This window comes from Narcine bancroftii, chromosome 12 (genome assembly GCF_036971445.1).
Source record: "Narcine bancroftii isolate sNarBan1 chromosome 12, sNarBan1.hap1, whole genome shotgun sequence".
In the NCBI taxonomy this organism is placed as follows: domain Eukaryota; kingdom Metazoa; phylum Chordata; class Chondrichthyes; order Torpediniformes; family Narcinidae; genus Narcine; species Narcine bancroftii.
Window position 1 is genome coordinate 58,564,706 of NC_091480.1, and position 67,173 is coordinate 58,631,878.

General features: G+C 65.6%; 1 protein-coding gene across 1 annotated transcript; it reads left to right on the forward strand.

The window, feature by feature from the left end:
• The first annotated feature begins 15,145 nt into the window (after nt 1–15,145).
• LOC138746632 (collagen alpha-1(II) chain-like) lies at nt 15,146–51,486 on the forward strand. The gene is made up of 21 exons (XM_069904920.1): nt 15,146–15,256; nt 16,279–16,388; nt 21,559–21,727; nt 22,745–22,854; nt 23,275–23,384; nt 23,442–23,562; nt 24,415–24,535; nt 26,523–26,635; nt 27,208–27,371; nt 28,136–28,527; nt 29,132–29,272; nt 31,807–31,919; nt 32,492–32,655; nt 33,420–33,783; nt 37,042–37,205; nt 38,216–38,301; nt 38,486–38,754; nt 44,738–44,901; nt 49,503–49,640; nt 50,192–50,355; nt 51,340–51,486. Exons 1-21 carry the CDS (start codon nt 15,146–15,148, stop codon nt 51,484–51,486), a joined length of 3,435 nt encoding a protein of 1,144 aa, XP_069761021.1.
• Nucleotides 51,487–67,173: the final 15,687 nt, after the last annotated feature.

The following is a 67,173-nucleotide window of genomic DNA, read 5'->3' on the forward strand; positions in this document are numbered from 1 at the left end:
CGAAGCTCCCAGTTGGTCGGACCCAGAGATGGGAACTGTGCACAGGGCTACCGGTGTCGTCGGACCCAGGGACAGGAACTGGGCACGGGGTTCCCGGTTGGACGAACCCAGGGACAGAGACTGCGCATGAGGATCCCGGTTGGTCGGACCCAGGGACTGGAACTGGGCACGGGGCTCCCGGTTGGCCGGACCCAGAGACAGGAACTGGGCACGGAGCTACCGCATGCTCGGACCCAGGGACAAGAACTGGGCCCGGGGTCCCGGTTGGTTGGACCCAGGGACAGGAACTGGGCACGGGGCTCCAGGTTGGTCAGACCCAGGGACAGGAACTGGGCACGGGGCACCCGGTTGGCCGGACCCAGGGACAGGAACTGGGCACGTGGCTCCCGGTGTGGTCGGTCCCAGCGACACAGACACGGTAACTGTGAACGGGGCTACCGGTGCAGTCGGACCCAGGGACAGGAACTGGGTACGGGGTTCTTGGTGAGACGGACCTAAGGACAGCGACGGGGCACGAGGCACGAAGCTCCCAGTTGGTCGGACCCAGAGATGGGAAGTGTGCACAGGGCTACCGGTGTAGTCGGACCCAGGGACAGGAACTGGGCACGTGGCTCCTGGTATGGTCGGTCCCAGCGACACAGAGACGGTAACTGTGTACGGGGCTACCGGTGTATTCGGACCCAGGGACAGGAACTGGGCACGGGGTTCTCGGTTGGACGGACCCAAGGACAGGGACTGGGCACGAGGCTCCCGGTTGGTCGGACACAGGGACAGGAACTGGGCACGGGGCTCCCGGTTGGTCGGACCCAGGGACAGGAACTGGGCACGGGGCTCCCAGTTGGTCGGACGCAGGGACAGGAACTGGGCACGGGGCACCCAGTGTGGTCTGTCCCAGCGACACAGAGTCGGGAACTGTGCACGGGGTTCCGGTGTAGTCGTTCCCAGCAACACAGAGGCTGGAACTGTGCACGGGGCTCCCGTTGTAGTCGCTCACAGCAACACAGAGGCGGGGACTGGGCACGGGGCTCCCGGTTGGCCGGACCCACGGACAGGAACTGGGCATGGGGCTCCCGGTTGGCCGGACCCAGAGACAGGAACTGGGCATGGGGCTCCCGATTGGGCGGACCCAGGGATAGGAACTGGGCACGGGGCTCCGGGTGTGGTAGGTCCCAACGACACAAAGATGGGAACTATGCACGGGACTCACGGTGCATTAAGACCCAGGGACAGCAACAGGGCACGGGGTTCCCGTTGCAGTCGGACCCAGGGACAGGAACTGTGCACGGGGCTCCCGGTGAGGTCGGACCCAGGGACAGGAACTGTGCACGGGGCTCCCGGTGAGGTCGGACCCAGGGACAGTAAATGGGCATGGGGCTCCCGGTATGGTCGGTCCCAGCGACACAGAGACGGTAACTATGCACGGGGCTACCGGTGTAGTCGGACCCAGGGACAGGAACTGGGCACGGGGCTCCCGGTTGGTCAGAGCAAGGGACAGGAAATGGGCACGGGGCTACCGGATGGTCAGACCCAGGGACAGTAAATGGGCATGGGGCTCCCGGTGTGGTCGGTCCCAGCGACACAGAGACAGTAACTATGCACGGGGCTACCGGTGTAGTCGGACCCAGGGACAAGAACTGGGCACGGGGTTCCCGGTTGGACGAACCCAGGGACAGGATCTGGGCACGTGGCTCCCGGTGTGGTCGGTCCCAGCAACACAGAGACGGTAACTGTGCACGGGGTAACCGGTGTAGTCGGACCCAGGGACAGGAACTGGGCACGGTGTTCTCGGTTGGACTGACCCAAGGACAGGGACTGGGCACGAGGCTCCCGATTGGTCGGACCCACGGACAGGAACTGTGCATGGGGTTCCTGGTTGGACGAACGCAGCGACAGGGACTGCGCACAAGGATCCCGATTGGTCGGACCCAGGGACAGGAACTGGGCACGTGGCTCCTGGTATGGTCGGTCCCAGCGACACAGAGACGGTAACTGTGTACGGGGCTACCGGTGTATTCGGACCCAGGGACAGGAACTGGGCACGGGGTTCTCGGTTGGACGGACCCAAGGACAGGGACTGGGCACGAGGCTCCCGGTTGGTCGGACACAGGGACAGGAACTGGGCACGGGGATCCCGGTTGGTCGGACCCAGGGACAGGAACTGGGCACGGGGCTCCCAGTTGGTCGGACGCAGGGACAGGAACTGGGCACGGGGCACCCAGTGTGGTCTGTCCCAGCGACACAGAGTCGGGAACTGTGCACGGGGTCCCGGTGTAGTCGTTCCCAGCAACACAGAGGCTGGAACTGTGCACGGGGCTCCCGTTGTAGTCGCTCACAGCAACACAGAGGCGGGGACTGTGCACGGGGCTCCCGGTGTAGTCGGACCCAGGGACAGGAACTGGGCACGGGGCTCCTGGTTGGTCGAACCCAGGGACAGGAACTGAACACGGGGCTCCCGGTTGGTCGGACCCAGGGACATGAACTGGGCACGGGGCTCCCAGTTGGTCGGACGCAGGGACAGGAACTGGGCACGGGGCACCCAGTGTGGTCTGTCCCAGCGACACAGAGTCGGGAACTGTGCACGGGGTCCCGGTGTAGTCGTTCCCAGCAACACAGAGGCTGGAACTGTGCACGGGGCTCCCGTTGTAGTCGCTCACAGCAACACAGAGGCGGGGACTGGGCACGGGGCTCCCGGTTGGCCGGACCCACGGACAGGAACTGGGCATGGGGCTCCCGGTTGGCCGGACCCAGAGACAGGAACTGGGCATGGGGCTCCCTGTTGGGCGGACCCAGGGATAGGAACTGGGCACGGGGCTCCGGGTGTGGTAGGTCCCAACGACACAAAGATGGGAACTATGCACGGGACTCACGGTGCATTAAGACCCAGGGACAGCAACAGGGCACGGGGTTCCCGTTGCAGTCGGACCCAGGGACAGGAACTGTGCACGGGGCTCCCGGTGAGGTCGGACCCAGGGACAGGAACTGTGCACGGGGCTCCCGGTAAGGTCGGACCCAGGGACAGGAACTGGGCACGGGTCTCCCGGATGGTCGGACCCAGGGACAGTAAATGGGCATGGGGCTCCCGGTATGGTCGGTCCGAGCGACACAGAGACGGTAACTATGCACGGGGCTACCGGTGTAGTCGGACCCAGGGACAGGAACTGGGCACGGGGCTCCCGGTTGGTCAGAGCAAGGGACAGGAAATGGGCACGGGGCTACCGGATGGTCGGACCCAGGGACAGTAAATGGGCATGGGGCTCCCGGTGTGGTCGGTCCCAGCGACACAGAGACAGTAACTATGCACGGGGCTACCGGTGTAGTCGGACCCAGGGACAAGAACTGGGCACGGGGTTCCCGGTTGGACGAACCCAGGGACAGGAACTGGGCACGTGGCTCCCGGTGTGGTCGGTCCCAGCAACACAGAGACGGTAACTGTGCATGGGGCAACCGGTGTAGTCGGACCCAGGGACAGGTACTGGGCACGGTGTTCTCGGTTGGACGGACCCAAGGACAGGGACTGGGCACGAGGCTCCCGATTGGTCGGACCCACGGACAGGAACTGGGCATGGGGTTCCTGGTTGGACGAACGCAGCGACAGGGACTGCGCACAAGGATCCCGATTGGTCGGACCCAGGGACAGGAACTGGGCACGTGGCTCCTGGTATGGTCGGTCCCAGCGACACAGAGACGGTAACTGTGTACGGGGCTACCGGTGTATTCGGACCCAGGGACAGGAACTGGGCACGGGGTTCTCGGTTGGACGGACCCAAGGACAGGGACTGGGCACGAGGCTCCCGGTTGGTCGGACACAGGGACAGGAACTGGGCACGGGGATCCCGGTTGGTCGGACCCAGGGACAGGAACTGGGCACGGGGCTCCCAGTTGGTCGGACGCAGGGACAGGAACTGGGCACGGGGCACCCAGTGTGGTCTGTCCCAGCGACACAGAGTCGGGAACTGTGCACGGGGTCCCGGTGTAGTCGTTCCCAGCAACACAGAGGCTGGAACTGTGCACGAGCCTCCCGTTGTAGTCGCTCACAGCAACACAGAGGCGGGGACTGTGCACGGGGCTCCCGGTGTAGTCGGACCCAGGGACAGGAACTGGGCACGGGGCTCCTGGTTGGTCGGACCCAGGGACAGGAACTGAACACGGGGCTCCCGGTTGGTCGGACCCAGGGACATGAACTGGGCACGGGGCTCCCGGATGGTCGGACCCAGGGACAGGAACTGTGCACGGGGCTCCCGGTTGGTCGGACCCAGGGACAGGAACTGGGCACTGGGCTCCCGGTTGGTCGGACCCAGAGACAGGAACTGGGCACGGAGCTCCCGCATGCTCGGACCCAGGGACAAGAACTGGGCACGGGGCTCCCGGTTGGTCGGACCCAGAGACAGGAACTGGGCATGGGGCTCCCGGTTGGGCGGACCCAGGGATAGGAACTGGGCACGGGGCTCCGGGTGTGGTAGGTCCCAACGACACAAAGATGGGAACTGTGCACGGGACTCACGGTGCATTCAAACCCAGGGACAGCAACTGGGCACGGGGTTCCCGTTGCAGTCGGACCTAGGGACAGGAACTGTGCACGGGGCTCCCGGTGAGGTCGGACCCAGGGACAGGAACGGGGCACGGGGCTCCCGGTTGGTCGGACCCAGGGACAGGAACTGGGCACAGGGCTCCCAGTTGGTCGGACCCAGGGACAGGAACTGGGCACAGGGCACCCGGTTGGTCGGACCCAGGGACAGGAACTGGGCACGTGGCTCTCGGTGTGGTCGGTCCCAGCGACACAGACACGGTAACTGTGCATGGGGCTACCGGTGCAGTCGGACCCAGGGACAGGAACTGGGTACGGGGTTCTCGGTGAGACGGACCTAAGGACAGGGACGGGGCACGAGGCTCCCAGTTGGTCGGACCCAGAGACGGGAACTGTGCACAGGGCTACCGGTGTAGTCGGACCCAGGGACAGGAACTGGGCACGGAGTTCCCGGTTGGACGAACCCAGGGACAGAGACTGCGCACGAGGATCCCGGTTGGTCGGACCCAGGGACAGGAACTGGGCACTGGGCTCCCGGTTGGTCGTACCCAGAGACAGGAACTGGGCACGGAGCTCCCGCATGCTCGGACCCACGGACAGGAACTGGGCATGGGGTTCCTGGTTGGACGAACCCAGCGACAGGGACTGCGCACAAGGATCCCGATTGGTCGGACCCAGGGACAGGAACTGGGCACGTGGCTCCTGGTATGGTCGGTCCCAGCGACACAGAGACGGTAACTGTGTACGGGGCTACCGGTGTATTCGTACCCAGGGACAGGAACTGGGCACGGGGTTCTTGGTTGGACGGACCCAAGGACAGGGACTGGGCACGAGGCTCCCGGTTGGTCGGACACAGGGACAGGAACTGGGCACGGGGCTCCAGGTTGGTCGGACCCAGGGACAGGAACTGGGCACGGGGCTCCCAGTTGGTCGGACGCAGGGACAGGAACTGGGCACGGGGCACCCAGTGTGGTCTGTCCCAGCGACACAGAGTCGGGAACTGTGCACGGGGTCCCGGTGTAGTCGTTCCCAGCAACACAGAGGCTGGAACTGTGCACGGGGCTCCCGTTGTAGTCGCTCACAGCAACACAGAGGCGGGAATGTGCACGGGGCTCCCGGTGTAGTCGGACCCAGGGACAGGAACTGGGCACGGGGCTCCTGGTTGGTCAGACCCAGGGACAGGAACTGAACACGGGGCTCCCGGTTGGTCGGACCCAGCGACATGAACTGGGCACGGGGCTCCCGGATGGTCGGACCCAGGGACAGGAACTGTGCACGGGGCTCCCGGTGAGGTCGGACCCAGGGACGGGAACTGGGCACGGGGCTCCCGGTGTAGTCGCTCCCAGTAATAGAGACGGGAACTGGGCACGGGGCTCCCGATGTAGTCGCTCCCAGCATCAGAGACGGAAACTGGGCACGGGTTCCCGGATGGTCGGACACAGAGACAGGAACTGGGCACGATGCTCCCGCTTGGTCGGAGCAAGGGACAGGAACTGGGCACGGGGATCCCGGATGTTCGGACCCAGGGACAGTAAATGGGCACGGGGCTCCCGGTTGGTCGGACCCAGGGACAGGAACTGGGCACAGGGCACCCGGTTGGTCGGACCCAGGGACAGGAACTGGGCACGTGGCTCTCGGTGTGGTCGGTCCCAGCGACACAGACACGGTAACTGTGCACGGGGCTACCGGTGCAGTCGGACCCAGGGACAGGAACTGGGTACGGGGTTCTCGGTGAGACGGACCTAAGGACAGCGACGGGGCACGAGGCTCCCAGTTGGTCGGACCCAGAGACGGGAACTGTGCACAGGGCTACCGGTGTAGTCGGACCCAGGGACAGGAACTGGGCACGGAGTTCCCGGTTGGACGAACCCAGGGACAGAGACTGCGCACGAGGATCCCGGTTGGTCGGACCCAGGGACAGGAACTGGGCACTGGGCTCCCGGTGAGGTCGGACCCAGGGACAGGAACTGGGCACGGGGCTCCCGGTTGGTCGGACCCAGGGACAGGAACTGGGCACAGGGCTCCCAGTTGGTCGGACCCAGGGACAGGAACTGGGCACAGGGCACCCGGTTGGTCGGACCCAGGGACAGGAACTGGGCACGTGGCTCTCGGTGTGGTCGGTCCCAGCGACACAGACACGGTAACTGTGCATGGGGCTACCGGTGCAGTCGGACCCAGGGACAGGAACTGGGTACGGGGTTCTCGGTGAGACGGACCTAAGGACAGGGACGGGGCACGAGGCTCCCAGTTGGTCGGACCCAGAGACGGGAACTGTGCACAGGGCTACCGGTGTAGTCGGACCCAGGGACAGGAACTGGGCACGGAGTTCCCGGTTGGACGAACCCAGGGACAGAGACTGCGCACGAGGATCCCGGTTGGTCGGACCCAGGGACAGGAACTGGGCACTGGGCTCCCGGTTGGTCGTACCCAGAGACAGGAACTGGGCACGGAGCTCCCGCATGCTCGGACCCACGGACAGGAACTGGGCATGGGGTTCCTGGTTGGACGAACCCAGCGACAGGGACTGCGCACAAGGATCCCGATTGGTCGGACCCAGGGACAGGAACTGGGCACGTGGCTCCTGGTATGGTCGGTCCCAGCGACACAGAGACGGTAACTGTGTACGGGGCTACCGGTGTATTCGGACCCAGGGACAGGAACTGGGCACGGGGTTCTTGGTTGGACGGACCCAAGGACAGGGACTGGGCACGAGGCTCCCGGTTGGTCGGACACAGGGACAGGAACTGGGCACGGGGCTCCAGGTTGGTCGGACCCAGGGACAGGAACTGGGCACGGGGCTCCCAGTTGGTCGGACGCAGGGACAGGAACTGGGCACGGGGCACCCAGTGTGGTCTGTCCCAGCGACACAGAGTCGGGAACTGTGCACGGGGTCCCGGTGTAGTCGTTCCCAGCAACACAGAGGCTGGAACTGTGCACGGGGCTCCCGTTGTAGTCGCTCACAGCAACACAGAGGCGGGAATGTGCACGGGGCTCCCGGTGTAGTCGGACCCAGGGACAGGAACTGGGCACGGGGCTCCTGGTTGGTCAGACCCAGGGACAGGAACTGAACACGGGGCTCCCGGTTGGTCGGACCCAGCGACATGAACTGGGCACGGGGCTCCCGGATGGTCGGACCCAGGGACAGGAACTGTGCACGGGGCTCCCGGTGAGGTCGGACCCAGGGACGGGAACTGGGCACGGGGCTCCCGGTGTAGTCGCTCCCAGTAATAGAGACGGGAACTGGGCACGGGGCTCCCGATGTAGTCGCTCCCAGCATCAGAGACGGAAACTGGGCACGGGTTCCCGGATGGTCGGACACAGAGACAGGAACTGGGCACGATGCTCCCGCTTAGTCGGAGCAAGGGACAGGAACTGGGCACGGGGATCCCGGATGTTCGGACCCAGGGACAGTAAATGGGCACGGGGCTCCCGGTTGGTCGGACCCAGGGACAGGAACTGGGCACAGGGCACCCGGTTGGTCGGACCCAGGGACAGGAACTGGGCACGTGGCTCTCGGTGTGGTCGGTCCCAGCGACACAGACACGGTAACTGTGCACGGGGCTACCGGTGCAGTCGGACCCAGGGACAGGAACTGGGTACGGGGTTCTCGGTGAGACGGACCTAAGGACAGCGACGGGGCACGAGGCTCCCAGTTGGTCGGACCCAGAGACGGGAACTGTGCACAGGGCTACCGGTGTAGTCGGACCCAGGGACAGGAACTGGGCACGGAGTTCCCGGTTGGACGAACCCAGGGACAGAGACTGCGCACGAGGATCCCGGTTGGTCGGACCCAGGGACAGGAACTGGGCACTGGGCTCCCGGTTGGTCGGACCCAGAGACAGGAACTGGGCACGGGGATCCCGGATGTTCGGACCCAGGGACAGTAAATGGGCACGGGGCTCCCGGTTGGTCGGACCCAGGGACAGGAACTGGGCACAGGGCACCCGGTTGGTCGGACCCAGGGACAGGAACTGGGCACGTGGCTCTCGGTGTGGTCGGTCCCAGCGACACAGACACGGTAACTGTGCACGGGGCTACCGGTGCAGTCGGACCCAGGGACAGGAACTGGGTACGGGGTTCTCGGTGAGACGGACCTAAGGACAGCGACGGGGCACGAGGCTCCCAGTTGGTCGGACCCAGAGACGGGAACTGTGCACTGGGCTACCGGTGTAGTCGGACCCAGGGACAGGAACTGGGCACGGAGTTCCCGGTTGGACGAACCCAGGGACAGAGACTGCGCACGAGGATCCCGGTTGGTCGGACCCAGGGACAGGAACTGGGCACTGGGCTCCCGGTTGGTCGGACCCAGAGACAGGAACTGGGCACGGGGATCCCGGATGTTCGGACCCAGGGACAGTAAATGGGCACGGGGCTCCCGGTTGGTCGGACCCAGGGACAGGAACTGGGCACAGGGCACCCGGTTGGTCGGACCCAGGGACAGGAACTGGGCACGTGGCTCTCGGTGTGGTCGGTCCCAGCGACACAGACACGGTAACTGTGCACGGGGCTACCGGTGCAGTCGGACCCAGGGACAGGAACTGGGTACAAGGTTCTCGGTGAGACGGACCTAAGGACAGCGACGGGGCACGAGGCTCCCAGTTGGTCGGACCCAGAGACGGGAACTGTGCACTGGGCTACCGGTGTAGTCGGACCCAGGGACAGGAACTGGGCACGGAGTTCCCGGTTGGAAGAACCCAGGGACAGAGACTGCGCACGAGGATCCCGGTTGGTCGGACCCAGGGACAGGAACTGGGCACTGGGCTCCCGGTTGGTCGGACCCAGAGACAGGAACTGGGCACGGAGCTCCCGCATGCTCGGACCCAGGGACAAGAACTGGGCACGGGGCTCCCGGTTGGTCGGACCCAGAGACAGGAACTGGGCATGGGGCTCCCGGTTGGGCGGACCCAGGGATAGGAACTGGGCACGGGGCTCCGGGTGTGGTAGGTCCCAACGACACAAAGATGGGAACTGTGCACGGGACTCACGGTGCATTCAAACCCAGGGACAGCAACTGGGCACGGGGTTCCCGTTGCAGTCGGACCTAGGGACAGGAACTGTGCACGGGGCTCCCGGTGAGGTCGGACCCAGGGACAGGAACTGGGCACGGGGCTCCCGGTTGGTCGGACCCAGGGACAGGAACTGGGCACAGGGCTCCCAGTTGGTCGGACCCAGGGACAGGAACTGGGCACAGGGCACCCGGTTGGTCGGACCCAGGGACAGGAACTGGGCACGTGGCTCTCAGTGTGGTCGGTCCCAGCGACACAGACACGGTAACTGTGCATGGGGCTACCGGTGCAGTCGGACCCAGGGACAGGAACTGGGTACGGGGTTCTCGGTGAGACGGACCTAAGGACAGGGACGGGGCACGAGGCTCCCAGTTGGTCGGACCCAGAGACGGGAACTGTGCACAGGGCTACCGGTGTAGTCGGACCCAGGGACAGGAACTGGGCACGGAGTTCCCGGTTGGACGAACCCAGGGACAGAGACTGCGCACGAGGATCCCGGTTGGTCGGACCCAGGGACAGGAACTGGGCACTGGGCTCCCGGTTGGTCGGACCCAGAGACAGGAACTGGGCACGGAGCTCCCGCATGCTCGGACCCAGGGACAAGAACTGGGCACTGGGCTCCCGGTTGGTCGGACCCAGAGACAGGAACTGGGCATGGGGCTCCCGGTTGGGCGGACCCAGGGATAGGAACTGGGCACGGGGCTCCGGGTGTGGTAGGTCCCAACGACACAAAGATGGGAACTATGCACGGGACTCACGGTGCATTAAGACCCAGGGACAGCAACAGGGCACGGGGTTCCCGTTGCAGTCGGACCCAGGGACAGGAACTGTGCACGGGGCTCCCGGTGAGGTCGGACCCAGGGACAGGAACTGGGCACGGGGCTCCCGGTTGGTCGGACCCAGGGACAGGAACTGGGCACAGGGCTCCCAGTTGGTCGGACCCAGGGACAGGAACTGGGCACGGGGCACCTAGTGTGGTCTGTCCCAGCGACACAGATTCGGGAACTGTGCACGGGGCCCCGGTGTAGTCGTTCCCAGCAACACAGAGGCTGGAACTGTGCACGGGGCTCCCGGTGTAGTCGCTCACAGCAACACAGAGGCGGGGACTGTGCACGGGGCTCCCGGTGTAGTCGGACCAAGGGACAGGAACTGGGCACGGGACTCCTGGTTGGTCGGACCCAGGGACAGGAACTGTACACGGGGCTCCCGGTTTGTCGGACCCAGGGACATGAACTGGGCACGGGGCTCCCGGTTGGGCACGGGGCTCCCGGATGGTCGGACCCAGGGACAGGAACTGTGCACGGGGCTCCCGGTGAGGTCGGACCCAGGGACAGGAACTGGGCACGGGGCTCCCGGTGTAGTCGCTCCCAGTAATAGAGACGGGAACTGGGCACGGGGCTCCCGGTGTAGTCGCTCCCAGCATCAGAGACGGAAACTGGGCACGGGTTCCCGGATGGTCGGACCCAGGGACAGTAAATGGGCACGGGGCTCCCGTTGTGTTCGGTCCCAGCGACACAGAGACGGTAACTATGCACGGGGCTACCGGTGTAGTCGGACCCAGGGACAGGAACTGGGCACGGGGTTCTCGGTTAGACGGACCTAAGGACAGCGACGGGGCACGAGGCACGAAGCTCCCAGTTGGTCGGACCCAGAGATGGGAACTGTGCACAGGGCTACCGGTGTCGTCGGACCCAGGGACAGGAACTGGGCACGGGGTTCCCGGTTGGACGAACCCAGGGACAGAGACTGCGCATGAGGATCCTGGTTGGTCGGACCCAGGGACAGGAACTGGGCACGGGGCTCCCGGTTGGCCGGACCCAGAGACAGGAACTGGGCACGGAGCTACCGCATGCTCGGACCCAGGGACAAGAACTGGGCCCAGGGTCCCGGTTGGTTGGACCCAGGGACAGGAACTGGGCACGGGGCTCCAGGTTGGTCGGACCCAGGGACAGGAACTGGGCACGTGGCTCCCGGTGTGGTCGGTCCCAGCGACACAGACACGGTAACTGTGAACGGGGCTACCGGTGCAGTCGGACCCAGGGACAGGAACTGGGTACGGGGTTCTCGGTGAGACGGACCTAAGGACAGCGACGGGGCACGAGGCACAAAGCTCCCAGTTGGTCGGACCCAGAGATGGGAACTGTGCACAGGGCTACCGGTGTAGTCGGACCCAGGGACAGGAACTGGGCACGGGGTTCCGGGTTGGACGAACCCAGGGACAGACACTGCGCACAAGGATCCCGGTTGGTCGGACCCAGGGACAGGAACTGGGCACGGGGCTCCCGGTTGGCCGGACCCAGAGACAGGAACTGGGCACGGAGCTCCCGCATGCTCGGACCCAGGGACAAGAACTGGGCACGGGGCTCCCGGTTGGTCGGACCCAGAGACAGGAACTGGGCATGGGGCTGCCGGTTGGGCGGACCCAGGGATAGGAACTGGGCACGGGGCTCCGGGTGTGGTAGGTCCCAACGACACAAAGATGGGAACTGTGCACGGGACTCACGGTGCATTCAAACCCAGGGAAAGGAACTGGGCACGGGGTTCCCGTTGCAGTCGGACCCAGGGACAGGAACTGTGCACGGGGCTCCCGGTAAGGTCGGACCCAGGGACAGGAACTGGGCACGGGTCTCCCGGATGGTCGGACCCAGGGACAGTAAATGGGCATGGGGCTCCCGGTATGGTCGGTCCCAGCGACACAGAGACGGTAACTATGCACGGGGCTACCGGTGTAGTCGGACCCAGGGACAGGAACTGGGCACGGGGCTCCCGGTTGGTCAGAGCAAGGGACAGGAAATGGGCACGGGGCTACCGGATGGTCGGACCCAGGGACAGTAAATGGGCATGGGGCTCCCGGTGTGGTCGGTCCCAGCGACACAGAGACAGTAACTATGCACGGGGCTACCGGTGTAGTCGGACCCAGGGACAAGAACTGGGCACGGGGTTCCCGGTTGGACGAACCCAGGGACAGGGACTGCGCACAAGGATCCCGGTTGGTCGGACCCAGGGACAGGAACTGGGCACGTGGCTCCCGGTGTGGTCGGTCCCAGCAACACAGAGACGGTAACTGTGCACGGGGCAACCGGTGTAGTCGGACCCAGGGACAGGAACTGGGCACGGTGTTCTCGGTTGGACGGACCCAAGGACAGGGACTGGGCACGAGGCTCCCGATTGGTCGGACCCACGGACAGGAACTGGGCATGGGGTTCCTGGTTGGACGAACCCAGCGACAGGGACTGCGCACAAGGATCCCGATTGGTCGGACCCAGGGACAGGAACTGGGCACGTGGCTCCTGGTATGGTCGGTCCCAGCGACACAGAGACGGTAACTGTGTACGGGGCTACCGGTGTATTCGGACCCAGGGACAGGAACTGGGCACGGGGTTCTCGGTTGGACGGACCCAAGGACAGGGACTGGGCACGAGGCTCCCGGTTGGTCGGACACAGGGACAGGAACTGGGCATGGGGCTCCCGGATGGTCGGACCCAGGGACAGGAACTGTGCACGGGGCTCCCGGTGAGGTCGGACCCAGGGACGGGAACTGGGCACGGGGCTCCCGGTGTAGTCGCTCCCAGTAATAGAGACGGGAACTGGGCACGGGGCTCCCGATGTAGTCGCTCCCAGCATCAGAGACGGAAACTGGGCACGGGTTCCCGGATGGTCGGACACAGAGACAGGAACTGGGCACGGTGCTCCCGCTTGGTCGGAGCAAGGGACAGGAACTGGGCACGGGGATCCCGGATGTTCGGACCCAGGGACAGTAAATGGGCACGGGGCTCCCGGTTGGTCGGACCCAGGGACAGGAACTGGGCACAGGGCACCCGGTTGGTCGGACCCAGGGACAGGAACTGGGCACGTGGCTCTCGGTGTGGTCGGTCCCAGCGACACAGACACGGTAACTGTGCACGGGGCTACCGGTGCAGTCGGACCCAGGGACAGGAACTGGGTACGGGGTTCTCGGTGAGACGGACCTAAGGACAGCGACGGGGCACGAGGCTCCCAGTTGGTCGGACCCAGAGACGGGAACTGTGCACAGGGCTACCAGTGTAGTCGGACCCAGGGACAGGAACTGGGCACGGAGTTCCCGGTTGGACGAACCCAGGGACAGAGACTGCGCACGAGGATCCCGGTTGGTCGGACCCAGGGACAGGAACTGGGCACTGGGCTCCCGGTTGGTCGGACCCAGAGACAGGAACTGGGCACGGGGATCCCGGATGTTCGGACCCAGGGACAGTAAATGGGCACGGGGCTCCCGGTTGGTCGGACCCAGGGACAGGAACTGGGCACAGGGCACCCGGTTGGTCGGACCCAGGGACAGGAACTGGGCACGTGGCTCTCGGTGTGGTCGGTCCCAGCGACACAGACACGGTAACTGTGCACGGGGCTACCGGTGCAGTCGGACCCAGGGACAGGAACTGGGTACGGGGTTCTCGGTGAGACGGACCTAAGGACAGCGACGGGGCACGAGGCTCCCAGTTGGTCGGACCCAGAGACGGGAACTGTGCACTGGGCTACCGGTGTAGTCGGACCCAGGGACAGGAACTGGGCACGGAGTTCCCGGTTGGACGAACCCAGGGACAGAGACTGCGCACGAGGATCCCGGTTGGTCGGACCCAGGGACAGGAACTGGGCACTGGGCTCCCGGTTGGTCGGACCCAGAGACAGGAACTGGGCACGGAGCTCCCGCATGCTCGGACCCAGGGACAAGAACTGGGCACGGGGCTCCCGGTTGGTCGGACCCAGAGACAGGAACTGGGCATGGGGCTCCCGGTTGGGCGGACCCAGGGATAGGAACTGGGCACGGGGCTCCGGGTGTGGTAGGTCCCAACGACACAAAGATGGGAACTGTGCACGGGACTCACGGTGCATTCAAACCCAGGGACAGCAACTGGGCACGGGGTTCCCGTTGCAGTCGGACCTAGGGACAGGAACTGTGCACGGGGCTCCCGGTGAGGTCGGACCCAGGGACAGGAACTGGGCACGGGGCTCCCGGTTGGTCGGACCCAGGGACAGGAACTGGGCACAGGGCTCCCAGTTGGTCGGACCCAGGGACAGGAACTGGGCACAGGGCACCCGGTTGGTCGGACCCAGGGACAGGAACTGGGCACGTGGCTCTCGGTGTGGTCGGTCCCAGCGACACAGACACGGTAACTGTGCATGGGGCTACCGGTGCAGTCGGACCCAGGGACAGGAACTGGGTACGGGGTTCTCGGTGAGACGGACCTACGGACAGGGACGGGGCACGAGGCTCCCAGTTGGTCGGACCCAGAGACGGGAACTGTGCACAGGGCTACCGGTGTAGTCGGACCCAGGGACAGGAACTGGGCACGGAGTTCCCGGTTGGACGAACCCAGGGACAGAGACTGCGCACGAGGATCCCGGTTGGTCGGACCCAGGGACAGGAACTGGGCACTGGGCTCCCGGTTGGTCGGACCCAGAGACAGGAACTGGGCACGGAGCTCCCGCATGCTCGGACCCAGGGACAAGAACTGGGCACGGGGCTCCCGGTTGGTCGGACCCAGAGACAGGAACTGGGCATGGGGCTCCCGGTTGGGCGGACCCAGGGATAGGAACTGGGCACGGGGCTCCGGGTGTGGTAGGTCCCAACGACACAAAGATGGGAACTATGCACGGGACTCACGGTGCATTAAGACCCAGGGACAGCAACAGGGCACGGGGTTCCCGTTGCAGTCGGACCCAGGGACAGGAACTGTGCACGGGGCTCCCGGTGAGGTCGGACCCAGGGACAGGAACTGGGCACGGGGCTCCCGGTTGGTCGGACCCAGGGACAGGAACTGGGCACAGGGCTCCCAGTTGGTCGGACCCAGGGACAGGAACTGGGCACGGGGCACCTAGTGTGGTCTGTCCCAGCGACACAGATTCGGGAACTGTGCACGGGGCCCCGGTGTAGTCGTTCCCAGCAACACAGAGGCTGGAACTGTGCACTGGGCTCCCGGTGTAGTCGCTCACAGCAACACAGAGGCGGGGACTGTGCACGGGGCTCCCGGTGTAGTCGGACCAAGGGACAGGAACTGGGCACGGGACTCCTGGTTGGTCGGACCCAGGGACAGGAACTGAACACGGGGCTCCCGGTTTGTCGGACCCAGGGACATGAACTGGGCACGGGGCTCCCGGTTGGGCACGGGGCTCCCGGATGGTCGGACCCAGGGACAGGAACTGTGCACGGGGCTCCCGGTGAGGTCGGACCCAGGGACAGGAACTGGGCACGGGGCTCCCGGTGTAGTCGCTCCCAGTAATAGAGATGGGAACTGGGCACGGGGCTCCCGGTGTAGTCGCTCCCAGTAATAGAGACGGTAACTATGCACGGGGCTACCGGTGTAGTCGGACCCAGGGACAGGAACTGGGCACGGGGCTCCCGGTTGGTCAGAGCAAGGGACAGGAAATGGGCACGGGGCTACCGGATGGTCGGACCCAGGGACAGTAAATGGGCATGGGGCTCCCGGTGTGGTCGGTCCCAGCGACACAGAGACAGTAACTATGCACGGGGCTACCGGTGTAGTCGGACCCAGGGACAAGAACTGGGCACGGGGTTCCCGGTTGGACGAACCCAGGGACAGGGACTGCGCACAAGGATCCCGGTTGGTCGGACCCAGGGACAGGAACTGGGCACGTGGCTCCCGGTGTGGTCGGTCCCAGCAACACAGAGACGGTAACTGTGCACGGGGCAACCGGTGTAGTCGGACCCAGGGACAGGAACTGGGCACGGGGCTCCCGGTTGGCCGGACCCAGAGACAGGAACTGGGCACGGAGCTACCGCATGCTCGGACCCAGGGACAAGAACTGGGCCCGGGGTCCCGGTTGGTTGGACCCAGGGACAGGAACTGGGCACGGGGCTCCAGGTTGGTCGGACCCAGGGACAGGAACTGGGCACGGGGCACCCGGTTGGCCGGACCCAGGGACAGGAACTGGGCACGTGGCTCCTGGTGTGGTCGGTCCCAGCGACACAGACACGGTAACTGTGAACGGGGCTACCGTTGCAGTCGGACCCAGGGACAGGAACTGGGTACGGGGTTCTCGGTGAGACGGACCTAAGGACAGCGACGGGGCACGAGGCACGAAGCTCCCAGTTGGCCGGACCCAGAGACAGGAACTCGGCACGGAGCTCCCGCATGCTCGGACCCAGGGACAAGAACTGGGCACGGGGCTCCCGGTTGGTCGGACCCAGAGACAGGAACTGGGCATGGGGCTCCCGGTTGGGCGGACCCAGGGATAGGAACTGGGCACGGGGCTCCGGGTGTGGTAGGTCCCAACGACACAAAGATGGGAACTGTGCACGGGACTCACGGTGCATTCAAACCCAGGGACAGGAACTGGGCACGGGGTTCCCGTTGCAGTCGGACCCAGGGACAGGAACTGTGCACGGGGCTCCCGGTAAGGTCGGACCCAGGGACAGGAACTGGGCACGGGTCTCCCGGATGGTCGGACCCAGGGACAGTAAATGGGCATGGGGCTCCCGGTATGGTCGGTCCCAGCGACACAGAGACGGTAACTATGCACGGGGCTACCGGTGTAGTCGGACCCAGGGACAGGAACTGGGCACGGGGCTCCCGGTTGGTCAGAGCAAGGGACAGGAAATGGGCACGGGGCTACCGGATGGTCGGACCCAGGGACAGTAAATGGGCATGGGGCTCCCGGTGTGGTCGGTCCCAGCGACACAGAGACAGTAACTATGCACGGGGCTACCGGTGTAGTCGGACCCAGGGACAAGAACTGGGCACGGGGTTCCCGGTTGGACGAACCCAGGGACAGGGACTGCGCACAAGGATCCCGGTTGGTCGGACCCAGGGACAGGAACTGGGCACGTGGCTCCCGGTGTGGTCGGTCCCAGCAACACAGAGACGGTAACTGTGCACGGGGCAACCGGTGTAGTCGGACCCAGGGACAGGAACTGGGCACGGTGTTCTCGGTTGGACGGACCCAAGGACAGGGACTGGGCACGAGGCTCCCGATTGGTCGGACCCACGGACAGGAACTGGGCATGGGGTTCCTGGTTGGACGAACCCAGCGACAGGGACTGCGCACAAGGATCCCGATTGGTCGGACCCAGGGACAGGAACTGGGCACGTGGCTCCTGGTATGGTCGGTCCCAGCGACACAGAGACGGTAACTGTGTACGGGGCTACCGGTGTATTCGGACCCAGGGACAGGAACTGGGCACGGGGTTCTCGGTTGGACGGACCCAAGGACAGGGACTGGGCACGAGGCTCCCGGTTGGTCGGACACAGGGACAGGAACTGGGCACGGGGCTCCAGGTTGGTCGGACCCAGGGACAGGAACTGGGCACGGGGCTCCCAGTTGGTCGGACGCAGGGACAGGAACTGGGCACGGGGCACCCAGTGTGGTCTGTCCCAGCGACACAGAGTCGGGAACTGTGCACGGGGTCCCGGTGTAGTCGTTCCCAGCAACACAGAGGCTGGAACTGTGCACGGGGCTCCCGTTGTAGTCGCTCACAGCAACACAGAGGCGGGAATGTGCACGGGGCTCCCGGTGTAGTCGGACCCAGGGACAGGAACTGGGCACGGGGCTCCTGGTTGGTCGGACCCAGGGGCAGGAACTGAACACGGGGCTCCCGGTTGGTCGGACCCAGCGACATGAACTGGGCACGGGGCTCCCGGATGGTCGGACCCAGGGACAGGAACTGTGCACGGGGCTCCCGGTGAGGTCGGACCCAGGGACGGGAACTGGGCACGGGGCTCCCGGTGTAGTCGCTCCCAGTAATAGAGACGGGAACTGGGCACGGGGCTCCCGATGTAGTCGCTCCCAGCATCAGAGACGGAAACTGGGCACGGGTTCCCGGATGGTCGGACACAGAGACAGGAACTGGGCACGGTGCTCCCGCTTGGTCGGAGCAAGGGACAGGAACTGGGCACGGGGATCCCGGATGTTCGGACCCAGGGACAGTAAATGGGCACGGGGCTCCCGGTTGGTCGGACCCAGGGACAGGAACTAGGCACAGGGCACCCGGTTGGTCGGACCCAGGGACAGGAACTGGGCACGTGGCTCTCGGTGTGGTCGGTCCCAGCGACACAGACACGGTAACTGTGCACGGGGCTACCGGTGCAGTCGGACCCAGGGACAGGAACTGGGTACGGGGTTCTCGGTGAGACGGACCTAAGGACAGCGACGGGGCACGAGGCTCCCAGTTGGTCGGACCCAGAGACGGGAACTGTGCACAGGGCTACCGGTGTAGTCGGACCCAGGGACAGGAACTGGGCACGGAGTTCCCGGTTGGACGAACCCAGGGACAGAGACTGCGCACGAGGATCCCGGTTGGTCGGACCCAGGGACAGGAACTGGGCACTGGGCTCCCGGTTGGTCGGACCCAGAGACAGGAACTGGGCACGGGGATCCCGGATGTTCGGACCCAGGGACAGTAAATGGGCACGGGGCTCCCGGTTGGTCGGACCCAGGGACAGGAACTGGGCACAGGGCACCCGGTTGGTCGGACCCAGGGACAGGAACTGGGCACGTGGCTCTCGGTGTGGTCGGTCCCAGCGACACAGACACGGTAACTGTGCACGGGGCTACCGGTGCAGTCGGACCCAGGGACAGGAACTGGGTACGGGGTTCTCGGTGAGACGGACCTAAGGACAGCGACGGGGCACGAGGCTCCCAGTTGGTCGGACCCAGAGACGGGAACTGTGCACTGGGCTACCGGTGTAGTCGGACCCAGGGACAGGAACTGGGCACGGAGTTCCCGGTTGGACGAACCCAGGGACAGAGACTGCGCACGAGGATCCCGGTTGGTCGGACCCAGGGACAGGAACTGGGCACTGGGCTCCCGGTTGGTCGGACCCAGAGACAGGAACTGGGCACGGAGCTCCCGCATGCTCGGACCCAGGGACAAGAACTGGGCACGGGGCTCCCGGTTGGTCGGACCCAGAGACAGGAACTGGGCATGGGGCTCCCGGTTGGGCGGACCCAGGGATAGGAACTGGGCACGGGGCTCCGGGTGTGGTAGGTCCCAACGACACAAAGATGGGAACTGTGCACGGGACTCACGGTGCATTCAAACCCAGGGACAGCAACTGGGCACGGGGTTCCCGTTGCAGTCGGACCTAGGGACAGGAACTGGGCACAGGGCACCCGGTTGGTCGGACCCAGGGACAGGAACTGGGCACGTGGCTCTCGGTGTGGTCGGTCCCAGCGACACAGACACGGTAACTGTGCACGGGGCTACCGGTGCAGTCGGACCCAGGGACAGGAACTGGGTACGGGGTTCTCGGTGAGACGGACCTAAGGACAGCGACGGGGCACGAGGCTCCCAGTTGGTCGGACCCAGAGACGGGAACTGTGCACAGGGCTACCAGTGTAGTCGGACCCAGGGACAGGAACTGGGCACGGAGTTCCCGGTTGGACGAACCCAGGGACAGAGACTGCGCACGAGGATCCCGGTTGGTCGGACCCAGGGACAGGAACTGGGCACTGGGCTCCCGGTTGGTCGGACCCAGAGACAGGAACTGGGCACGGGGATCCCGGATGTTCGGACCCAGGGACAGTAAATGGGCACGGGGCTCCCGGTTGGTCGGACCCAGGGACAGGAACTGGGCACAGGGCACCCGGTTGGTCGGACCCAGGGACAGGAACTGGGCACGTGGCTCTCGGTGTGGTCGGTCCCAGCGACACAGACACGGTAACTGTGCACGGGGCTACCGGTGCAGTCGGACCCAGGGACAGGAACTGGGTACGGGGTTCTCGGTGAGACGGACCTAAGGACAGCGACGGGGCACGAGGCTCCCAGTTGGTCGGACCCAGAGACGGGAACTGTGCACTGGGCTACCGGTGTAGTCGGACCCAGGGACAGGAACTGGGCACGGAGTTCCCGGTTGGACGAACCCAGGGACAGAGACTGCGCACGAGGATCCCGGTTGGTCGGACCCAGGGACAGGAACTGGGCACGGGGCTCCGGGTGTGGTAGGTCCCAACGACACAAAGATGGGAACTGTGCACGGGACTCACGGTGCATTCAAACCCAGGGACAGCAACTGGGCACGGGGTTCCCGTTGCAGTCGGACCTAGGGACAGGAACTGTGCACGGGGCTCCCGGTGAGGTCGGACCCAGGGACAGGAACTGGGCACGGGGCTCCCGGTTGGTCGGACCCAGGGACAGGAACTGGGCACAGGGCTCCCAGTTGGTCGGACCCAGGAACAGGAACTGGGCACGGGGCTCCCGGTTGGTCGGACCCAGAGACAGGAACTGGGCATGGGGCTCCCGGTTGGGCGGACCCAGGGATAGGAACTGGGCACGGGGCTCCGGGTGTGGTAGGTCCCAACGACACAAAGATGGGAACTGTGCACGGGACTCACGGTGCATTCAAACCCAGGGACAGCAACTGGGCACGGGGTTCCCGTTGCAGTCGGACCTAGGGACAGGAACTGTGCACGGGGCTCCCGGTGAGGTCGGACCCAGGGACAGGAACTGGGCACGGGGCTCCCGGTTGGTCGGACCCAGGGACAGGAACTGGGCACAGGGCTCCCAGTTGGTCGGACCCAGGAACAGGAACTGGGCACAGGGCACCCGGTTGGTCGGACCCAGGGACAGGAACTGGGCACGTGGCTCTCGGTGTGGTCGGTCCCAGCGACACAGACACGGTAACTGTGCATGGGGCTACCGGTGCAGTCGGACCCAGGGACAGGAACTGGGTACGGGGTTCTCGGTGAGACGGACCTAAGGACAGGGACGGGGCACGAGGCTCCCAGTTGGTCGGACCCAGAGACGGGAACTGTGCACAGGGCTACCGGTGTAGTCGGACCCAGGGACAGGAACTGGGCACGGAGTTCCCGGTTGGACGAACCCAGGGACAGAGACTGCGCACGAGGATCCCGGTTGGTCGGACCCAGGGACAGGAACTGGGCACTGGGCTCCCGGTTGGTCGGACCCAGAGACAGGAACTGGGCACGGAGCTCCCGCATGCTCGGACCCAGGGACAAGAACTGGGCACGGGGCTCCCGGTTGGTCGGACCCAGAGACAGGAACTGGGCATGGGGCTCCCGGTTGGGCGGACCCAGGGATAGGAACTGGGCACGGGGCTCCGGGTGTGGTAGGTCCCAACGACACAAAGATGGGAACTATGCACGGGACTCACGGTGCATTAAGACCCAGGGACAGCAACAGGGCACGGGGTTCCCGTTGCAGTCGGACCCAGGGACAGGAACTGTGCACGGGGCTCCCGGTGAGGTCGGACCCAGGGACAGGAACTGGGCACGGGGCTCCCGGTTGGTCGGACCCAGGGACAGGAACTGGGCACAGGGCTCCCAGTTGGTCGGACCCAGGGACAGGAACTGGGCACGGGGCACCTAGTGTGGTCTGTCCCAGCGACACAGATTCGGGAACTGTGCACGGGGCCCCGGTGTAGTCGTTCCCAGCAACACAGAGGCTGGAACTGTGCACGGGGCTCCCGGTGTAGTCGCTCACAGCAACACAGAAGCGGGGACTGTGCACGGGGCTCCCGGTGTAGTCGGACCAAGGGACAGGAACTGGGCACGGGACTCCTGGTTGGTCGGACCCAGGGACAGGAACTGAACACGGGGCTCCCGGTTTGTCGGACCCAGGGACATGAACTGGGCACGGGGCTCCCGGTTGGGCACGGGGCTCCCGGATGGTCGGACCCAGGGACAGGAACTGTGCACGGGGCTCCCGGTGAGGTCGGACCCAGGGACAGGAACTGGGCACGGGGCTCCCGGTGTAGTCGCTCCCAGTAATAGAGATGGGAACTGGGCACGGGGCTCCCGGTGTAGTCGCTCCCAGTAATAGAGACGGTAACTATGCACGGGGCTACCGGTGTAGTCGGACCCAGGGACAGGAACTGGGCACGGGGCTCCCGGTTGGTCAGAGCAAGGGACAGGAAATGGGCACGGGGCTACCGGATGGTCGGACCCAGGGACAGTAAATGGGCATGGGGCTCCCTGTGTGGTCGGTCCCAGCGACACAGAGACAGTAACTATGCACGGGGCTACCGGTGTAGTCGGACCCAGGGACAAGAACTGGGCACGGGGTTCCCGGTTGGACGAACCCAGGGACAGGGACTGCGCACAAGGATCCCGGTTGGTCGGACCCAGGGACAGGAACTGGGCACGTGGCTCCCGGTGTGGTCGGTCCCAGCAACACAGAGACGGTAACTGTGCACGGGGCAACCGGTGTAGTCGGACCCAGGGACAGGAACTGGGCACAGGGCTCCCGGTTGGCCGGACCCAGAGACAGGAACTGGGCACGGAGCTACCGCATGCTCGGACCCAGGGACAAGAACTGGGCCCGGGGTCCCGGTTGGTTGGACCCAGGGACAGGAACTGGGCACGGGGCTCCAGGTTGGTCGGACCCAGGGACAGGAACTGGGCACGGGGCACCCGGTTGGCCGGACCCAGGGACAGGAACTGGGCACGTGGCTCCTGGTGTGGTCGGTCCCAGCGACACAGACACGGTAACTGTGAACGGGGCTACCGTTGCAGTCGGAATCAGGGACAGGAACTGGGTACGGGGTTCTCGGTGAGACGGACCTAAGGACAGCGACGGGGCACGAGGCACGAAGCTCCCAGTTGGACGAACCCAGGGACAGGGACTGCGCACAAGGATCCCGGTTGGTCGGACCCAGGGACAGGAACTGGGCACGTGGCTCCCGGTGTGGTCGGTCCCAGCAACACAGAGACGGTAACTGTGCACGGGGCAACCGGTGTAGTCGGACCCAGGGACAGGAACTGGGCACGGGGCTCCCGGTTGGCCGGACCCAGAGACAGGAACTGGGCACGGAGCTACCGCATGCTCGGACCCAGGGACAAGAACTGGGTCCGGGGTCCCGGTTGGTTGGACCCAGGGACAGGAACTGGGCACGGGGCTCCAGGTTGGTCGGACCCAGGGACAGGAACTGGGCACGGGGCACCCGGTTGGCCGGACCCAGGGACAGGAACTGGGCACGTGGCTCCTGGTGTGGTCGGTCCCAGCGACACAGACACGGTAACTGTGAACGGGGCTACCGTTGCAGTCGGACCCAGGGACAGGAACTGGGTACGGGGTTCTCGGTGAGACGGACCTAAGGACAGCGACGGGGCACGAGGCACGAAGCTCCCAGTTGGCCGGACCCAGAGACAGGAACTCGGCACGGAGCTCCCGCATGCTCGGACCCAGGGACAAGAACTGGGCACGGGGCTCCCGGTTGGTCGGACCCAGAGACAGGAACTGGGCATGGGGCTCCCGGTTGGGCGGACCCAGGGATAGGAACTGGGCACGGGGCTCCGGGTGTGGTAGGTCCCAACGACACAAAGATGGGAACTGTGCACGGGACTCACGGTGCATTCAAACCCAGGGACAGGAACTGGGCACGGGGTTCCCGTTGCAGTCGGACCCAGGGACAGGAACTGTGCACGGGGCTCCCGGTAAGGTCGGACCCAGGGACAGGAACTGGGCACGGGTCTCCCGGATGGTCGGACCCAGGGACAGTAAATGGGCATGGGGCTCCCGGTATGGTCGGTCCCAGCGACACAGAGACGGTAACTATGCACGGGGCTACCGGTGTAGTCGGACCCAGGGACAGGAACTGGGCACGGGGCTCCCGGTTGGTCAGAGCAATAGACAGGAAATGGGCACATGGCTACCGGTTGGTCGGACCCAGGGACAGTAAATGGGCATGGGGCTCCCGGTGTGGTCGGTCCCAGCGACACAGAGACAGTAACTATGCACGGGGCTACCGGTGTAGTCGGACCCAGGGACAAGAACTGGGCACGGGGTTCCCGGTTGGACGAACCCAGGGACAGGGACTGCGCACAAGGATCCCGGTTGGTCGGACCCAGGGACAGGAACTGGGCACGTGGCTCCCGGTGTGGTCGGTCCCAGCAACACAGAGACGGTAACTGTGCACGGGGCAACCGGTGTAGTCGGACCCAGGAACAGGAACTGGGCACGGTGTTCTCGGTTGGACGGACCCAAGGACAGGGACTGGGCATGAGGCTCCCGATTGGTCGGACCCACGGACAGGAACTGGGCATGGGGTTCCTGGTTGGACGAACCCAGCGACAGGGACTGCGCACAAGGATCCCGATTGGTCGGACCCAGGGACAGGAACTGGGCACGTGGCTCCTGGTATGGTCGGTCCCAGCGACACAGAGACGGTAACTGTGTACGGGGCTACCGGTGTATTCGGACCCAGGGACAGGAACTGGGCACGGGGTTCTCGGTTGGACGGACCCAAGGACAGGGACTGGGCACGAGGCTCCCGGTTGGTCGGACACAGGGACAGGAACTGGGCACGGGGCTCCAGGTTGGTCGGACCCAGGGACAGGAACTGGGCACGGGGCTCCCAGTTGGTCGGACGCAGGGACAGGAACTGGGCACGGGGCACCCAGTGTGGTCTGTCCCAGCGACACAGAGTCGGGAACTGTGCACGGGGTCCCGGTGTAGTCGTTCCCAGCAACACAGAGGCTGGAACTGTGCACGGGGCTCCCGTTGTAGTCGCTCACAGCAACACAGAGGCGGGAATGTGCACGGGGCTCCCGGTGTAGTCGGACCCAGGGACAGGAACTGGGCACGGGGCTCCTGGTTGGTCGGACCCAGGGGCAGGAACTGAACACGGGGTTCCCGGTTGGTCGGACCCAGCGACATGAACTGGGCACGGGGCTCCCGGATGGTCGGACCCAGGGACAGGAACTGTGCACGGGGCTCCCGGTGAGGTCGGACCCAGGGACGGGAACTGGGCACGGGGCTCCCGGTGTAGTCGCTCCCAGTAATAGAGACGGGAACTGGGCACGGGGCTCCCGATTTAGTCGCTCCCAGCATCAGAGACGGAAACTGGGCACGGGTTCCCGGATGGTCGGACACAGAGACAGGAACTGGGCACGGTGCTCCCGCTTGGTCGGAGCAAGGGACAGGAACTGGGCACGGGGATCCCGGATGTTCGGACCCAGGGACAGTAAATGGGCACGGGGCTCCCGGTTGGTCGGACCCAGGGACAGGAACTAGGCACAGGGCACCCGGTTGGTCGGACCCAGGGACAGGAACTGGGCACGTGGCTCTCGGTGTGGTCGGTCCCAGCGACACAGACACGGTAACTGTGCACGGGGCTACCGGTGCAGTCGGACCCAGGGACAGGAACTGGGTACGGGGTTCTCGGTGAGACGGACCTAAGGACAGCGACGGGGCACGAGGCTCCCAGTTGGTCGGACCCAGAGACGGGAACTGTGCACAGGGCTACCGGTGTAGTCGGACCCAGGGACAGGAACTGGGCACGGAGTTCCCGGTTGGACGAACCCAGGGACAGAGACTGCGCACGACGATCCCGGTTGGTCGGACCCAGGGACAGGAACTGGGCACTGGGCTCCCGGTTGGTCGGACCCAGAGACAGGAACTGGGCACGGGGCTCCCGGTTGGTCGGACCCAGGGACAGGAACTGGGCACAGGGCACCCGGTTGGTCGGACCCAGGGACAGGAACTGGGCACGTGGCTCTCGGTGTGGTCGGTCCCAGCGACACAGACACGGTAACTGTGCACGGGGCTACCGGTGCAGTCGGACCCAGGGACAGGAACTGGGTACGGGGTTCTCGGTGAGACGGACCTAAGGACAGCGACGGGGCACGAGGCTCCCAGTTGGTCGGACCCAGAGACGGGAACTGTGCACTGGGCTACCGGTGTAGTCGGACCCAGGGACAGGAACTGGGCACGGAGTTCCCGGTTGGACGAACCCAGGGACAGAGACTGCGCACGAGGATCCCGGTTGGTCGGACCCAGGGACAGGAACTGGGCACTGGGCTCCCGGTTGGTCGGACCCAGAGACAGGAACTGGGCACGGAGCTCCCGCATGCTCGGACCCAGGGACAAGAACTGGGCACGGGGCTCCCGGTTGGTCGGACCCAGAGACAGGAACTGGGCATGGGGCTCCCGGTTGGGCGGACCCAGGGATAGGAACTGGGCACGGGGCTCCGGGTGTGGTAGGTCCCAACGACACAAAGATGGGAACTGTGCACGGGACTCACGGTGCATTCAAACCCAGGGACAGCAACTGGGCACGGGGTTCCCGTTGCAGTCAGACCTAGGGACAGGAACTGTGCACGGGGCTCCCGGTGAGGTCGGACCCAGGGACAGGAACTGGGCACGGGGCTCCCGGTTGGTCGGACCCAGGGACAGGAACTGGGCACAGGGCTCCCAGTTGGTCGGACCCAGGGACAGGAACTGGGCACAGGGCACCCGGTTGGTCGGACCCAGGGACAGGAACTGGGCACGTGGCTCTCGGTGTGGTCGGTCCCAGCGACACAGACACGGTAACTGTGCATGGGGCTACCGGTGCAGTCGGACCCAGGGACAGGAACTGGGTACGGGGTTCTCGGTGAGACGGACCTAAGGACAGGGACGGGGCACGAGGCTCCCAGTTGGTCGGACCCAGAGACGGGAACTGTGCACAGGGCTACCGGTGTAGTCGGACCCAGGGACAGGAACTGGGCACGGAGTTCCCGGTTGGACGAACCCAGGGACAGAGACTGCGCACGAGGATCCCGGTTGGTCGGACCCAGGGACAGGAACTGGGCACTGGGCTCCCGGTTGGTCGGACCCAGAGACAGGAACTGGGCACGGAGCTCCCGCATGCTCGGACCCAGGGACAAGAACTGGGCACGGGGCTCCCGGTTGGTCGGACCCAGAGACAGGAACTGGGCATGGGGCTCCCGGTTGGGCGGACCCAGGGATAGGAACTGGGCACGGGGCTCCGGGTGTGGTAGGTCCCAACGACACAAAGATGGGAACTATGCACGGGACTCACGGTGCATTAAGACCCAGGGACAGCAACAGGGCACGGGGTTCCCGTTGCAGTCGGACCCAGGGACAGGAACTGTGCACGGGGCTCCCGGTGAGGTCGGACCCAGGGACAGGAACTGGGCACGGGGCTCCCGGTTGGTCGGACCCAGGGACAGGAACTGGGCACAGGGCTCCCAGTTGGTCGGACCCAGGGACAGGAACTGGGCACGGGGCACCTAGTGTTGTCTGTCCCAGCGACACAGATTCGGGAACTGTGCACGGGGCCCCGGTGTAGTCGTTCCCAGCAACACAGAGGCTGGAACTGTGCACGGGGCTCCCGGTGTAGTCGCTCACAGCAACACAGAGGCGGGGACTGTGCACGGGGCTCCCGGTGTAGTCGGACCAAGGGACAGGAACTGGGCACGGGACTCCTGGTTGGTCGGACCCAGGGACAGGAACTGAACACGGGGCTCCCGGTTTGTCGGACCCAGGGACATGAACTGGGCACGGGGCTCCCGGTTGGGCACGGGGCTCCCGGATGGTCGAACCCAGGGACAGGAACTGTGCACGGGGCTCCCGGTGAGGTCGGACCCAGGGACAGGAACTGGGCACGGGGCTCCCGGTGTAGTCGCTCCCAGTAATAGAGACGGGAACTGGGCACGGGGCTCCCGGTGTAGTCGCTCCCAGCATCAGAGACGGAAACTGGGCACGGGTTCCCGGATGGTCGGACCCAGGGACAGTAAATGGGCACGGGGCTCCCGTTGTGTTCGGTCCCAGCGACACAGGGACGGTAACTATGCACGGGGCTACCGGTGTAGTCGGACCCAGGGACAGGAACTGGGCACGGGGTTCTCGGTTAGACGGACCTAAGGACAGCGACGGGGCACGAGGCACGAAGCTCCCAGTTGGTCGGACCCAGAGATGGGAACTGTGCACAGGGCTACCGGTGTCGTCGGACCAAGGGACAGGAACTGGGCACGGGGTTCCCGGTTGGACGAACCCAGGGACAGAGACTGCGCATGAGGATCCTGGTTGGTCGGACCCAGGGACAGGAACTGGGCACGGGGCTCCCGGTTGGCCGGACCCAGAGCCAGGAACTGGGCACGGAGCTACCGCATGCTCGGACCCAGGGACAAGAACTGGGCCCAGGTTCCCGGTTGGTTGGACCCAGGGACAGGAACAGGGCACGGGGCTCCAGGTTGGTCGGACCCAGGGACAGGAACTGGGCACGGGGCACCCGGTTGGCCGGACCCAGGGACAGGAACTGGGCACGTGGCTCCCGGTGTGGTCGGTCCCAGCGACACAGACACGGTAACTGTGAACGGGGCTACCGGTGCAGTCGGACCCAGGGACAGGAACTGGGTACGGGGTTCTCGGTGAGACGGACCTAAGGACAGCGACGGGGCACGAGGCACAAAGCTCCCAGTTGGTCGGACCCAGAGATGGGAACTGTGCACAGGGCTACCGGTGTAGTCGGACCCAGGGACAGGAACTGGGCACGGGGTTCCGGGTTGGACGAACCCAGGGACAGAGACTGCGCACAAGGATCCCGGTTGGTCGGACCCAGGGACAGGAACTGGGCACGGGGCTCCCGGTTGGCCGGACCCAGAGACAGGAACTGGGCACGGAGCTCCCGCATGCTCGGACCCAGGGACAAGAACTGGGCACGGGGCTCCCGGTTGGTCGGACCCAGAGACAGGAACTGGGCATGGGGCTCCCGGTTGGGCGGACCCAGGGATAGGAACTGGGCACGGGGCTCCGGGTGTGGTAGGTCCCAACGACACAAAGATGGGAACTGTGCACGGGACTCACGGTGCATTCAAACCCAGGGACAGGAACTGGGCACGGGGTTCCCGTTGCAGTCGGACCCAGGGACAGGAACTGTTCACGGGGCTCCCGGTAAGGTCGGACCCAGGGACAGGAACTGGGCACGGGTCTCCCGGATTGTCGGACCCAGGGACAGTAAATGGGCATGGGGCTCCCGGTATGGTCGGTCCCAGCGACACAGAGACGGTAACTATGCACGGGGCTACCGGTGTAGTCGGACCCATGGACAGGAACTGGGCACAGGGCTCCCGGTTGGTCAGAGCAAGGGACAGGAAATGGGCACGGGGCTACCGGATGGTCGGACCCAGGGACAGTAAATGGGCATGGGGCTCCCGGTGTGGTCGGTCCCAGCGACACAGAGACAGTAACTATGCACGGGGCTACCGGTGTAGTCGGACCCAGGGACAAGAACTGGGCACGGGGTTCCCGGTTGGACGAACCCAGGGACAGGGACTGCGCACAAGGATCCCGGTTGGTCGGACCCAGGGACAGGAACTGGGCACGTGGCTCCCGGTGTGGTCGGTCCCAGCAACACAGAGACGGTAACTGTGCACGGGGCAACCGGTGTAGTTGGACCCAGGGACAGGAACTGGGCACGGTGTTCTAGGTTGGACGGACCCTAGGACAGGGACTGGGCACGAGGCTCCCGATTGGTCGGACCCACGGACAGGAACTGGGCATGGGGTTCCTGGTTGGACGAACCCAGCGACAGGGACTGCGCACAAGGATCCCGATTGGTCGGACCCAGGGACAGGAACTGGGCACGTGGCTCCTGGTATGGTCGGTCCCAGCGACACAGAGACGGTAACTGTGTACGGGGCTACCGGTGTATTCGGACCCAGGGACAGGAACTGGGCACGGGGTTCTCGGTTGGATGGACCCAAGGACAGGGACTGGGCACGAGGCTCCCGGTTGGTCGGACACAGGGACAGGAACTGGGCACGGGGCTCCAGGTTGGTCGGACCCAGGGACAGGAACTGGGCACGGGGCTCCCAGTTGGTCGGACGCAGGGACAGGAACTGGGCACGGGGCACCCAGTGTGGTCTGTCCCAGCGACACAGAGTCGGGAACTGTGCACGGGGTCCCGGTGTAGTCGTTCCCAGCAACACAGAGGCTGGAACTGTGCACGGGGCTCCCGTTGTAGTCGCTCACAGCAACACAGAGGAGGGAATGTGCACGGGGCTCCCGGTGTAGTCGGACCCAGGGACAGGAACTGGGCACGCGGCTCCTGGTTGGTCGGACCCAGGGGCAGGAACTGAACACGGGGTTCCCGGTTGGTCGGACCCAGCGACATGAACTGGGCACGGGGCTCCCGGATGGTCGGACCCAGGGACAGGAACTGTGCACGGGGCTCCCGGTGAGGTCGGACCCAGGGACGGGAACTGGGCACGGGGCTCCCGGTGTAGTCGCTCCCAGTAATAGAGACGGGAACTGGGCACGGGGCTCCCGATTTAGTCGCTCCCAGCATCAGAGACGGAAACTGGGCACGGGTTCCCGGATGGTCGGACACAGAGACAGGAACTGGGCACGGTGCTCCCGCTTGGTCGGAGCAAGGGACAGGAACTGGGCACGGGGATCCCGGATGTTCGGACCCAGGGACAGTAAATGGGCACGGGGCTCCCGGTTGGTCGGACCCAGGGACAGGAACTAGGCACAGGGCACCCGGTTGGTCGGACCCAGGGACAGGAACTGGGCACGTGGCTCTCGGTGTGGTCGGTCCCAGCGACACAGACACGGTAACTGTGCACGGGGCTACCGGTGCAGTCGGACCCAGGGACAGGAACTGGGTACGGGGTTCTCGGTGAGACGGACCTAAGGACAGCGACGGGGCACGAGGCTCCCAGTTGGTCGGACCCAGAGACGGGAACTGTGCACAGGGCTACCGGTGTAGTCGGACCCAGGGACAGGAACTGGGCACGGAGTTCCCGGTTGGACGAACCCAGGGACAGAGACTGCGCACGACGATCCCGGTTGGTCGGACCCAGGGACAGGAACTGGGCACTGGGCTCCCGGTTGGTCGGACCCAGAGACAGGAACTGGGCACGGGGATCCCGGATGTTCGGACCCAGGGACAGTAAATGGGCACGGGGCTCCCGGTTGGTCGGACCCAGGGACAGGAACTGGGCACAGGGCACCCGGTTGGTCGGACCCAGGGACAGGAACTGGGCACGTGGCTCTCGGTGTGGTCGGTCCCAGCGACACAGACACGGTAACTGTGCACGGGGCTACCGGTGCAGTCGGACCCAGGGACAGGAACTGGGTACGGGGTTCTCGGTGAGACGGACCTAAGGACAGCGACGGGGCACGAGGCTCCCAGTTGGTCGGACCCAGAGACGGGAACTGTGCACTGGGCTACCGGTGTAGTCGGACCCAGGGACAGGAACTGGGCACGGAGTTCCCGGTTGGACGAACCCAGGGACAGAGACTGCGCACGAGGATCCCGGTTGGTCGGACCCAGGGACAGGAACTGGGCACTGGGCTCCCGGTTGGTCGGACCCAGAGACAGGAACTGGGCACGGAGCTCCCGCATGCTCGGACCCAGGGACAAGAACTGGGCACGGGGCTCCCGGTTGGTCGGACCCAGAGACAGGAACTGGGCATGGGGCTCCCGGTTGGGCGGACCCAGGGATAGGAACTGGGCACGGGGCTCCGGGTGTGGTAGGTCCCAACGACACAAAGATGGGAACTGTGCACGGGACTCACGGTGCATTCAAACCCAGGGACAGCAACTGGGCACGGGGTTCCCGTTGCAGTCAGACCTAGGGACAGGAACTGTGCACGGGGCTCCCGGTGAGGTCGGACCCAGGGACAGGAACTGGGCACGGGGCTCCCGGTTGGTCGGACCCAGGGACAGGAACTGGGCACAGGGCTCCCAGTTGGTCGGACCCAGGGACAGGAACTGGGCACAGGGCACCCGGTTGGTCGGACCCAGGGACAGGAACTGGGCACGTGGCTCTCGGTGTGGTCGGTCCCAGCGACACAGACACGGTAACTGTGCATGGGGCTACCGGTGCAGTCGGACCCAGGGACAGGAACTGGGTACGGGGTTCTCGGTGAGACGGACCTAAGGACAGGGACGGGGCACGAGGCTCCCAGTTGGTCGGACCCAGAGACGGGAACTGTGCACAGGGCTACCGGTGTAGTCGGACCCAGGGACAGGAACTGGGCACGGAGTTCCCGGTTGGACGAACCCAGGGACAGAGACTGCGCACGAGGATCCCGGTTGGTCGGACCCAGGGACAGGAACTGGGCACTGGGCTCCCGGTTGGTCGGACCCAGAGACAGGAACTGGGCACGGAGCTCCCGCATGCTCGGACCCAGGGACAAGAACTGGGCACGGGGCTCCCGGTTGGTCGGACCCAGAGACAGGAACTGGGCATGGGGCTCCCGGTTGGGCGGACCCAGGGATAGGAACTGGGCACGGGGCTCCGGGTGTGGTAGGTCCCAACGACACAAAGATGGGAACTATGCACGGGACTCACGGTGCATTAAGACCCAGGGACAGCAACAGGGCACGGGGTTCCCGTTGCAGTCGGACCCAGGGACAGGAACTGTGCACGGGGCTCCCGGTGAGGTCGGACCCAGGGACAGGAACTGGGCACGGGGCTCCCGGTTGGTCGGACCCAGGGACACGAACTGGGCACAGGGCTCCCAGTTGGTCGGACCCAGGGACAGGAACTGGGCACGGGGCACCTAGTGTGGTCTGTCCCAGCGACACAGATTCGGGAACTGTGCACGGGGCCCCGGTGTAGTCGTTCCCAGCAACACAGAGGCTGGAACTGTGCACGGGGCTCCCGGTGTAGTCGCTCACAGCAACACAGAGGCGGGGACTGTGCACGGGGCTCCCGGTGTAGTCGGACCAAGGGACAGGAACTGGGCACGGGACTCCTGGTTGGTCGGACCCAGGGACAGGAACTGAACACGGGGCTCCCGGTTTGTCGGACCCAGGGACATGAACTGGGCACGGGGCTCCCGGTTGGGCACGGGGCTCCCGGATGGTCGAACCCAGGGACAGGAACTGTGCACGGGGCTCCCGGTGAGGTCGGACCCAGGGACAGGAACTGGGCACGGGGCTCCCGGTGTAGTCGCTCCCAGTAATAGAGACGGGAACTGGGCACGGGGCTCCCGGTGTAGTCGCTCCCAGCATCAGAGACGGAAACTGGGCACGGGTTCCCGGATGGTCGGACCCAGGGACAGTAAATGGGCACGGGGCTCCCGTTGTGTTCGGTCCCAGCGACACAGGGACGGTAACTATGCACGGGGCTACCGGTGTAGTCGGACCCAGGGACAGGAACTGGGCACGGGGTTCTCGGTTAGACGGACCTAAGGACAGCGACGGGGCACGAGGCACGAAGCTCCCAGTTGGTCGGACCCAGAGATGGGAACTGTGCACAGGGCTACCGGTGTCGTCGGACCAAGGGACAGGAACTGGGCACGGGGTTCCCGGTTGGACGAACCCAGGGACAGAGACTGCGCATGAGGATCCTGGTTGGTCGGACCCAGGGACAGGAACTGGGCACGGGGCTCCCGGTTGGCCGGACCCAGAGACAGGAACTGGGCACGGAGCTACCGCATGCTCGGACCCAGGGACAAGAACTGGGCCCAGGTTCCCGGTTGGTTGGACCCAGGGACAGGAACAGGGCACGGGGCTCCAGGTTGGTCGGACCCAGGGACAGGAACTGGGCACGGGGCACCCGGTTGGCCGGACCCAGGGACAGGAACTGGGCACGTGGCTCCCGGTGTGGTCGGTCCCAGCGACACAGACACGGTAACTGTGAACGGGGCTACCGGTGCAGTCGGACCCAGGGACAGGAACTGGGTACGGGGTTCTCGGTGAGACGGACCTAAGGACAGCGACGGGGCACGAGGCACAAAGCTCCCAGTTGGTCGGACCCAGAGATGGGAACTGTGCACAGGGCTACCGGTGTAGTCGGACCCAGGGACAGGAACTGGGCACGGGGTTCCGGGTTGGACGAACCCAGGGACAGAGACTGCGCACAAGGATCCCGGTTGGTCGGACCCAGGGACAGGAACTGGGCACGGGGCTCCCGGTTGGCCGGACCCAGAGACAGGAACTGGGCAAGGAGCTCCCGCATGCTCGGACCCAGGGACAAGAACTGGGCACGGGGCTCCCGGTTGGTCGGACCCAGAGACAGGAACTGGGCATGGGGCTCCCGGTTGGGCGGACCCAGGGATAGGAACTGGGCACGGGGCTCCGGGTGTGGTAGGTCCCAACGACACAAAGATGGGAACTGTGCACGGGACTCACGGTGCATTCAAACCCAGGGACAGGAACTGGGCACGGGGTTCCCGTTGCAGTCGGACCCAGGGACAGGAACTGTTCACGGGGCTCCCGGTAAGGTCGGACCCAGGGACAGGAACTGGGCACGGGTCTCCCGGATGGTCGGACCCAGGGACAGTAAATGGGCATGGGGCTCCCGGTATGGTCGGTCCCAGCGACACAGAGACGGTAACTATGCACGGGGCTACCGGTGTAGTCGGACCCAGGGACAGGAACTGGGCACGGGGCTCCCGGTTGGTCAGAGCAAGGGACAGGAAATGGGCACGGGGCTACCGGATGGTCGGACCCAGGGACAGTAAATGGGCATGGGGCTCCCGGTGTGGTCGGTCCCAGCGACACAGAGACAGTAACTATGCACGGGGCTACCGGTGTAGTCGGACCCAGGGACAAGAACTGGGCACGGGGTTCCCGGTTGGACGAACCCAGGGACAGGGACTGCGCACAAGGATCCCGGTTGGTCGGACCCAGGGACAGGAACTGGGCACGTGGCTCCTGGTATGGTCGGTCCCAGCGACACAGAGACGGTAACTGTGTACGGGGCTACCGGTGTATTCGGACCCAGGGACAGGAACTGGGCACGGGGTTCTCGGTTGGACGGACCCAAGGACAGGGACTGGGCACGAGGCTCCCGGTTGGTCGGACACAGGGACAGGAACTGGGCACGGGGCTCCCGGTTGGTCGGACCCAGGGACAGGAACTGGGCACGGGGCTCCCAGTTGGTCGGACGCAGGGACAGGAACTGGGCACGGGGCACCCAGTGTGGTCTGTCCCAGCGACACAGAGTCGGGAACTGTGCACGGGGTCCCGGTGTAGTCGTTCCCAGCAACACAGAGGCTGGAACTGTGCACGGGGCTCCCGTTGTAGTCGCTCACAGCAACACAGAGGCGGGGACTGTGCACGGGGCTCCCGGTGTAGTCGGACCCAGGGACAGGAACTGGGCACGGGGCTCCTGGTTGGTCGGACCCAGGGACAGGAACTGAACACGGGGCTCCCGGTTGGTCGGACCCAGGGACATGAACTGGGCACGGGGCTCCCGGATGGTCGGACCCAGGGACAGGAACTGTGCACGGGGCTCCCGGTGAGGTCGGACCCAGGGACGGGAACTGGGCACGGTGCTCCCGGTGTAGTCGCTCCCAGTAATAGAGACGGGAACTGGGCACGGGGCTCCCGATGTAGTCGCTCCCAGCATCAGAGACGGAAACTGGGCATGGGTTCCCGGATGGTCGGACACAGAGACAGGAACTGGGCACGGTGCTCCCGCTTGGTCGGAGCAAGGGACAGGAACTGGGCACGGGGATCCCGGATGTTCGGACCCAGGGACAGTAAATGGGCACGGGGCTCCTGGTTGGTCGGACCCAGGGACAGGAACTGGGCACAGGGCATCCGGTTGGTCGGACCCAGGGACAGGAACTGGGCACGTGGCTCTCGGTGTGGTCGGTCCCAGCGACACAGACACGGTAACTGTGCACGGGGCGACCGGTGCAGTCGGACCCAGGGACAGGAACTGGGTACGGGGTTCTCGGTGAGACGCACCTAAGGACAGCGACGGGGCACGAGGCTCCCAGTTGGTCGGACCCAGAGACGGGAACTGTGCACAGGGCTACCGGTGTAGTCGGACCCAGGGACACGAACTGGGCACGGAGTTCCCGGTTGGACGAACCCAGGGACAGAGACTGCGCACGAGGATCCCGGTTGGTCGGACCCAGGGACAGGAACTGGGCACTGGGCTCCCGGTTGGTCGGACCCAGAGACAGGAACTGGGCACGGAGCTCCCGCATGCTCGGACCCAGGGACAAGAACTGGGCACGGGGCTCCCGGTTGGTCGGACCCAGAGACAGGAACTGGGCATGGGGCTCCCGGTTGGGCGGACCCAGGGATAGGAACTGGACACGGGGCTCCGGGTGTGGTAGGTCCCAACGACACAAAGATGGGAACTGTGCACGGGACTCACGGTGCATTCAAACCCAGGGACAGCAACTGGGCACGGGGTTCCCGTTGCAGTCGGACCCAGGGACAGGAACTGTGCACGGGGCTCCCGGTGAGGTCCGACCCAGGGACAGGAACTGGGCACGGGGCTCCCGGTTGGTCGGACCCAGGGACAGGAACTGGGCACAGGGCTCCCAGTTGGTCGGACCCAGGGACAGGAACTGGGCACAGGGCACCCGGTTGGTCGGACCCAGGGACAGGAACTGGGCACGTGGCTCTCGGTGTGGTCGGTCCCAACGACACAGACACGGTAACTGTGCACGGGGCTACCGGTGCAGTCGGACCCAGGGACAGGAACTGGGTACGGGGTTCTCGGTGAGACGGACCTAAGGACAGGGATGGGGCACGAGGCTCCCAGTTGGTCGGACCCAGAGACGGGAACTGTGCACAGGGCTACCGGTGTAGTCGGACCCAGGGACAGGAACTGGGCACGGAGTTCCCGGTTGGACGAACCCAGGGACAGAGACTGCGCACGAGGATCCCGGTTGGTCGGACCCAGGGACAGGAACTGGGCACTGGGCTCCCGGTTGGTCGGACCCAGAGACAGGAACTGGGCACGGAGCTCCCGCATGCTCGGACCCAGGGACAAGAACTGGGCACGGGGCTCCCGGTTGGTCGGACCCAGAGACAGGAACTGGGCATGGGGCTCCCGGTTGGGCGGACCCAGGGATAGGAACTGGGCACTGGGCTCCGGGTGTGGTAGGTCCCAACGACACAAAGATGGGAGCTATGCACGGGACTCACGGTGCATTAAGACCCAGGGACAGCAACAGGGCACGGGGTTCCCGTTGCAGTCGGACCCAGGGACAGGAACTGTGCACGGGGCTCCCGGTGAGGTCGGACCCAGGGACAGGAACTGGGCACGGGGCTCCCGGTTGGTCGGACCCAGGGACAGGAACTGGGCACAGGGCTCCCAGTTGGTCGGACCCAGGGACAGGAACTGGGCACGGGGCACCTAGTGTGGTCTGTCCCAGCGACACAGAGTCGGGAACTGTGCACGGGGCCCCGGTGTAGTCGTTCCCAGCAACACAGAGGCTGGAACTGTGCACGGGGCTCCCGGTGTAGTCGCTCACAGCAACACAGAGGCGGGGACTGTGCACGGGGCTCCCGGTGTAGTCGGACCAAGGGACAGGAACTGGGCACGGGACTCCTGGTTGGTCGGACCCAGGGACAGGAACTGAACACGGGGCTCCCGGTTGGTCGGACCCAGGGACATGAACTGGGCACGGGGCTCCCGGTTGGGCACGGGGCTCCCGGATGGTCGGACCCAGGGACAGGAACTGTGCACGGGGCTCCCGGTGAGGTCGGACCCAGGGACAGGAACTGGGCACGGGGCTCCCGGTGTAGTCGCTCCCAGTAATAGAGACGGGAACTGGGCACGGGGCTCCCGGTGTAGTCGCTCCCAGCATCAGAGACGGAAACTGGGCACGGGTTCCCGGATGGTCGGACACAGAGACAGGAACTGGGCAAGCTGCTCCCGCTTGGTCGGAGCAAAGGACAGGAACTGGGCACGGGGATCCCGAATGGTCGGACCCAGGGACAGTAAATGGGCACGGGGCTCCCGTTGTGTTCGGTCCCAGCGACACAGAGACGGTAACTATGCACGGGGCTACCGGTGTAGTCGGACCCAGGAACAGGAACTGGGCACGGGGTTCCCAGTTGGACTAACCCAGGGACAGGGACTGCGCACGAGGATCCCGGATGGTCGGACCCAGGGACAGGAACTGGGCACGGTGTTCCCAGTTGGACTAACACAGGGACAGGAACTGGGCACGTGGCTCCCATTGTGGTCGGTCCCAGCGACACAGAGACGGTAACTGTGCACGGGGCTACCGTTGTAGTCGGACCCAGGGACAGGAACTGGGCACGGGGTTCTCGGTTAGTCGGACCTAAGGAGAGCGACGGGGCACGAGGCACGAAGCTCCCAGTTGGTCGGACACAGAGATGGGAACTGTGCACAGGGCTACCGGTGTCGTCGGACCCAGGGACAGGAACTGGGCACGGGGTTCCCGGTTGGACGAACCCAGGGACAGAGACTGCGCATGAGGATCCCGGTTGGTCGGACCCAGGGACAGGAACTGGGCACGGGGCTCCCGGTTGGCCGGACCCAGAGACAGGAACTGGGCACGGAGCTACCGCATGCTCGGACCCAGGGACAAGAACTGGGCCCGGGGTCCCGGTTGGTTGGGCACGGGGCTCCAGGTTGGTCGGACCCAGGGACAGGAACTGGGCACGGGGCACCCGGTTGGCCGGACCCAGGGACAGGAACTGGGCACGTGGCTCCTGGTGTGGTCGGTCCCAGCGACACAGATACGGTAACTGTGAACGGGGCTACCGTTGCAGTCGGACCCAGGGACAGGAACTGGGTACGGGGTTCTCGGTGAGACGGACCTAAGGACAGCGACGGGGCACGAGGCACGAAGCTCCCAGTTGGTCGGACCCAGAGATGGGAACTGTGCACAGGGCTACCGGTGTAGTCGGACCCAGGGACAGGAACTGGGCACGGGGTTCCGGGTTGGACGAACCCAGGGACAGAGACTGCGCAAAAGGATCCCGGTTGGTCGGACCCAGGGACAGGAACTGGGCACGGGGCTCCCGGTTGGCCGGACCCAGAGACAGGAACTGGGCACGGAGCTCCCGCATGCTCGGACCCAGGGACAAGAACTGGGCACAGGGCTCCCGGTTGGTCGGACCCAGAGACAGGAACTGGGCATGGGGCTCACGGTTGGGCGGACCCAGGGATAGGAACTGGGCACGGGGCTCCGGGTGTGGTAGGTCCCAACGACACAAAGATGGGAACTGTGCACGGGGCTCACGGTGCATTCGGACCCAGGGACAGGAACTGGGCACGGGGTTCCCGTTGCAGTCGGACCCAGGGACAGGAACTGTGCACGGGGCTCCCGGTAAGGTCGGACCCAGGGACAGGAACTGGGCACGGGTCTCCCGGATGGTCGGACCCAGGGACAGTAAATGGGCATGGGGCTCCCGGTATGGTCGGTCCCAGCGACACAGAGACGGTAACTATGCACGGGGCTACCGGTGTAGTCGGACCCAGGGACAGGAACTGGGCACGGGGCTCCCAGTTGGTCAGAGCAAGGGACAGGAAATGGGCACGGGGCTACCGGATGGTCGGACCCAGGGACAGTAAATGGGCATGGGGCTCCCGGTGTGGTCGGTCCCAGCGACACAGAGACAGTAACTATGCACGGGGCTACCGGTGTAGTCGGACCCAGGGACAAGAACTGGGCACGGGGTTCCCGGTTGGACGAACCCAGGGACAGGGACTGCGCACAAGGATCCCGGTTGGTCGGACCCAGGGACAGGAACTGGGCACGTGGCTCCCGGTGTGGTCGGTCCCAGCAACACAGAGACGGTAACTGTGCATGGGGCAACCGGTGTAGTCGGACCCAGGGACAGGAACTGGGCACGGTGTTCTCGGTTGGACGGACCCAAGGACAGGGACTGGGCACGAGGCTCCCGATTGGTCGGACCCACGGACAGGAACTGGGCACAGGGCTCCCAGTTGGTCGGACCCAGGGACAGGAACTGGGCACGGGGCACCTAGTGTGGTCTGTCCCAGCGACACAGAGTCGGGAACTGTGCACGGGGCCCCGGTGTAGTCGTTCCCAGCAACACAGAGGCTGGAACTGCGCACGGGGCTCCCGGTGTAGTCGCTCACAGCAACACAGAGGCGGGGACTGTGCACGGGGCTCCCGGTGTAGTCGGACCAAGGGACAGGAACTGGGCACGGGACTCCTGGTTGGTCGGACCCAGGGACAGGAACTGAACACGGGGCTCCCGGTTGGTCGGACCCAGGGACATGAACTGGGCACGGGGCTCCCGGTTAGGCACGGGGCTCCCGGATGGTCGGACCCAGGGACAGGAACTGTGCACGGGGCTCCCGGTGAGGTCGGACCCAGGGACAGGAACTGGGCACGGGGCTCCCGGTGTCGTCGCTCCCAGTAATAGAGACGGGAACTGGGCACGGGGCTCCCGGTGTAGTCGCTCCCAGCATCAGAGACGGAAACTGGGCACGGGTTCCCGGATGGTCGGACACAGAGACAGGAACTGGGCAAGCTGCTCCCGCTTGGTCGGAGCAAAGGACAGGAACTGGGCACGGGGATCCCGAATGGTCGGACCCAGGGACAGTAAATGGGCACGGGGCTCCCGTTGTGTTCGGTCCCAGCGACACAGAGACGGTAACTATGCACGGGGCTACCGATGTAGTCGGACCCAGGAACAGGAACTGGGCACGTGGCTCCCGGTGTGGTCGGTCCCAGCGACACAGACACGGTAACTGTGAACGGGGCTACCGGTGCAGTCGGACCCAGGGACAGGAACTGGGTACGGGGTTCTCGGTGAGACGGACCTAAGGACAGCGACGGGGTACGAGGCACGAAGCTCCCAGTTGGTCGGACCCAGAGATGGGAACTGTGCACAGGGCTACCGGTGTAGTCGGACCCAGGGACAGGAACTGGGCACGGGGTTCCGGGTTGGACGAACCCAGGGACAGAGACTGCGCACAAGGATCCAGGTTGGTCGGACCCAGGGACAGGAACTGGGCACGGGGCTCCCGGTTGGCCGGACCCAGAGACAGGAACTGGGCACGGAGCTCCCGCATGCTCGGACCCAGGGACAAGAACTGGGCACGGGGCTCCCGGTTGGTCGGACCCAGAGACAGGAACTGGGCACGGGGCTCCCGGTTGGCCGGACCCACGGACAGGAACTGGGCATGGGGCTCCCGGTTGGCCGGACCCAGAGACAGGAACTGGGCATGGGGCTCCCGGTTGGGCGGACCCAGGGATAGGAACTGGGCACGGGGCTCCGGGTGTGGTAGGTCCCAACGACACAAAGATGGGAACTATGCACGGGACTCACGGTGCATTCAGACCCAGGGACAGCAACAGGGCACGGGGTTCCCGTTGCAGTCGGACCCAGGGACAGGAACTGTGCACGGGGCTCCCGGTGAGGTCGGACCCAGGGACAGGAACTGTGCACGGGGCTCCCGGTAAGGTCGGACCCAGGGACAGGAACTGGGCACGGGTCTCCCGGATGGTCGGACCCAGGGACAGTAAATGGGCATGAGGCTCCCGGTATGGTCGGTCCCAGCGACACAGAGACGGTAACTATGCACGGGGCTACCGGTGTAGTCGGACCCAGGGACAGGAACTGGGCACGGGGCTCCCGGTTGGTCAGAGCAAGGGACAGGAAATGGGCACGGGGCTACCGGATGGTCGGACCCAGGGACAGTAAATGGGCACGGGGCTACCGGTGTAGTCGGACCCAGGGACAAGAACTGGGCACGGGTTTCCCGGTTGGACGAACCCAGGGACAGGAACTGGGCACGTGGCTCCCGGTGTGGTCGGTCCCAGCAACACAGAGACGGTAACTGTGCACGGGGCAACCGGTGTAGTCGGACCCAGGGACAGGAACTGGGCACGGTGTTCTCGGTTGGACGGACCCAAGGACAGGGACTGGGCACGAGGCTCCCGATTGGTCGGACCCACGGACAGGAACTGGGCATGGGGTTCCTGGTTGGACGAACCCAGCGACAGGGACTGCGCACAAGGATCCCGATTGGTCGGACCCAGGGACAGGAACTGGGCACGTGGCTCCTGGTATGGTCGGTCCCAGCGACACAGAGACGGTAACTGTGTACGGGGCTACCGGTGTATTCGGACCCAGGGACAGGAACTGGGCACGGGGTTCTCGGTTGGACGGACCCAAGGACAGGGACTGGGCACGAGGCTCCCGGTTGGTCGGACACAGGGACAGGAACTGGGCACGGGGCTCCCGGTTGGTCGGACCCAGGGACAGGAACTGGGCACGGGGCTCCCAGTTGGTCGGACGCAGGGACAGGAACTGGGCACGGGGCACCCAGTGTGGTCTGTCCCAGCGACACAGAGTCGGGAACTGTGCACGGGGTCCCGGTGTAGTCGTTCCCAGCAACACAGAGGCTGGAACTGTGCACGGGGCTCCCGTTGTAGTCGCTCACAGCAACACAGAGGCGGGGACTGTGCACGGGGCTCCCGGTGTAGTCGGACCCAGGGACAGGAACTGGGCACGGGGCTCCCGGATGGTCGGACCCAGGGACAGGAACTGTGCACGGGGCTCCCGGTGAGGTCGGACCCAGGGACGGGAACTGGGCACGGGGCTCCCGGTGTAGTCGCTCCCTGTAATAGAGACGGGAACTGGGCACGGGGCTCCCGATGTAGTCGCTCCCAGCATCAGAGACGGAAACTGGGCACGGGTTCCCGGATGGTCGGAAACAGAGACAGGAACTGGGCACGGTGCTCCCGCTTGGTCGGAGCAAGGGACAGGAACTGGGCACGGGGATCCCGGATGTTCGGACCCAGGGACAGTAAATGGGCACGGGGCTCCCGGTTGGTCGGACCCAGGGACAGGAACTGGGCACGGGGCTCCCAGTTGGTCGGACGCAGGGACAGGAACTGGGCACGGGGCACCCAGTGTGGTCTGTCCCAGCGACACAGAGTCGGGAACTGTGCACTGGGTCCCGGTGTAGTCGTTCCCAGCAACACAGAGGCTGGAACTGTGCACGGGGCTCCCGTTGTAGTCGCCCACAGCAACACAGAGGCGGGGACTGTGCACGGGGCTCCCGGTGTAGTCGGACCCAGGGACAGGAACTGGGCACGGGGCTCCTGGTTGGTCGGACCCAGGGACAGGAACTGAACACGGGGCTCCCGGTTGGTCGGACCCAGGGACATGAACTGGGCACGGGGCTCCCGGATGGTCGGACCCAGGGACAGGAACTGTGCACGGGGCTCCCGGTGAGGTCGGACCCAGGGACGGGAACTGGGCACGGGGCTCCCGGTGTAGTCGCTCCCAGTAATAGAGACGGGAACTGGGCACGGGGCTCCCGATGTAGTCGCTCCCAGCATCAGAGACGGAAACTGGGCACGGGTTCCCGGATGGTCGGACACAGAGACAGGAACTGGGCACGGTGCTCCCGCTTGGTCGGAGCAAGGGACAGGAACTGGGCACGGGGATCCCGGATGTTCGGACCCAGGGACAGTAAATGGGCACGGGGCTCCCGGTTGGTCGGACCCAGGGACAGGAACTGGGCACAGGGCACCCGGTTGGTCGGACCCAGGGACAGGAACTGGGCACGTGGCTCTCGGTGTGGTCGGTCCCAGCGACACAGACACGGTAACTGTGCACGGGGCTACCGGTGCAGTGGGACCCAGGGACAGGAACTGGGTACGGGGTTCTCGGTGAGACGGACCTAAGGACAGGGACGGGGCACGAGGCTCCCAGTTGGTCGGACCCAGAGACGGGAACTGTGCACAGGGCTACCGGTGTAGTCGGACCCAGGGACAGGAACTGGGCATGGAGTTCCCGGTTGGACGAACCCAGGGACAGAGACTGCGCACGAGGATCCCGGTTGGTCGGACCCAGGGACAGGAACTGGGCACTGGGCTCCCGGTTGGTCGGACCCAGAGACAGGAACTGGGCACGGAGCTCCCGCATGCTCGGACCCAGGGACAAGAACTGGGCACGGGGCTCCCGGTTGGTCGGACCCAGAGACAGGAACTGGGCATGGGGCTCCCGGTTGGGCGGACCCAGGGATAGGAACTGGGCACGGGGCTCCGGGTGTGGTAGGTCCCAACGACACAAAGATGGGGACTGTGCACGGGACTCACGGTGCATTCAAACCCAGGGACAGCAACTGGGCACGGGGTTCCCGTTGCAGTCGGACCCAGGGACAGGAACTGTGCACGGGGCTCCCGGTGAGGTCCGACCCAGGGACAGGAACTGGGCACGGGGCTCCCGGTTGGTCGGACCCAGGGACAGGAACTGGGCACAGGGCTCCCAGTTGGTCGGACCCAGGGACAGGAACTGGGCACAGGGCACCCGGTTGGTCAGACCCAGGGACAGGAACTGGGCACGTGGCTCTCGGTGTGGTCGGTCCCAGCGACACAGACACGGTAACTGTGCACGGGGCTACCGGTGCAGTCGGACCCAGGGACAGGAACTGGGTACGGGGTTCTCGGTGAGACGGACCTAAGGACAGGGACGGGGCACGAGGCTCCCAGTTGGTCGGACCCAGAGACGGGAACTGTGCACAGGGCTACCGGTGTAGTCGGACCCAGGGACAGGAACTGGGCACGGAGTTCCCGGTTGGACGAACCCAGGGACAGAGACTGCGCACGAGGATCCCGGTTGGTCGGACCCAGGGACAGGAACTGGGCACTGGGCTCCCGGTTGGTCGGACCCAGAGACAGGAACTGGGCACGGAGCTCCCGCATGCTCGGACCCAGGGACAAGAACTGGGCACGGGGCTCCCGGTTGGTCGGACCCAGAGACAGGAACTGGGCATGGGGCTCCCGGTTGGGCGGACCCAGGGATAGGAACTGGGCACGGGGCTCCGGGTGTGGTAGGTCCCAACGACACAAAGATGGGAACTATGCACGGGACTCACGGTGCATTAAGACCCAGGGACAGCAACAGGGCACGGGGTTCCCGTTGCAGTCGGACCCAGGGACAGGAACTGTGCACGGGGCTCCTGGTGAGGTCGGACCCAGGGACAGGAACTGTGCACGGGGCTCCCGGTAAGGTCGGACCCAGGGACAGGAACTGGGCACGGGTCTCCCGGATGGTCGGACCCAGGGACAGTAAATGGGCATGGGGCTCCCGGTATGGTCGGTCCCAGCGACACATAGACGGTAACTATGCACGGGGCTACCGGTGTAGTCGGACCCAGGGACAGGAACTGGGCACGGGGCTCCCGGTTGGTCAGAGCAAGGGACAGGAAATGGGCACGGGGCTACCGGATGGTCGGACCCAGGGACAGTAAATGGGCACGGGGCTACCGGTGTAGTCGGACCCAGGGACAAGAACTGGGCACGGGTTTCCCGGTTGGACGAACCCAGGGACAGGAACTGGGCACGTGGCTCCCGGTGTGGTCGGTCCCAGCAACACAGAGACGGTAACTGTGCACGGGGCAACCGGTGTAGTCGGACCCAGGGACAGGAACTGGGCACGGTGTTCTCGGTTGGACGGACCCAAGGACAGGGACTGGGCACGAGGCTCCCGATTGGTCGGACCCACGGACAGGAACTGGGCATGGGGTTCCTGGTTGGACGAACCCAGCGACAGGGACTGCGCACAAGGATCCCGATTGGTCGGACCCAGGGACAGGAACTGGGCACGTGGCTCCTGGTATGGTCGGTCCCAGCGACACAGAGACGGTAACTGTGTACGGGGCTACCGGTGTATTCGGACCCAGGGACAGGAACTGGGCACGGGGTTCTCGGTTGGACGGACCCAAGGACAGGGACTGGGCACGAGGCTCCCGGTTGGTCGGACACAGGGACAGGAACTGGGCACGGGGCTCCCGGTTGGTCGGACCCAGGGACAGGAACTGGGCACGGGGCTCCCAGTTGGTCGGACGCAGGGACAGGAACTGGGCACGGGGCACCCAGTGTGGTCTGTCCCAGCGACACAGAGTCGGGAACTGTGCACGGGGTCCCGGTGTAGTCGTTCCCAGCAACACAGAGGCTGGAACTGTGCACGGGGCTCCCGTTGTAGTCGCTCACAGCAACACAGAGGCGGGGACTGTGCACGGGGCTCCCGGTGTAGTCGGACCCAGGGACAGGAACTGGGCACGGGGCTCCCGGATGGTCGGACCCAGGGACAGGAACTGTGCACGGGGCTCCCGGTGAGGTCGGACCCAGGGACGGGAACTGGGCACGGGGCTCCCGGTGTAGTCGCTCCCTGTAATAGAGACGGGAACTGGGCACGGGGCTCCCGATGTAGTCGCTCCCAGCATCAGAGACGGAAACTGGGCACGGGTTCCCGGATGGTCGGAAACAGAGACAGGAACTGGGCACGGTGCTCCCGCTTGGTCGGAGCAAGGGACAGGAACTGGGCACGGGGATCCCGGATGTTCGGACCCAGGGACAGTAAATGGGCACGGGGCTCCCGGTTGGTCGGACCCAGGGACAGGAACTGGGCACGGGGCTCCCAGTTGGTCGGACGCAGGGACAGGAACTGGGCACGGGGCACCCAGTGTGGTCTGTCCCAGCGACACAGAGTCGGGAACTGTGCACGGGGTCCCGGTGTAGTCGTTCCCAGCAACACAGAGGCTGGAACTGTGCACGGGGCTCCCGTTGTAGTCGCTCACAGCAACACAGAGGCGGGGACTGTGCACGGGGCTCCCGGTGTAGTCGGACCCAGGGACAGGAACTGGGCACGGGGCTCCCGGATGGTCGGACCCAGGGACAGGAACTGTGCACGGGGCTCCCGGTGAGGTCGGACCCAGGGACGGGAACTGGGCACGGGGCTCCCGGTGTAGTCGCTCCCTGTAATAGAGACGGGAACTGGGCACGGGGCTCCCGATGTAGTCGCTCCCAGCATCAGAGACGGAAACTGGGCACGGGTTCCCGGATGGTCGGAAACAGAGACAGGAACTGGGCACGGTGCTCCCGCTTGGTCGGAGCAAGGGACAGGAACTGGGCACGGGGATCCCGGATGTTCGGACCCAGGGACAGTAAATGGGCACGGGGCTCCCGGTTGGTCGGACCCAGGGACAGGAACTGGGCACGGGGCTCCCAGTTGGTCGGACGCAGGGACAGGAACTGGGCACGGGGCACCCAGTGTGGTCTGTCCCAGCGACACAGAGTCGGGAACTGTGCACGGGGTCCCGGTGTAGTCGTTCCCAGCAACACAGAGGCTGGAACTGTGCACGGGGCTCCCGTTGTAGTCGCCCACAGCAACACAGAGGCGGGGACTGTGCACGGGGCTCCCGGTGTAGTCGGACCCAGGGACAGGAACTGGGCACGGGGCTCCTGGTTGGTCGGACCCAGGGACAGGAACTGAACACGGGGCTCCCGGTTGGTCGGACCCAGGGACATGAACTGGGCACGGGGCTCCCGGATGGTCGGACCCAGGGACAGGAACTGTGCACGGGGCTCCCGGTGAGGTCGGACCCAGGGACGGGAACTGGGCACGGGGCTCCCGGTGTAGTCGCTCCCAGTAATAGAGACGGGAACTGGGCACGGGGCTCCCGATGTAGTCGCTCCCAGCATCAGAGACGGAAACTGGGCACGGGTTCCCGGATGGTCGGACACAGAGACAGGAACTGGGCACGGTGCTCCCGCTTGGTCGGAGCAAGGGACAGGAACTGGGCACGGGGATCCCGGATGTTCGGACCCAGGGACAGTAAATGGGCACTGGGCTCCCGGTTGGTCGGACCCAGGGACAGGAACTGGGCACAGGGCACCTGGTTGGTCGGACCCAGGGACAGGAACTGGGCACGTGGCTCTCGGTGTGGTCGGTCCCAGCGACACAGACACGGTAACTGTGCACGGGGCTACCGGTGCAGTCGGACCCAGGGACAGGAACTGGGTACGGGGTTCTCGGTGAGACGGACCTAAGGACAGCGACGGGGCACGAGGCTCCCAGTTGGTCGGACCCAGAGACGGGAACTGTGCACAGGGCTACCGGTGTAGTCGGACCCAGGGACAGGAACTGGGCATGGAGTTCCCGGTTGGACGAACCCAGGGACAGAGACTGCGCACGAGGATCCCGGTTGGTCGGACCCAGGGACAGGAACTGGGCACTGGGCTCCCGGTTGGTCGGACCCAGAGACAGGAACTGGGCACGGAGCTCCCGCATGCTCGGACCCAGGGACAAGAACTGGGCACGGGGCTCCTGGTTGGTCGGACCCAGAGACAGGAACTGGGCATGGGGCCCCCGGTTGGGCGGACCCAGGGATAGGAACTGGGCACGGGGCTCCGGGTGTGGTAGGTCCCAACGACACAAAGATGGGAACTGTGCACGGGACTCACGGTGCATTCAAACCCAGGGACAGCAACTGGGCACGGGGTTCCCGTTGCAGTCGGACCCAGGGACAGGAACTGTGCACGGGGCTCCCGGTGAGGTCCGACCCAGGGACAGGAACTGGGCACGGGGCTCCCGGTTGGTCGGACCCAGGGACAGGAACTGGGCACAGGGCTCCCAGTTGGTCGGACCCAGGGACAGGAACTGGGCACAGGGCACCCGGTTGGTCGGACCCAGGGACAGGAACTGGGCACGTGGCTCTCGGTGTGGTCGGTCCCAGCGACACAGACACGGTAACTGTGCACGGGGCTACCGGTGCAGTCGGACCCAGGGACAGGAACTGGGTACGGGGTTCTCGGTGAGACGGACCTAAGGACAGGGACGGGGCACGAGGCTCCCAGTTGGTCGGACCCAGAGACGGGAACTGTGCACAGGGCTACCGGTGTAGTCGGACCCAGGGACAGGAACTGGGCACGGAGTTCCCGGTTGGACGAACCCAGGGACAGAGACTGCGCACGAGGATCCCGGTTGGTCGGACCCAGGGACAGGAACTGGGCACTGGGCTCCCGGTTGGTCGGACCCAGAGACAGGAACTGGGCACGGAGCTCCCGCATGCTCGGACCCAGGGACAAGAACTGGGCACGGGGCTCCCGGTTGGTCGGACCCAGAGACAGGAACTGGGCATGGGGCTCCCGGTTGGGCGGACCCAGGGATAGGAACTGGGCACGGGGCTCCGGGTGTGGTAGGTCCCAACGACACAAAGATGGGAACTATGCACGGGGCTACCGGTGTAGTCGGACCCAGGAACAGGAACTGGGCACGGGGTTCCCAGTTGGACTAACCCAGGGACAGGGACTGCGCACGAGGATCCCGGTTGGTCGGACCCAGGGACAGGAACTGGGCACGGTGTTCCCAGTTGGACTAACACAGGGACAGGAACTGGGCACGTGGCTCCCATTGTGGTCGGTCCCAGCGACACAGAGACGGTAACTGTGCACGGGGCTACCGGTGTAGTCGGACCCAGGGACAGGAACTGGGCACGGGGTTCTCGGTTAGACGGACCTAAGGACAGCGACGGGGCACGAGGCACGAAGCTCCCAGTTGGTCGGACCCAGAGATGGGAACTGTGCACAGGGCTACCGGTGTCGTCGGACCCAGGGACAGGAACTGGGCACGGGGTTCCCGGTTGGACGAACCCAGGGACAGAGACTGCGCATGAGGATCCCGGTTGGTCGGACCCAGGGACTGGAACTGGGCACGGGGCTCCCGGTTGGCCGGACCCAGAGACAGGAACTGGGCACGGAGCTACCGCATGCTCGGACCCAGGGACAAGAACTGGGCCCGGGGTCCCGGTTGGTTGGACCCAGGGACAGGAACTGAGCACGGGGCTCCAGGTTGGTCGGACCCAGGGACAGGAACTGGGCACGGGGCACCCGGTTGGCCGGACCCAGGGACAGGAACTGGGCACGTGGCTCCCGGTGTGGTCGGTCCCAGCGACACAGACACGGTAACTGTGAACGGGGCTACCGGTGCAGTCGGACCCAGGGACAGGAACTGGGTACGGGGTTCTCGGTGAGACGGACCTAAGGACAGCGACGGGGCACGAGGCACGAAGCTCCCAGTCGGTCGGACCCAGAGATGGGAACTGTGCACAGGGCTACCGGTGTAGTCGGACCCAGGGACAGGAACTGGGCACGGGGTTCCGGGTTGGACGAACCCAGGGACAGAGACTGCGCACAAGGATCCCGGTTGGTCGGACCCAGGGACAGGAACTGGGCACGGGGCTCCCGGTTGGCCGGACCCAGAGACAGGAACTGGGCACGGAGCTCCCGCATGCTCGGACCCAGGGACAAGAACTGGGCACGGGGCTCCCGGTTGGTCGGACCCAGAGACAGGAACTGGGCACGGGGCTCCCGGTTGGCCGGACCCACGGACAGGAACTGGGCATGGGGCTCCCGGTTGGTCGGACCCAGAGACAGGAACTGGGCATGGGGCTCCCGGTTGGGCGGACCCAGGGATAGGAACTGGGCACGGGGCTCCGGGTGTGGTAGGTCCCAACGACACAAAGATGGGAACTATGCACGGGACTCACGGTGCATTAAGACCCAGGGACAGCAACAGGGCACGGGGTTCCCGTTGCAGTCGGACCCAGGGACAGGAACTGTGCACGGGGCTCCCGGTGAGGTCGGACCCAGGGACAGGAACTGGGCACGGGGCTCCCGGTTGGTCGGACCCAGGGACAGGAACTGGGCACAGGGCTCCCAGTTGGTCGGACCCAGGGACAGGAACTGGGCACGGGGCACCTAGTGTGGTCTGTCCCAGCGACACAGAGTCGGGAACTGTGCACGGGGCCCCGGTGTAGTCGTTCCCAGCAACACAGAGGCTGGAACTGTGCACGGGGCTCCCGGTGTAGTCGCTCACAGCAACACAGAGGCGGGGACTGTGCACGGGGCTCCCGGTGTAGTCGGACCAAGGGACAGGAACTGGGCACGGGACTCCTGGTTGGTCGGACCCAGGGACAGGAACTGAACACGGGGCTCCCGGTTTGTCGGACCCAGGGACATGAACTGGGCACGGGGCTCCCGGTTGGGCACGGGGCTCCCGGATGGTCGGACCCAGGGACAGGAACTGTGCACGGGGCTCCCGGTGAGGTCGGACCCAGGGACAGGAACTGGGCACGGGGCTCCCGGTGTAGTCGCTCACAGTAATAGAGACGGGAACTGGGCACGGGGCTCCCGGTGTAGTCGCTCCCAGCATCAGAGACGGAAACTGGGCACGGGTTCCCGGATGGTCGGACCCAGGGACAGTAAATGGGCACGGGGCTCCCGTTGTGTTCGGTCCCAGCGACACAGAGACGGTAACTATGCACGGGGCTACCGGTGTAGTCGGACCCAGGAACAGGAACTGGGCACGGGGTTCCCAGTTGGACTAACCCAGGGACAGGGACTGCGCACGAGGATCCCGGATGGTCGGACCCAGGGACAGGAACTGGGCACGGTGTTCCCAGTTGGACTAACACAGGGACAGGAACTGGGCACGTGGCTCCCATTGTGGTCGGTCCCAGCGACACAGAGACGGTAACTGTGCACGGGGCTACCGGTGTAGTCGGACCCAGGGACAGGAACTGGGCACGGGGTTCTCGGTTAGACGGACCTAAGGACAGCGACGGGGCACGAGGCACGAAGCTCCCAGTTGGTCGGACCCAGAGATGGGAACTGTGCACAGGGCTTCCGGTGTCGTCGGACCCAGGGACAGGAACTGGGCACGGGGTTCCCGGTTGGACGAACCCAGGGACAGAGACTGCGCATGAGGATCCCGGTTGGTCGGACCCAGGGACAGGAACTGGGCACGGGGCTCCCGGTTGGCCGGACCCAGAGACAGGAACTGGGCACGGAGCTACCGCATGCTCGGACCCAGGGACAAGAACTGGGCCCGGGGTCCCGGTTGGTTGGACCCAGGGACAGGAACTGGGCACGGGGCTCCAGGTTGGTCGGACCCAGGGACAGGAACTGGGCACGGGGCACCCGGTTGGCCGGACCCAGGGACAGGAACTGGGCACGTGGCTCCCGGTGTGGTCGGTCCCAGCGACACAGACACGGTAACTGTGAACGGGGCTACCGTTGCAGTCGGACCCAGGGACAGGAACTGGGTACGGGGTTCTCGGTGAGACGGACCTAAGGACAGGAACGGGGCACGAGGCACGAAGCTCCCAGTTGCTCGGACCCAGAGATGGGAACTGTGCACAGGGCTACCGGTGTAGTCGGACACAGGGACAGGAACTGGGCACGGGGTTCCGGGTTGGACGAACCCAGGGACAGAGACTGCGCACAAGGATCCCGGTTGGTCGGACCCAGGGACAGGAACTGGGCACGGGGCTCCCGGTTGGCCGGACCCAGAGACAGGAACTGGGCACGGAGCTCCCGCATGCTCGGACCCAGGGACAAGAACTGGGCACGGGGCTCCCGGTTGGTCGGACCCAGAGACAGGAACTGGGCATGGGACTCCCGGTTTGGCGGACCCAGGGATAGGAACTGGGCACGGGGCTCCGGGTGTGGTAGGTCCCAACGACACAAAGATGGGAACTGTGCACGGGGCTCACGGTGCATTCGGACCCAGGGACAGGAACTGGGCACGGGGTTCCCGTTGCAGTCGGACCCAGGGACAGGAACTGTGCACGGGGCTCCTGGTAAGGTCGGACCCAGGGACAGGAACTGGGCACGGGTCTCCCGGATGGTCGGACCCAGGGACAGTAAATGGGCATGGGGCTCCCGGTATGGTCGGTCCCAGCGACACAGAGACGGTAACTATGCACGGGGCTACCGGTGTAGTCGGACCCAGGGACAGGAACTGGGCATGGGGCTCCCGGTTGGTCAGAGCAAGGGACAGGAAATGGGCACGGGGCTACCGGATGGTCGGACCCAGGGACAGTAAATGGGCATGGGGCTCCCGGTGTGGTCGGTCCCAGCGACACAGAGACAGTAACTATGCACGGGGCTACCGGTGTAGTCGGACCCAGGGACAAGAACTGGGCACGGGGTTCCCGGTTGGACGAACCCAGGGACAGGGACTGCGCACAAGGATCCCGGTTGGTCGGACCCAGGGACAGGAACTGGGCACGTGGCTCCCGGTGTGGTCGGTCCCAGCAACACAGAGACGGTAACTGTGCACAGGGCAACCGGTGTAGTCGGACCCAGGGACAGGAACTGGGCACGGTGTTCTCGGTTGGACGGACCCAAGGACATGGACTGGGCACGAGGCTCCCGATTGGTCGGACCCACGGACAGGAACTGGGCATGGGGTTCCTGGTTGGACGAACCCAGCGACAGGGACTGCGCACAAGGATCCCGATTGGTCGGACCCAGGGACAGGAACTGGGCACGTGGCTCCTGGTATGGTCGGTCCCAGCGACACAGAGACGGTAACTGTGTACGGGGCTACCGGTGTATTCGGACCCAGGGACAGGAACTGGGCACGGGGTTCTCGGTTGGACGGACCCAAGGACAGGGACTGGGCACGAGGCTCCCGGTTGGTCGGACACAGGGACAGGAACTGGGCACGGGGCTCCCGGTTGGTCGGACCCAGGGACAGGAACTGGGCACGGGGCTCCCAGTTGGTCGGACGCAGGGACAGGAACTGGGCACGGGGCACCCAGTGTGGTCTGTCCCAGCGACACAGAGTCGGGAACTGTGCACGGGGTCCCGGTGTAGTCGTTCCCAGCAACACAGAGGCTGGAACTGTGCACGGGGCTCCCGTTGTAGTCGCTCACAGCAACACAGAGGCGGGGACTGTGCACGGGGCTCCCGGTGTAGTCGGACCCAGGGACAGGAACTGAACACGGGGCTCCCGGTTGGTCGGACCCAGGGACATGAACTAGGCACGGGGCTCCCGGATGGTCGGACCCAGGGACAGGAACTGTGCACGGGGCTCCCGGTGAGGTCGGACCCAGGGACGGGAACTGGGCACGGGGCTCCCGGTGTAGTCGCTCCCAGTAATAGAGACGGGAACTGGGCACGGGGCTCCCGATGTAGTCGCTCCCAGCATCAGAGACGGAAACTGGGCACGGGTTCCCGGATGGTCGGACACAGAGACAGGAACTGGGCACGGTGCTCCCGCTTGGTCGGAGCAAGGGACAGGAACTGGGCACGGGGATCCCGGATGTTCGGACCCAGGGACAGTAAATGGGCACGGGGCTCCCGGTTGGTCGGACCCAGGGACAGGAACTGGGCACAGGGCACCCGGTTGGTCGGACCCAGGGACAGGAACTGGGCACGTGGCTCTCGGTGTGGTCGGTCCCAGCGACACAGACACGGTAACTGTGCACGGGGCTACCGGTGCAGTCGGACCCAGGGACAGGAACTGGGTACGGGGTTCTCGGTGAGACGGACCTAAGGACAGCGACGGGGCACGAGGCTCCCAGTTGGTCGGACCCAGAGACGGGAACTGTGCACAGGGCTACCGGTGTAGTCGGACCCAGGGACAGGAACTGGGCACGGAGTTCCCGGTTGGACGAACCCAGGGACAGAGACTGCGCACGAGGATCCCGGTTGGTCGGACCCAGGGACAGGAACTGGGCACTGGGCTCCCGGTTGGTCGGACCCAGAGACAGGAACTGGGCACGGGGATCCCGGATGTTCGGACCCAGGGACAGTAAATGGGCACGGGGCTCCCGGTGTAGTCGGACCCAGGGACAGGAACTGGGCACGGGGCTCCCGGATGGTCGGACCCAGGGACAGGAACTGTGCACGGGGCTCCCGGTGAGGTCGGACCCAGGGACGGGAACTGGGCACGGGGCTCCCGGTGTAGTCGCTCCCTGTAATAGAGACGGGAACTGGGCACGGGGCTCCCGATGTAGTCGCTCCCAGCATCAGAGACGGAAACTGGGCACGGGTTCCCGGATGGTCGGAAACAGAGACAGGAACTGGGCACGGTGCTCCCGCTTGGTCGGAGCAAGGGACAGGAACTGGGCACGGGGATCCCGGATGTTCGGACCCAGGGACAGTAAATGGGCACGGGGCTCCCGGTTGGTCGGACCCAGGGACAGGAACTGGGCACGGGGCTCCCAGTTGGTCGGACGCAGGGACAGGAACTGGGCACGGGGCACCCAGTGTGGTCTGTCCCAGCGACACAGAGTCGGGAACTGTGCACTGGGTCCCGGTGTAGTCGTTCCCAGCAACACAGAGGCTGGAACTGTGCACGGGGCTCCCGTTGTAGTCGCCCACAGCAACACAGAGGCGGGGACTGTGCACGGGGCTCCCGGTGTAGTCGGACCCAGGGACAGGAACTGGGCACGGGGCTCCTGGTTGGTCGGACCCAGGGACAGGAACTGAACACGGGGCTCCCGGTTGGTCGGACCCAGGGACATGAACTGGGCACGGGGCTCCCGGATGGTCGGACCCAGGGACAGGAACTGTGCACGGGGCTCCCGGTGAGGTCGGACCCAGGGACGGGAACTGGGCACGGGGCTCCCGGTGTAGTCGCTCCCAGTAATAGAGACGGGAACTGGGCACGGGGCTCCCGATGTAGTCGCTCCCAGCATCAGAGACGGAAACTGGGCACGGGTTCCCGGATGGTCGGACACAGAGACAGGAACTGGGCACGGTGCTCCCGCTTGGTCGGAGCAAGGGACAGGAACTGGGCACGGGGATCCCGGATGTTCGGACCCAGGGACAGTAAATGGGCACGGGGCTCCCGGTTGGTCGGACCCAGGGACAGGAACTGGGCACAGGGCACCCGGTTGGTCGGACCCAGGGACAGGAACTGGGCACGTGGCTCTCGGTGTGGTCGGTCCCAGCGACACAGACACGGTAACTGTGCACGGGGCTACCGGTGCAGTGGGACCCAGGGACAGGAACTGGGTACGGGGTTCTCGGTGAGACGGACCTAAGGACAGGGACGGGGCACGAGGCTCCCAGTTGGTCGGACCCAGAGACGGGAACTGTGCACAGGGCTACCGGTGTAGTCGGACCCAGGGACAGGAACTGGGCATGGAGTTCCCGGTTGGACGAACCCAGGGACAGAGACTGCGCACGAGGATCCCGGTTGGTCGGACCCAGGGACAGGAACTGGGCACTGGGCTCCCGGTTGGTCGGACCCAGAGACAGGAACTGGGCACGGAGCTCCCGCATGCTCGGACCCAGGGACAAGAACTGGGCACGGGGCTCCCGGTTGGTCGGACCCAGAGACAGGAACTGGGCATGGGGCTCCCGGTTGGGCGGACCCAGGGATAGGAACTGGGCACGGGGCTCCGGGTGTGGTAGGTCCCAACGACACAAAGATGGGGACTGTGCACGGGACTCACGGTGCATTCAAACCCAGGGACAGCAACTGGGCACGGGGTTCCCGTTGCAGTCGGACCCAGGGACAGGAACTGTGCACGGGGCTCCCGGTGAGGTCCGACCCAGGGACAGGAACTGGGCACGGGGCTCCCGGTTGGTCGGACCCAGGGACAGGAACTGGGCACAGGGCTCCCAGTTGGTCGGACCCAGGGACAGGAACTGGGCACAGGGCACCCGGTTGGTCAGACCCAGGGACAGGAACTGGGCACGTGGCTCTCGGTGTGGTCGGTCCCAGCGACACAGACACGGTAACTGTGCACGGGGCTACCGGTGCAGTCGGACCCAGGGACAGGAACTGGGTACGGGGTTCTCGGTGAGACGGACCTAAGGACAGGGACGGGGCACGAGGCTCCCAGTTGGTCGGACCCAGAGACGGGAACTGTGCACAGGGCTACCGGTGTAGTCGGACCCAGGGACAGGAACTGGGCACGGAGTTCCCGGTTGGACGAACCCAGGGACAGAGACTGCGCACGAGGATCCCGGTTGGTCGGACCCAGGGACAGGAACTGGGCACTGGGCTCCCGGTTGGTCGGACCCAGAGACAGGAACTGGGCACGGAGCTCCCGCATGCTCGGACCCAGGGACAAGAACTGGGCACGGGGCTCCCGGTTGGTCGGACCCAGAGACAGGAACTGGGCATGGGGCTCCCGGTTGGGCGGACCCAGGGATAGGAACTGGGCACGGGGCTCCGGGTGTGGTAGGTCCCAACGACACAAAGATGGGAACTATGCACGGGACTCACGGTGCATTAAGACCCAGGGACAGCAACAGGGCACGGGGTTCCCGTTGCAGTCGGACCCAGGGACAGGAACTGTGCACGGGGCTCCTGGTGAGGTCGGACCCAGGGACAGGAACTGTGCACGGGGCTCCCGGTAAGGTCGGACCCAGGGACAGGAACTGGGCACGGGTCTCCCGGATGGTCGGACCCAGGGACAGTAAATGGGCATGGGGCTCCCGGTATGGTCGGTCCCAGCGACACATAGACGGTAACTATGCACGGGGCTACCGGTGTAGTCGGACCCAGGGACAGGAACTGGGCACGGGGCTCCCGGTTGGTCAGAGCAAGGGACAGGAAATGGGCACGGGGCTACCGGATGGTCGGACCCAGGGACAGTAAATGGGCACGGGGCTACCGGTGTAGTCGGACCCAGGGACAAGAACTGGGCACGGGTTTCCCGGTTGGACGAACCCAGGGACAGGAACTGGGCACGTGGCTCCCGGTGTGGTCGGTCCCAGCAACACAGAGACGGTAACTGTGCACGGGGCAACCGGTGTAGTCGGACCCAGGGACAGGAACTGGGCACGGTGTTCTCGGTTGGACGGACCCAAGGACAGGGACTGGGCACGAGGCTCCCGATTGGTCGGACCCACGGACAGGAACTGGGCATGGGGTTCCTGGTTGGACGAACCCAGCGACAGGGACTGCGCACAAGGATCCCGATTGGTCGGACCCAGGGACAGGAACTGGGCACGTGGCTCCTGGTATGGTCGGTCCCAGCGACACAGAGACGGTAACTGTGTACGGGGCTACCGGTGTATTCGGACCCAGGGACAGGAACTGGGCACGGGGTTCTCGGTTGGACGGACCCAAGGACAGGGACTGGGCACGAGGCTCCCGGTTGGTCGGACACAGGGACAGGAACTGGGCACGGGGCTCCCGGTTGGTCGGACCCAGGGACAGGAACTGGGCACGGGGCTCCCAGTTGGTCGGACGCAGGGACAGGAACTGGGCACGGGGCACCCAGTGTGGTCTGTCCCAGCGACACAGAGTCGGGAACTGTGCACGGGGTCCCGGTGTAGTCGTTCCCAGCAACACAGAGGCTGGAACTGTGCACGGGGCTCCCGTTGTAGTCGCTCACAGCAACACAGAGGCGGGGACTGTGCACGGGGCTCCCGGTGTAGTCGGACCCAGGGACAGGAACTGGGCACGGGGCTCCCGGATGGTCGGACCCAGGGACAGGAACTGTGCACGGGGCTCCCGGTGAGGTCGGACCCAGGGACGGGAACTGGGCACGGGGCTCCCGGTGTAGTCGCTCCCTGTAATAGAGACGGGAACTGGGCACGGGGCTCCCGATGTAGTCGCTCCCAGCATCAGAGACGGAAACTGGGCACGGGTTCCCGGATGGTCGGAAACAGAGACAGGAACTGGGCACGGTGCTCCCGCTTGGTCGGAGCAAGGGACAGGAACTGGGCACGGGGATCCCGGATGTTCGGACCCAGGGACAGTAAATGGGCACGGGGCTCCCGGTTGGTCGGACCCAGGGACAGGAACTGGGCACGGGGCTCCCAGTTGGTCGGACGCAGGGACAGGAACTGGGCACGGGGCACCCAGTGTGGTCTGTCCCAGCGACACAGAGTCGGGAACTGTGCACGGGGTCCCGGTGTAGTCGTTCCCAGCAACACAGAGGCTGGAACTGTGCACGGGGCTCCCGTTGTAGTCGCTCACAGCAACACAGAGGCGGGGACTGTGCACGGGGCTCCCGGTGTAGTCGGACCCAGGGACAGGAACTGGGCACGGGGCTCCCGGATGGTCGGACCCAGGGACAGGAACTGTGCACGGGGCTCCCGGTGAGGTCGGACCCAGGGACGGGAACTGGGCACGGGGCTCCCGGTGTAGTCGCTCCCTGTAATAGAGACGGGAACTGGGCACGGGGCTCCCGATGTAGTCGCTCCCAGCATCAGAGACGGAAACTGGGCACGGGTTCCCGGATGGTCGGAAACAGAGACAGGAACTGGGCACGGTGCTCCCGCTTGGTCGGAGCAAGGGACAGGAACTGGGCACGGGGATCCCGGATGTTCGGACCCAGGGACAGTAAATGGGCACGGGGCTCCCGGTTGGTCGGACCCAGGGACAGGAACTGGGCACGGGGCTCCCAGTTGGTCGGACGCAGGGACAGGAACTGGGCACGGGGCACCCAGTGTGGTCTGTCCCAGCGACACAGAGTCGGGAACTGTGCACGGGGTCCCGGTGTAGTCGTTCCCAGCAACACAGAGGCTGGAACTGTGCACGGGGCTCCCGTTGTAGTCGCCCACAGCAACACAGAGGCGGGGACTGTGCACGGGGCTCCCGGTGTAGTCGGACCCAGGGACAGGAACTGGGCACGGGGCTCCTGGTTGGTCGGACCCAGGGACAGGAACTGAACACGGGGCTCCCGGTTGGTCGGACCCAGGGACATGAACTGGGCACGGGGCTCCCGGATGGTCGGACCCAGGGACAGGAACTGTGCACGGGGCTCCCGGTGAGGTCGGACCCAGGGACGGGAACTGGGCACGGGGCTCCCGGTGTAGTCGCTCCCAGTAATAGAGACGGGAACTGGGCACGGGGCTCCCGATGTAGTCGCTCCCAGCATCAGAGACGGAAACTGGGCACGGGTTCCCGGATGGTCGGACACAGAGACAGGAACTGGGCACGGTGCTCCCGCTTGGTCGGAGCAAGGGACAGGAACTGGGCACGGGGATCCCGGATGTTCGGACCCAGGGACAGTAAATGGGCACTGGGCTCCCGGTTGGTCGGACCCAGGGACAGGAACTGGGCACAGGGCACCTGGTTGGTCGGACCCAGGGACAGGAACTGGGCACGTGGCTCTCGGTGTGGTCGGTCCCAGCGACACAGACACGGTAACTGTGCACGGGGCTACCGGTGCAGTCGGACCCAGGGACAGGAACTGGGTACGGGGTTCTCGGTGAGACGGACCTAAGGACAGCGACGGGGCACGAGGCTCCCAGTTGGTCGGACCCAGAGACGGGAACTGTGCACAGGGCTACCGGTGTAGTCGGACCCAGGGACAGGAACTGGGCATGGAGTTCCCGGTTGGACGAACCCAGGGACAGAGACTGCGCACGAGGATCCCGGTTGGTCGGACCCAGGGACAGGAACTGGGCACTGGGCTCCCGGTTGGTCGGACCCAGAGACAGGAACTGGGCACGGAGCTCCCGCATGCTCGGACCCAGGGACAAGAACTGGGCACGGGGCTCCTGGTTGGTCGGACCCAGAGACAGGAACTGGGCATGGGGCCCCCGGTTGGGCGGACCCAGGGATAGGAACTGGGCACGGGGCTCCGGGTGTGGTAGGTCCCAACGACACAAAGATGGGAACTGTGCACGGGACTCACGGTGCATTCAAACCCAGGGACAGCAACTGGGCACGGGGTTCCCGTTGCAGTCGGACCCAGGGACAGGAACTGTGCACGGGGCTCCCGGTGAGGTCCGACCCAGGGACAGGAACTGGGCACGGGGCTCCCGGTTGGTCGGACCCAGGGACAGGAACTGGGCACAGGGCTCCCAGTTGGTCGGACCCAGGGACAGGAACTGGGCACAGGGCACCCGGTTGGTCGGACCCAGGGACAGGAACTGGGCACGTGGCTCTCGGTGTGGTCGGTCCCAGCGACACAGACACGGTAACTGTGCACGGGGCTACCGGTGCAGTCGGACCCAGGGACAGGAACTGGGTACGGGGTTCTCGGTGAGACGGACCTAAGGACAGGGACGGGGCACGAGGCTCCCAGTTGGTCGGACCCAGAGACGGGAACTGTGCACAGGGCTACCGGTGTAGTCGGACCCAGGGACAGGAACTGGGCACGGAGTTCCCGGTTGGACGAACCCAGGGACAGAGACTGCGCACGAGGATCCCGGTTGGTCGGACCCAGGGACAGGAACTGGGCACTGGGCTCCCGGTTGGTCGGACCCAGAGACAGGAACTGGGCACGGAGCTCCCGCATGCTCGGACCCAGGGACAAGAACTGGGCACGGGGCTCCCGGTTGGTCGGACCCAGAGACAGGAACTGGGCATGGGGCTCCCGGTTGGGCGGACCCAGGGATAGGAACTGGGCACGGGGCTCCGGGTGTGGTAGGTCCCAACGACACAAAGATGGGAACTATGCACGGGGCTACCGGTGTAGTCGGACCCAGGAACAGGAACTGGGCACGGGGTTCCCAGTTGGACTAACCCAGGGACAGGGACTGCGCACGAGGATCCCGGTTGGTCGGACCCAGGGACAGGAACTGGGCACGGTGTTCCCAGTTGGACTAACACAGGGACAGGAACTGGGCACGTGGCTCCCATTGTGGTCGGTCCCAGCGACACAGAGACGGTAACTGTGCACGGGGCTACCGGTGTAGTCGGACCCAGGGACAGGAACTGGGCACGGGGTTCTCGGTTAGACGGACCTAAGGACAGCGACGGGGCACGAGGCACGAAGCTCCCAGTTGGTCGGACCCAGAGATGGGAACTGTGCACAGGGCTACCGGTGTCGTCGGACCCAGGGACAGGAACTGGGCACGGGGTTCCCGGTTGGACGAACCCAGGGACAGAGACTGCGCATGAGGATCCCGGTTGGTCGGACCCAGGGACTGGAACTGGGCACGGGGCTCCCGGTTGGCCGGACCCAGAGACAGGAACTGGGCACGGAGCTACCGCATGCTCGGACCCAGGGACAAGAACTGGGCCCGGGGTCCCGGTTGGTTGGACCCAGGGACAGGAACTGAGCACGGGGCTCCAGGTTGGTCGGACCCAGGGACAGGAACTGGGCACGGGGCACCCGGTTGGCCGGACCCAGGGACAGGAACTGGGCACGTGGCTCCCGGTGTGGTCGGTCCCAGCGACACAGACACGGTAACTGTGAACGGGGCTACCGGTGCAGTCGGACCCAGGGACAGGAACTGGGTACGGGGTTCTCGGTGAGACGGACCTAAGGACAGCGACGGGGCACGAGGCACGAAGCTCCCAGTCGGTCGGACCCAGAGATGGGAACTGTGCACAGGGCTACCGGTGTAGTCGGACCCAGGGACAGGAACTGGGCACGGGGTTCCGGGTTGGACGAACCCAGGGACAGAGACTGCGCACAAGGATCCCGGTTGGTCGGACCCAGGGACAGGAACTGGGCACGGGGCTCCCGGTTGGCCGGACCCAGAGACAGGAACTGGGCACGGAGCTCCCGCATGCTCGGACCCAGGGACAAGAACTGGGCACGGGGCTCCCGGTTGGTCGGACCCAGAGACAGGAACTGGGCACGGGGCTCCCGGTTGGCCGGACCCACGGACAGGAACTGGGCATGGGGCTCCCGGTTGGTCGGACCCAGAGACAGGAACTGGGCATGGGGCTCCCGGTTGGGCGGACCCAGGGATAGGAACTGGGCACGGGGCTCCGGGTGTGGTAGGTCCCAACGACACAAAGATGGGAACTATGCACGGGACTCACGGTGCATTAAGACCCAGGGACAGCAACAGGGCACGGGGTTCCCGTTGCAGTCGGACCCAGGGACAGGAACTGTGCACGGGGCTCCCGGTGAGGTCGGACCCAGGGACAGGAACTGGGCACGGGGCTCCCGGTTGGTCGGACCCAGGGACAGGAACTGGGCACAGGGCTCCCAGTTGGTCGGACCCAGGGACAGGAACTGGGCACGGGGCACCTAGTGTGGTCTGTCCCAGCGACACAGAGTCGGGAACTGTGCACGGGGCCCCGGTGTAGTCGTTCCCAGCAACACAGAGGCTGGAACTGTGCACGGGGCTCCCGGTGTAGTCGCTCACAGCAACACAGAGGCGGGGACTGTGCACGGGGCTCCCGGTGTAGTCGGACCAAGGGACAGGAACTGGGCACGGGACTCCTGGTTGGTCGGACCCAGGGACAGGAACTGAACACGGGGCTCCCGGTTTGTCGGACCCAGGGACATGAACTGGGCACGGGGCTCCCGGTTGGGCACGGGGCTCCCGGATGGTCGGACCCAGGGACAGGAACTGTGCACGGGGCTCCCGGTGAGGTCGGACCCAGGGACAGGAACTGGGCACGGGGCTCCCGGTGTAGTCGCTCACAGTAATAGAGACGGGAACTGGGCACGGGGCTCCCGGTGTAGTCGCTCCCAGCATCAGAGACGGAAACTGGGCACGGGTTCCCGGATGGTCGGACCCAGGGACAGTAAATGGGCACGGGGCTCCCGTTGTGTTCGGTCCCAGCGACACAGAGACGGTAACTATGCACGGGGCTACCGGTGTAGTCGGACCCAGGAACAGGAACTGGGCACGGGGTTCCCAGTTGGACTAACCCAGGGACAGGGACTGCGCACGAGGATCCCGGATGGTCGGACCCAGGGACAGGAACTGGGCACGGTGTTCCCAGTTGGACTAACACAGGGACAGGAACTGGGCACGTGGCTCCCATTGTGGTCGGTCCCAGCGACACAGAGACGGTAACTGTGCACGGGGCTACCGGTGTAGTCGGACCCAGGGACAGGAACTGGGCACGGGGTTCTCGGTTAGACGGACCTAAGGACAGCGACGGGGCACGAGGCACGAAGCTCCCAGTTGGTCGGACCCAGAGATGGGAACTGTGCACAGGGCTTCCGGTGTCGTCGGACCCAGGGACAGGAACTGGGCACGGGGTTCCCGGTTGGACGAACCCAGGGACAGAGACTGCGCATGAGGATCCCGGTTGGTCGGACCCAGGGACAGGAACTGGGCACGGGGCTCCCGGTTGGCCGGACCCAGAGACAGGAACTGGGCACGGAGCTACCGCATGCTCGGACCCAGGGACAAGAACTGGGCCCGGGGTCCCGGTTGGTTGGACCCAGGGACAGGAACTGGGCACGGGGCTCCAGGTTGGTCGGACCCAGGGACAGGAACTGGGCACGGGGCACCCGGTTGGCCGGACCCAGGGACAGGAACTGGGCACGTGGCTCCCGGTGTGGTCGGTCCCAGCGACACAGACACGGTAACTGTGAACGGGGCTACCGTTGCAGTCGGACCCAGGGACAGGAACTGGGTACGGGGTTCTCGGTGAGACGGACCTAAGGACAGGAACGGGGCACGAGGCACGAAGCTCCCAGTTGCTCGGACCCAGAGATGGGAACTGTGCACAGGGCTACCGGTGTAGTCGGACACAGGGACAGGAACTGGGCACGGGGTTCCGGGTTGGACGAACCCAGGGACAGAGACTGCGCACAAGGATCCCGGTTGGTCGGACCCAGGGACAGGAACTGGGCACGGGGCTCCCGGTTGGCCGGACCCAGAGACAGGAACTGGGCACGGAGCTCCCGCATGCTCGGACCCAGGGACAAGAACTGGGCACGGGGCTCCCGGTTGGTCGGACCCAGAGACAGGAACTGGGCATGGGACTCCCGGTTTGGCGGACCCAGGGATAGGAACTGGGCACGGGGCTCCGGGTGTGGTAGGTCCCAACGACACAAAGATGGGAACTGTGCACGGGGCTCACGGTGCATTCGGACCCAGGGACAGGAACTGGGCACGGGGTTCCCGTTGCAGTCGGACCCAGGGACAGGAACTGTGCACGGGGCTCCTGGTAAGGTCGGACCCAGGGACAGGAACTGGGCACGGGTCTCCCGGATGGTCGGACCCAGGGACAGTAAATGGGCATGGGGCTCCCGGTATGGTCGGTCCCAGCGACACAGAGACGGTAACTATGCACGGGGCTACCGGTGTAGTCGGACCCAGGGACAGGAACTGGGCATGGGGCTCCCGGTTGGTCAGAGCAAGGGACAGGAAATGGGCACGGGGCTACCGGATGGTCGGACCCAGGGACAGTAAATGGGCATGGGGCTCCCGGTGTGGTCGGTCCCAGCGACACAGAGACAGTAACTATGCACGGGGCTACCGGTGTAGTCGGACCCAGGGACAAGAACTGGGCACGGGGTTCCCGGTTGGACGAACCCAGGGACAGGGACTGCGCACAAGGATCCCGGTTGGTCGGACCCAGGGACAGGAACTGGGCACGTGGCTCCCGGTGTGGTCGGTCCCAGCAACACAGAGACGGTAACTGTGCACAGGGCAACCGGTGTAGTCGGACCCAGGGACAGGAACTGGGCACGGTGTTCTCGGTTGGACGGACCCAAGGACATGGACTGGGCACGAGGCTCCCGATTGGTCGGACCCACGGACAGGAACTGGGCATGGGGTTCCTGGTTGGACGAACCCAGCGACAGGGACTGCGCACAAGGATCCCGATTGGTCGGACCCAGGGACAGGAACTGGGCACGTGGCTCCTGGTATGGTCGGTCCCAGCGACACAGAGACGGTAACTGTGTACGGGGCTACCGGTGTATTCGGACCCAGGGACAGGAACTGGGCACGGGGTTCTCGGTTGGACGGACCCAAGGACAGGGACTGGGCACGAGGCTCCCGGTTGGTCGGACACAGGGACAGGAACTGGGCACGGGGCTCCCGGTTGGTCGGACCCAGGGACAGGAACTGGGCACGGGGCTCCCAGTTGGTCGGACGCAGGGACAGGAACTGGGCACGGGGCACCCAGTGTGGTCTGTCCCAGCGACACAGAGTCGGGAACTGTGCACGGGGTCCCGGTGTAGTCGTTCCCAGCAACACAGAGGCTGGAACTGTGCACGGGGCTCCCGTTGTAGTCGCTCACAGCAACACAGAGGCGGGGACTGTGCACGGGGCTCCCGGTGTAGTCGGACCCAGGGACAGGAACTGAACACGGGGCTCCCGGTTGGTCGGACCCAGGGACATGAACTAGGCACGGGGCTCCCGGATGGTCGGACCCAGGGACAGGAACTGTGCACGGGGCTCCCGGTGAGGTCGGACCCAGGGACGGGAACTGGGCACGGGGCTCCCGGTGTAGTCGCTCCCAGTAATAGAGACGGGAACTGGGCACGGGGCTCCCGATGTAGTCGCTCCCAGCATCAGAGACGGAAACTGGGCACGGGTTCCCGGATGGTCGGACACAGAGACAGGAACTGGGCACGGTGCTCCCGCTTGGTCGGAGCAAGGGACAGGAACTGGGCACGGGGATCCCGGATGTTCGGACCCAGGGACAGTAAATGGGCACGGGGCTCCCGGTTGGTCGGACCCAGGGACAGGAACTGGGCACAGGGCACCCGGTTGGTCGGACCCAGGGACAGGAACTGGGCACGTGGCTCTCGGTGTGGTCGGTCCCAGCGACACAGACACGGTAACTGTGCACGGGGCTACCGGTGCAGTCGGACCCAGGGACAGGAACTGGGTACGGGGTTCTCGGTGAGACGGACCTAAGGACAGCGACGGGGCACGAGGCTCCCAGTTGGTCGGACCCAGAGACGGGAACTGTGCACAGGGCTACCGGTGTAGTCGGACCCAGGGACAGGAACTGGGCACGGAGTTCCCGGTTGGACGAACCCAGGGACAGAGACTGCGCACGAGGATCCCGGTTGGTCGGACCCAGGGACAGGAACTGGGCACTGGGCTCCCGGTTGGTCGGACCCAGAGACAGGAACTGGGCACGGGGATCCCGGATGTTCGGACCCAGGGACAGTAAATGGGCACGGGGCTCCCGGTTGGTCGGACCCAGGGACAGGAACTGGGCACGGGGCTCCCGGTTGGGCACGGGGCTCCCGGATGGTCGGACCCAGGGACAGGAACTGTGCACGGGGCTCCCGGTGAGGTCGGACCCAGGGACAGGAACTGGGCACGGGGCTCCCGGTGTGGTCTGTCCCAGCGACACAGAGTCGGGAACTGTGCACGGGGTCCCGGTGTAGTCGTTCCCAGCAACACAGAGGCTGGAACTGTGCACGGGGCTCCCGTTGTAGTCGCTCACAGCAACACAGAGGCGGGGACTGTGCACGGGGCTCCCGGTGTAGTCGGACCCAGGGACAGGAACTGAACACGGGGCTCCCGGTTGGTCGGACCCAGGGACATGAACTAGGCACGGGGCTCCCGGATGGTCGGACCCAGGGACAGGAACTGTGCACGGGGCTCCCGGTGAGGTCGGACCCAGGGACAGGAACTGGGCACGGGGCTCCCGGTGTAGTCGCTCACAGTAATAGAGACGGGAACTGGGCACGGGGCTCCCGGTGTAGTCGCTCCCAGCATCAGAGACGGAAACTGGGCACGGGTTCCCGGATGGTCGGACCCAGGGACAGTAAATGGGCACGGGGCTCCCGTTGTGTTCGGTCCCAGCGACACAGAGACGGTAACTATGCACGGGGCTACCGGTGTAGTCGGACCCAGGAACAGGAACTGGGCACGGGGTTCCCAGTTGGACTAACCCAGGGACAGGGACTGCGCACGAGGATCCCGGATGGTCGGACCCAGGGACAGGAACTGGGCACGGTGTTCCCAGTTGGACTAACACAGGGACAGGAACTGGGCACGTGGCTCCCATTGTGGTCGGTCCCAGCGACACAGAGACGGTAACTGTGCACGGGGCTACCGGTGTAGTCGGA

What these genes read in the sequence shown, in the direction of transcription:
- LOC138746632 (XM_069904920.1), top strand. Translation starts at nt 15,146, where the DNA reads ATGGGAACTATGCACGGGACTCACGGTGCATTAAGACCCAGGGACAGC. An exon ending in TGCACGGGGCTCCCGGTGAG is followed by an intron (nt 21,728 to 22,744) that starts GTCGGACCCAGG and finishes GGCCGGACCCAG; the next exon opens with AGACAGGAACTGGGCACGGA. An exon ending in CACGAGGCACGAAGCTCCCA is followed by an intron (nt 38,302 to 38,485) that starts GTTGGTCGGACA and finishes GGCCGGACCCAG; the next exon opens with AGACAGGAACTGGGCACGGA.